At 39.2% G+C, this 72,089-nt stretch overlaps 1 protein-coding gene across 1 annotated transcript; it reads right to left on the bottom strand.

Moving 5' to 3' along the window:
• Positions 1-32,408: 32,408 nt before the first annotated feature.
• Positions 32,409-61,489, bottom strand: MCHR2 (melanin concentrating hormone receptor 2). Its single transcript, XM_060030594.1, is given in 8 exon segments — positions 32,409-32,715; positions 35,264-35,383; positions 37,600-37,633; positions 37,636-37,790; positions 42,234-42,438; positions 52,691-52,695; positions 54,786-54,993; positions 61,398-61,489. Coding segments are annotated over 7 exon segments (1,008 nt in total). The 5' UTR covers positions 54,968-54,993; positions 61,398-61,489.
• Between the last annotated feature and the right edge of the window lie 10,600 nt (positions 61,490-72,089).

Here is a 72,089-nt window from a genome sequence, read left to right as displayed (position 1 = left end):
ATTCTTTTTGAAATTCTTTTCCCATTACAGAATATTGAGCAAAATTTATATACATACTGATAGTAAGATAACTTCTTTCTAAATTTTTTGAGAGTAAAACTCTAGATCAAATGAAAGATGACATTTAAAAACTTCATTTTATTGGCGGTTTTTCTTTGTCACTGTCCTCAGTACAGGCCTAATCTGCTTGTGGGGTAGCTCAGCACTGGGCCTACGTTAATGGCCTCCGAGGAGGAATGTGTAGCATTTAACTACTATATTTGAGTTCTTAGAGGGTTGAGACTGTGTCTTATTCATTTTTGAGTGCCTCACAATGCCTATTAACAATATTTATTGACTGAATGTATATATGCTACACCATTGATTCTAATAATTTGCTTCTGAGTTTAAAAGTAAAACTGTCCATCTTTCAAAACTTAAATAAAAGGGCCTCCCAGTGAATGTTTTTGAATCAGTCACTCTTTTATTGTTTTGCAGTGCTAATATCCAGGGAACGAGGCCATGGTCTTAATGATACAACTGTGATTCATCCTTCACCACAGATTAATTTCTTTTAGGAGATGATAGTTGGGTGTTTGTTGTCAGGGAGAGTGGCGTAATTGGGAGGTCAGAGGAGAATATATTCAATGAGATAAATAAACTTCAAGTTGTACAGGCTCTTAAAACATGCTTTCTGAAAAAGACCATGCTGGCGTTTTTCCTCTATTTGTTTTCAGCTTCTATATTCTAATTTACTGAAAATGTTGCTAGCCAAAACCTGGTTCTACCCACTGGAAAAACATTGCCTTTATAATGAAAAACAATTTTTTGCCAACTGTGCCTTTTAGATTTTATGCATGCTGTTTATCTTGATGCCCAGCATTAAAATTGGCTTTTAACTTTTATTTGAATTTGTACTCTTGTACATATACCATTTTTCTTTTTTATAAAAATCACAATTTTGTTTTCTGAGAAAGCCACTAGTGGACAAGAAATTGCTTCGTAAGTATTTTGATATGAATCTAGGTTTTGTAAATAGCTTGTCTGAGTAAAAATGTACGGTACTAGTCAGGCTTCCTCCTATGTTTATTTTATTTTATTTATTTATTTTAATACTTTTTTGGCCACACCGCATGGAATATGGGATCTTAGTTCCCCGACCAGGGATTGAACCCACACCCCTTGCATTGGAAGCACAGAGTCTTAACCACTGGACCACCAGGGAAGTCCCTCTCCTATGTTTATTTTTTTATTTTTTTGGCGGTACGTGGGGCTCTCACTGTTGTGGCCTCTCCCATTGCGGAGCACAGGCTCCGGACGTACAGGCCCAGCGGCCATGGCTCACGGGCCCAGCCACTGCTCCGCGGCATGTGGGATCTTCCCTGACCGGGGCACGAGGCCGTGTTCCCTGCATCGGCAGGCGGACTCTCAACCACTGTGCCACCAGGGAAGCCCTAGAAGACCTTTTATATCACAAATCCCACTTCCCTTTGGCTCCACTTCTGGTGTTCTCTAAGCCAAATACCCATTTATGATACAGACTAATGCATTGATATAACCATAGGTTCCTCTCCGTCTTAAGAAGCTTTCTCAGTTGGCCAGCCATTTGCCTGTGCTTATTCTTGGTAAAATGGGATCCATCTGATTAGGTCGAGAGAGCCAAATCCTGGCCATGAAGGCCTGGCACGACTCCCTGTTGCATATTGTAGGAAACATGCCCTCCCATCCACCTTCCCCCACAGCAGTCAACAGAGAAGTGGTCACTGACACTCCATTGCCACAAGGAGCTTCCATGACAGCACCCTCAGCTGCTCCTTTCTGCAGCAGGGCCAATGACTTATCTGATTGGTGAGTCCAGGGGAAGAAATGGAAATTGCTCCCTTCAGACCTCCTGAGTGCCCTCAAAACTACTGGCCTGCATAGAGGTTATATTTGGGCTTGTCCTGGGGATGTGGAAAGATTACTGGGCCAGTTTGGCATAGAAAGAGTGGCCTGCGGTTTCCAGTTCAACCTATGATGGGATAGGTAAGAATGTTTCTGAAGGTAATGTCAGGATAGCCGTGAAGACCACTGATTTAAAGCCATGGTCTGCAATCAGCTTTACTAGAAGTAAAACTGACATTTTAATTTCCATCTGTCTGTCTCTTGGTTCTTTTTTCTCAGTTAGTTCCAAATTTGACAAGAGGCTGTTATTTAATTGGGCCCTTAAGTCCTAGCATATACTCCCAAGAAACTTAGTGACAGATGCAGAAACCACTGTTATTCACATGGTTCCATTTCCACATCATCCACACCCTGGAATTCTTATTTAAAACCTTCTGAACGTATATCTTTGCCTCTAACCATCCTGCGGGGGTCCTGGGTCTGCTTTCTACAACTGAGCTACTATATGACCTAGATCAGTGTAAGTTAATATGGACACCTTTAACCTGAAGGCCTAGAGCTGTGTAGAGGTGGCCTGGTTCAGGGTCTCATCTGGTCCTGGCAAATATACTCACAAAATGGCCTGGATCTGTGACCACAGCTGACCCAGCAGCTCCCTCCCTCTGTGAAATCTTCAAAATTTATAGCCTGAAAGGTTTCTTTTGAAAACTCCACTGATAATCTTATGAGGATTCCTTTGTGTAGGAGCTTTTCTCTTGGTGATTTCAAAATTCTCTTTTGTTCTTTGACTTTTGACAATTTGGTTATAATGTGTCTTGGTATAAACTACCATCCTTATTCTTAGTAGCCCCCAGGAGTCTAGAGTATGTTGGGTCTCGAAAGTGCTCTGAGACAGAAGAGAAAGAAGCCAGTCTTTACTGCAACCCTTGGAAAAGTTGGAATGTTACCTGAATTCCCTCCCCATGGAGAAGCTGGGAGCTGTTTTTGTTTCTCTGGGTTTTTTTCCCTGCCCATTTGCACTGCACTGAGCTGAGGAGAGGAGCTATGGTGAATTCTCAAATGCTAGTTGAAATATTGCAGTCTTTGCTGATGACTTTTCTGTTCTTACCCTCAGGTAGAAGTAGAATTTATCTTCTGTGGCCCAAATCACCTTGAATTTATCTCCAGTGTATAGCACTGGCTGATGAATCGATTGACTGATTTTTATGTCCCCTTTTGACTTTGAAAGCAGTGACTTATTAATCTTTGGATTCCAGTGCTTAGAACGGTCCTTGCCATGGAGTCAAGACTCAGGGCATGTTTGTTGGAAGTACTCAGGACTACTCAGTACACAGTTTCTCCATTCTGCTGCTCCTTTGGGGTAGAGAAAAGTCTGAAACAACTGAAACCTAGGGCACTTTGCCTTTCTCTTGGAGAGTTCTGGGAGAGGAGAAATTGTGAAGCCATTTACTTTCAGCTGGCAACTTTTCTCTGATTAACTAAAATCTCTCATGCTGGAGTGGAACATATATTCCAACCTCAGTATATTCCTCCTGGAGCTTCTTCCTCTTTTTTTGCTTATTCTTTTTTGAGCCCTATAAAATAGCATTGTTAAGGGGAGAAAAAAAAAAGTGAGCATGATCCTGTAACTCTCTTGTCAGAGAAATGGCTGTGTGTAACCCTGGGGCCAATCGTCTGAGGCCTGTGCAGGGCAAGGGGATTATCCAGAAGGTCCACTAAGGTAGAGAAAGTGGAGAGCACTTTTTCCCAGAGTAAATACTCCAAATGAGTGCAGAGGTGAAATGTCTCAGCAGGATGCTAACACTTCGGCATAGCTGCTGTGTCATCTTCTTTGCTTTCAGAGAACAATGCCTGTATAGTTCAAGCCAGTGGGACTTCACATTGTAGAGCTGAAGATCAGCTTGCTCTAGCCCCCGGTCAAGGTGAAATCAGAGTCCTGTGTCTGTCAGCCTGCCTTCAGTGTTCCCCAAAGTCTCGCATAGTCTGTTTAGGGAGGGTTAATCTTTAAACAACAACAACAACAACAATAGAACAAAACCCCAAATAGAGCAAAACAAAGCCAAAAACCTCCTTGAATTCTGAATGTACTGCAAAAAGAGAAGATTCTATTTTTTCTATTCTATGTATTCTTAAAGAAAAATTTTATGCAAAAGAGGAAACATCACTATAGATAATAACTAAAGCAGAATTCACAAACTCAGATGCCTTCAGATGACAGATATGTGACTTACAAAGGTGAAGCCCCAAGGAATAATACTAGCAAGGGGTGAGCTCTGAGGGCACTGGTGAGTGTGTGTCCTACTTAAAGATGTTTGGTTCAAACTTTTGAAAACCACCTTGTGGACTATAACCCACAGTCTGGGAGTTTGGGATTTGCAAACTAAGACGATGCCCTTAAATCAGGCACATGATCATAAATATTACCTGAGGTCTGGTTAAATGCAAGAGTCCCAAGGCTATCCCCAGGACTTCTAAACCAGAATCTTGAAGAAAACGTCCTGGGAATCTATCTGTCTATCTATCTATCTATCCATCTACCTTCCTACCTACTATTTATTTATCTACTACCCAGATGGTACTTGGTTGGGAAATCTTGGGACACTCTGAAGTTCAATGTATAGTCTGGTGCTCTATAACCAAATGCAGAGCTATTAGACTGGGGAAGAGGAGTGCTGAATGATGGGCTCACTTGGGATGAGTGTTAAGAGAGGACAGTGAGGTCAGGGAGGACATCCTGAGTGGAGAGATGTTCATGCCATGAATGGCTGGAAGGCAGTCAAGGAGAGTGGTTAGGGCTATGGTGAGATCCTGCATGTGAGCCGGTGGGTTTACTAAGATTTCCACAGTCACAGCAACTGATTTGAGATGTTTGGAAACCTGATAAGTGGAAGTGTCTTTAAAATGTATTTTGTCCCTGTAGGAAACATGTGCTTGGGAGCTTTGCTGATAGACCAATTGCTTTTTGAATGCCTCAGTTGTCATAAGATCTATCTGCCATTCTTCTGGATCAAAGATTCCAGAAGTTGTCTAATTTTTATTTTTCATTTATAAAGGTCACTGGCAATAGATCACTTGATCTGCCAACTTTTGAAGGCAAAATAAAATTCCATCTTGAAAAATCGATGACCTTCTCTTGCCTTACTGAAATGTCATGTAGGTGTTAAGACCACGATTAAAAATGCCCCTACTACAACTTGGCATATCAAAGGTAGAACAATTGTTAAGCTATAGTCACAAGTCACTTTGCTGCAGAAAAATAAAGTAAGCCCATGATAAATGGAAGAATCAAACAAATGTAGCGTGGTAAATAAAAATATTAAAAATCCTTGTTTTATAGGTTTCATACAGTACATAAATACAGATATTGGCTGATCAAGCTTGAAAAGTTCAACATTTTGTTTTGACAAGGACTTAAACATTAGATAGTGGAAATAGAGTTAGAGAGATTCAAGCTCTGGTTTATTGTTACTAATGAGTAATTGATAATGTTTGTAACAATATGGTGATTAATAATGTTACTCCCCTTTTTGTTAATTATAAGAGCTACGGCTATCGAACACTAAGTGTAAGTCAGCTATTGTTGTAGTCACTTTAATATTTCTCTCTCTTTTTTTTTTTTATAGAAACTGTCAGGGTAGGTATTATTACTTCCATTTTATAGAGGAGAACTGTGACTCAGAAGGGTAGAGCTAGGGTTTATAACAATCCACCTGACCCCAAAGCTCATGTTTTTACCAACCGACTGCCGAAATCAGCAAGTAATTTATTAATTGCCCACTATGAGCAAGGCACTGTGCAAGTGTCAAAGTATAAAATAAGATTCTGGGAATATGAATATGAGTGATGACAAATAACAACCCAAAGTGCCGTACAAAAGCTATGCAAGCCATACAGACAATAAATGATGGGAAAAGTCAGTGGAGGGAGTTATCACCGAGGAGTAAAGACAGACTTCACTGACTCATTCTGGAGAGAAAGGCAGAATTTGGACAAGTGAAAAGACCAAAGGGGTGAGTGGGGCTGTGATGTGGCTTTTGAGGATTAACCTGACTGCGGTGGGAGAACAGATTTTTCCTTCTGGAGCAGGTTATGCTCCAGAGTGGGGAGATGCTCGAGGGAGTTTGTTCCTACAGCCTCCTTCCCATGTCCACGTCATGGGCTGATGATGATCTGGAAAAGTGAAAATGGAAAAAAAGAGATGTGGAGGGCTTCCCTGGTGGCGCAGTGGTTGGGAGTCCGCCTGCCGATGCAGGGGACACGGGTTCGTGCCCCGGTCCGGGAGGATTCCGCGTGCCGCGGAGCGGCTGGGCCCGTGGGCCATGGCCGCTGGGCCTGCGCGTCCGGAGCCTGTGCTCCGCAATGGGAGAGGCCACAGCGGTGAGAGGCCGGAAAAAAAAAAAAAAAAAGAGATGTGGAAATATAAAATTATAAGCCTCGTATACTTTACCCCAGCCTTGTCTAGAAAATATATTAGAGCAGAAACGAAGATCCTTAGTTAATGGCCGTAAATGAAGAACCTCAGACAAATGATACTGTGGGCTTGTTGGGAGAACAAGCACACAGCTAGCCATAATATATTGTCAGATAAGAACAATATTAGTGATTTTTGCACACTTGTCACTAAAAAGTTTAAATGTGGTCAATATTTATTTGTATCCCATCACTATAAAGTTATATTTCTCTCTAAACTTCTTTTATAATCAGACGAAAGAGCTTTCTTGTAACAAAGATTTTTAAATAGTTTTCCAAACTGTTGACATATAACCTTTAGACTAGAATGTTTGTTATAAGAAACGACATTTACTAGAACATTGTTATATAAAATTGTGTTCACTTGGGTTTTATTCATCACCTTTGCTATTTATTAATTTACTGTGGCATTGCTAGCTTTGATAAACTCTACCTGGATAAAAGCTCTGTGATAATTCTCTTAAAAACAGGCAGAGAGCTGAAGGCATTTATTCCCCTTGAAAATGAATTCACAAGTAAAATCCAGTGTCCTTCAGACTGACTTTCAATGACAACTCAGAATTTGTTGTCAGGGTAGATTCCAAAGACCTAGGAAGGGTGCATGACTAGGGTGTGTGATCAACTGACTCCTGAGCAGAATATGCTCTGAGAGAGTTTTCTGTGTGTGTTAGCACGTTCCCAAGATCTTTATCCACATACCTGAGGCAGAATGAACTGAGTCGGGACTTTTGGGTTCTGGTCCTGACTGCTCAACTCATCAATGTGGGTAAATCTTTGGATAAACCTTTGGATAAATATTGTAATATCTTGAAGAGATTTCTGAGGCCCAATGAAGTTCTAAAATGCCATAATTCATTGATTCTTTCCTTTTCTTTGGACTGATAGAATATATTTGCAGCATGGTTGTTTGGGGTTTGAGAGCAGCCCACTGCCATGAAACAGTGCAACTAACTGGCGCTTACAGAGAATGAGACGATGATTCTGTCACCATGCTCTAACGGATTGCTTTCAAATATATCTGACGGTTCAAAGAAAGGCATTAATTGGTTCTCAAAGTCATAACATAATCTCTGATTCCTCAGGCAACAGTACTGTGAGTTGCTGTATTTTAAAACGAGGCGGGCAAAAAGATGCCTTTGGAAAATGTAGCACTGTCATTTTTATCAAATTAAAAAAAAATTTTTTTTTGTAGTATTAGATTTACCAACTGAACGTTTCATGCTCAACTCCAAACACATTTAGGCTTGGTTTCAATAGTTTCAGGGCCCACATGTGTCTCAGAGATAACTTAATACCATATTTCATTTAATGTTCGCTCACACGGTCTGATTTTGCCACACTTCCAAGTTAGCGTTCTAAATTGATTCAGAAGAATTAATCTTCAAACACTCTTGCCTCTTTCTGCCAGCTGGTCCCTTTGTAGGTTCTTTGGAAGATATTGGGTTGGTAAAAAATAAAGGTCTTACTTTGTTAAGTGGTTATCCCATCATCAGAAGATCAAAACAGACTAGTCAATTTTCAGATCCATCAATTGAATCTACTTTGGTATAAATGTGCAATATGATAGCTATCTGAGAGTTATAAAACTAAGGAATAATTTATTTGGTTAAAGTTTCTTGTAAAAATGATTGTTTCTTATAGTATTTAAGACAGGCTATGTAATCAGCATGGTGTGTTTAGATACATTTGTAAGATAAAGTTTTGCTCTGCTGGAAAAAGAATCCTTCTAAATCATCATGAGTAGAAGATGCTTAGCATTAAGCATTCAGCATGGGTATTCTTTTCTTTTCTCTTTCTTTAGTCAGAACTACCATGCTATGTCATGTGGAAAAAATGTTCAAGATCTTAATGGCACTCTAAGTGGCTCCTTTGAAGTGATTGAATATCTTTCTTTTAGTGGAAAAAAGTTAGCATGAAGAATAATTCATTAATTTGCCACCAGCAAGTTCTTCCTGTCATACTATTGCATGTAATGGGAAATATGAACACTTGTACTCGGATGCCAAATTTTCCTCAGAGAAAGGATTGGGAAGTGATATAATAAGGACAGGCTTAAGGAAATGTGCCTGTCCCTGATTCTATAAAAATTTCATAGCAGTCCTATGAATTTGAACTAAACATTTACTTTGTAAATTAATAAAATATGAGGAATAAATGGGGAAAGATGAGCAATGAGGGTAAATATTGCCTGTATTAATTAGGTCCAGTCAGGAAAACAGAAACCACTTTAGGTACTTCAAGTAGAAAGGAATTAATTCAGGGAGTTGGCTACAATTCCAAGTTAGAAGGATGGAGAAGCAAATCAGAAAAGAGCATGTTACCCAGAGATCAGCTGCCACCCCTGTTACTGCTACTGCAGCTGCTGCTGTTGGAACCCCGATGCTGAACTGCTGCTGCTAATTCCAGAGATACTTACTACCGGGAGGTAAGAAGAGATGAGGCATCCTAGTGGAGCATCCAAATATCCACGGGTGAGGCGTGTGAGCAGAGTGGGTGGGGAGAGTGCTCTGATGATGGACTAGGGCAGGACGGCTCTGTATTTCTTGTAGATGAGAAGTGCTCAAGGAGGTAGACTTAATGGTGACTGAGACATAATACATTTTTACCCAGAAGTGTTGAATCAAGGATGTTGGCCACCTCAAGAATTTGGGAAATAGATTTGGATATGGTAATCAGGATGTTCTGTTTCACCATCGTGGGATAGTTATATTTCCTTTAGTTACAAAATGCAAGCCCTCTCACGTACCCAAAGTCTAATCTTTTCTTGGAGTTTCTCTTTTTATATGATTCAAAGCGTGACATGACTCACTGGTTTATGAATTAGTCCTTCTTATTCATCTGCTGCAACGGTTCAGGAGAGAAGAAACTCCAACGCATCCTTGGAGACCAACGAACACATCTTTGAAGTCCTCATAACTGACTGGGCAGCCCTGCCTGTTGGTCCCTTCTGCCTCTAGTACTGTTTTCTATGGAAATCTCTCCTTTCTGGACTATTCCTTTTTCTGTTTTATCCCATATATTGGTCCTTAAAAAATTGGGCAAACACCACATATCCCTGCTCCCACTCTGGTAGAACTGGACCTAATACATCGGCGTCAGAGATAAATGCTATGAAATTGAACCCTTTCTTTCGTATTTTTTGGAGGAGGCTGAAAGGCAGCTCTATGTAGAACAAAGGAATCAGCCATTTAAACTGGCCTGACTAATTAGTTAAGCCAAATAACTACTTGTTTATTTTACCTTTGACTAAATTGACCAGATATTTGACAGAACTGAATGATAAATTAAGTAAAAATGGCCACTGCAACACATAACTTTATTCTCCCCATTTGTTCCTTGAAAAGTCTTTTTATCGTAACCAGTGAATTACTGGAAACTGGTTTGGAAACAATTTGCTTTGTCCGAGAAGATAACCAGCAGAGCTTAATATTTTTCCAAAGAGTCATCCAAGATCTAGGGACTGGCTTGAAATGCAGGTCATTGGTACCTACATTTTCTTTATACCCTTCGCTTATTTTTCACTTCTTATCAACTCTTCTAAGTGCCACCTTTTCCCAGTATTTGCCCCCCATAATGTCTGTGTCTTCCTTCTGTTTTTGCCTGGCTCTACAGTTGTATTGAGTGCTTACCTGCAGGGCCTATCTATGAGCACCTAGATCTGTTCCTCGTTACTTTGGTGGTGGGGGAACAGGACTTTGGGTCTACCACTATAGGAAGTAGGAGCAATCCCATTCCCATGACTCCCAATTAATAAGCTCTTTCTTTTGTGCAGTTAGTGGGGTTGGTTGTAGCCTTTAAGGTCCATCACAATTGAAGGAATTACGGAAAAATGCTGTGTGTGTTTAATTATGTTCCATAAGCAGACTACCATACAGTCAAATGATCACACTCTGCCCGCCCCCCCAAGTCTCTTAGGAATTGTCAGAGTGTCTATGTGATTTGAGGAAAACTTCCAGCTTCATTTGGACTAGTCCGCAGGATGGAGTTAGCTGTACTTGATGAGTCTTACAGTTATTCAATAAAGTTTGTAACTTACCATGAGACTGCACAATCAGATGCATGGCAGTGATAGGCTGGGATTTATTGTTGACACAGTATGTGATATTACACAAAGAAGATAGGGAGGGGAGGTGCAGGGCTTCAGGTCCTGTATTTTTGCTGTAAGCAGCTTTGTTTTAGACATCTTTGCTGCAAACATTGTTGCCACATAACTAATTGGCTGTAAGTCAATTTTGCCGTGAAAGATAAAATAACCGTTGACAGTTTTTGGTTTGACAGTTTGGTTTCAACTGGTTGAAATGAGTTAGCATTTCTTTAAGTTAGTGACGTTATTAATGGCTTCACTGAAGCTGACAGATGACGATGACTTGCCCCAAGAGTTGGTTTCTTATTTTGAAACATACTACGTTGGAGGAGAAAGAGGCCAAGGTCCTCAAAGTTGAACCCACATTTTGCATAGAACTTTGGATGCCTATCAATGGACATATGACAATATGCCAAGAACAAAAGACTATGTACAGGCTTTCACAGCACAACACAGAGCTCAGGTACAAATACACATCCTAGGATTTGGAAACTGATACCTCTCTTAATGAAGGAAGACATTTTAGCGAAAAAAGAAAAAGCATCATGTTGAACCAGGAGACAAGTCAGCAAGCCAAAAAAAAAAGAAAGTATAATACATTGGGTTTTGGTGATAGGGACAAAATCTTTTCTTTAATAAATGAGAATCTATCATTATCTATCATCAATCTATCTATTCTCTAACTATTTAATCTATAAAAGAATGTCTTTCAAATTTATTTGCTTTTGGCCTAGAATAAGAGATATATTTTATATCACACACTGCTGTATGCATGTGGGCACAGCACACACACATGTATATACAACTGTGCTATTTTCTAGTAACCAAGGGGAAAAAAAGAGGAAAAGCAACTGGTCAAGAGCTGCTGACCTGGTTTCATGGCTCTCTGGTTATGTGTGACCTGTAGCTTGAAAACACTATTAGTACATATCCTAAATAAACAGGTAAGCATTAAAAAGTCTGTACACCAAAACCCTTTATAAAAATACTTTAAAGCAAAGCACAAGACTCAGAGAAGTGTTTAACTAGAGCAGAGTTCTTTTCTGTAGGGACCCAGAGATGGTAGTAAGTTCACCCTAATTCAACACTGCCTCCTCTATGAGGTTTCTGATTGAATTGTCCTCTCTTCATTGCTGTGAGTGATGTAGAAATTAACAGCCTAATTCCTGTATCTAGTCTCTATGTTATTTTTTTGACAAACAACAAGGAGATTATTTTAAAATAAGTATTTAAAGAGATTGAAGTTATTTCATATGTGTTTTTGCATCCACATGCACGTTTGTACTAGAAGATAACTGCACATTCAGTTCCGCATGCCCCACCCCCTTCCATTGCTCTCCAGGAATTTAGACGACGGTCTTTTTTCTCAGTCACGGTCTTGGGAGTATTTAGACATTTGCTTGTGTTGGCAATGGGACATTTCCCCAAGTCAAAAAAGGGAATCTCTCTGCCTATTTGCTCAGCTTTGTTAAAATGACTAGCCAGATTTGTGGAAATAGCGTTATCTTATACCTTAGTGATCACCTACACAGAAATTAGCTACTAGTTTCCCCAAGTTAGGGGGTCTAAACACTCGTGCAGCTCATACTTTACTACATGCTTTTTGTAACTTAAATTCTGCCTTCATTTTTCAGGAGCGCTCTGTATTCAAAATCTCACACTGTTTCATAAATGTTTCAGGAAGAATCTGTAAGAGCAGTGACATGCTGTTTTGATTATGTCTCAGCTCATCCATTTAAGAAGGCTGAAAAGTTGTTTCAGCAGATTTCCTGCAGGTGTATCTGATTACCTGGTTCTCTATTGTTTCAGTAAGATAAATGGAAAACTCAGATCTTCATGAAATAAGGGCTGGAGGGAGAAATTGTGCAATGAATTGTCTTAAGAAGCAAAGAGTTCCCCCTCCCTAGAAAAGTTTAATCATAGACTTGGTGGTTGCTGTTGGAGAGATATTTTGGAGAGGATGCTGATGTAGGGCTGAAAGGTTTATATGCTTGTAAGGTCTTGTCCAGTTGAGAAATTTTCAAAGTCTAGATTATGTGACAAGACAGACATAGGATCTATTGAATTTTCAATGACATTCACATGGGCTGGCATCCATGTAAGGCTGGCCCCCAATGTTCTAAGTTATCACTGGTAAAGTTTGGGTCTATCCTGACAGCAACTTCAGAAAAGTTTGTGCCGAAGTTATTCTTCAACTTAAAATCTTCAGTCACTGTTCTTTAGCCCAGGGGTCCCCAGCCCCTGGGCCACGGACCAGTAGCGGTCCATGGCCTGTTAGGAAGCCGGCTGCACAGCAGGAGGTGAGTGGGGAGCGAGCAAGTGAAGCTTCATCTGTACTTACAGCCGCTCCCCATCGCTCGCGTTACCGCCTGAGCTCCACCTCCTGTCAGATCAGTGGTGGCATTAAATTCTCATAGGAGCGCAACCCCTACTGTGAACTGCTCATGTGAGGGATCTAGTTTGCACTCTCCTTATGAGAATCTAATGCCTGATGATCTGAGGTGGAGCTGAGGCAGTGATGCTAGCGCTGGGGAGCGGCTGCAAATACAGATTATCATTAGCAGAGAGGTTTGACTGCACAGAGATCACAATCAATTGCTTGCAGACGTATCAAAACCCTAACAGTGAGTGGCAAGTGAAAACAAGCTCAGGGCTCCCACTGATTCTGCATTATGGTGAGTTGTATAATTATTTCATTATATATTACAATGTAATAATAATAGAAATAAAGTGCACAATAAATGTGATGTGCTTGAATCATCCCAAAACCATCCCCCTGGCCGTCGGTCCGTGGAAAAATTGTCTTCCATGAAACTGGTCCCTGGTGCTAAAAAGGTTGGGGAGTGCTGCTTTAGCCTATTCTTCCTTTTCATGGAATGTCAAACTCTGGATTTGAAGAAAAGTTATTAAAGTTTAAAGATTGGGGAATCCTGTTGGTCTCAGACACGAACATTCTTTGAAGAACTTCTAACGATTCTTAAGCATTCTGGAGTCACAGATCCTACCCAGAAAAGTGCACACTAAATCTTATAGGCTCAGAGGATTACCCCCAAATTAAGCATCCTTGTAAGAAAAAATGTATCCTCTCCAAAGTCTCACATTCTCACATCTTAGGGACTGGCAGAACACACCAGTTAGTCTTCAAGTTATTCTTATGAGGCACTGAATCTCTTTGTGGAAATTAAGCATATTAACAGATGTAAAATAGATAACTAATAAGGACCTACTGTATAGCACAGGGAACTCTACTCAATACTCTGTAATGACCTATATGGGAAAATAATCTAAAAAAGAGTGGATATATGTATATGTATAACTGATCCACTTTGCTGTATACCTGAAACTATTATAATAGTTTCACAACACAACATTTAAAATCAACTATACTCAAATAAAAGAAAATTTTTTTAAAAAGCCTCTACCACTTAAAAAGAACACATTAACGGAAGTAATAAATACCCTCCCCCACCCAACAATAATGGTGAATTATGTTTACACTGAAAATCATCTCAGAGATGAAAAGGAGTTCATAAAGCATAAAAGCAACAGAAGAAATCACTTACAGAAGTGTAAATAGAAATAGAATAAAAGAAAGTAAAAAGGCCAATGAGTGACTACATAAAAGTGAAAGATGGTTCACCAAAGAACACCATAAACAAGATTAAAAGGAAAATGAGAAATTGGGGGAAAATAATTGCAATAAACATTTAGGATGTAAATGGGTTTTAGAAGTCAGCAAGAAAAACATTAAAAACCAATGTAACAAAAGGTCAAAGTATATGAAAATACCATTCTTTCTACAGCAGTTGTTGAGTGATTATAATGCAGCAGACGTGGGGGATCTTGGGACAAACACCTCTGTCCTCAAGGAGCTCAATTCACAATAAATGAAAAACAAATGGCCAATTAACATGTGAAAAATGCCTAACTTCACTTCATAATCAAAAAAATCACAAAACCATTCAGAAACAACTTTGGCCTGTCATATTAGCAGAGACAAAAATAATATTACTGAATATTATGAAGGAGATGGGAAACAGATGCTCTTATCTATTGCAGGTAGGAGGTTTCATGGTGGCAAGTTTTCGGAAAGTATCTTTGTAGCACGTGTTAAGAGTTTTCAAAAGTAAGTAAACTTTTTTGATCTATTTGTTTTCCTCTACACATGTGTTCCAAAAAAGTAGTTAAAAATTCAGACAAATACATACAAAGTCCATTGCAGTACTAATTACAATCTCAAAAAACTGGGAGTAACCTAAATTCTATTTAAAAATATATACTACTGTCCAAATTGTAAGATAACATACATACATAGAAAAAACTAATATAGAAAAATTATATTTTACTTTATTTTTTGTTTCATCATTTCTAAATTTTCTATTTATATTATTTTTCTAATGTTATTATAATAAAATATCAGTGATAATTATCTTGGACTACTGAATTTGGGATCATTTTTATTTTCTTCTAAAGAAAATTACTTGTTTTTCAAAATCTCTACAATGAGCATTTTTATATCTCTTATAAACTTAGAGAAAAAGTAAATAATATTTAAAAACACATCTTGACTGCAAGAATGTATTTAAATCATCAAATTATCAAATTATCATAATTCTAGGGAAGCAAGAAAGAACTTATGTACAGAAGATACCAGGTAGAACCAGCTGTCTTTAGAAACTGTGATTATTTGCTTGACAACATTTATGGGATTTTGATTTATTGAAAAAAAAAAAAAAGACAGAACTGAGTATTTTCCACTTGATACCTGATGTAATTGTATAATTCTGAAAAGGTTATACTTTGAACCTTCAAATGATCTTAAAATGTAATAGGCATTTTTGAAGTTTAGAAATTGTTTACGGGGTGCAAGCTTTAAGTTAAGTACTTGTATCCTTATTAAATATCATTCTCATATATTCACAGTAAGGCATTTGAAACAACATTAAATCTTTTAATCTCTTTTTAAAAAATATTTTTCACATTAAATCTTGAGGAGTGCAAATCAGTTGCCTTTTAGAAAAACCTTGCTAAGACCTAACTGAACATAAAATGTCTGCAAGTACCTTAACACACAAGTGATGTGCCAGTGCTTTATTACTACATTCAAATAAAGAAATGAATTCTTGCTTTTTCTTGACTATACAAAGCATGTGGATGAGCTTCTTGGGTTGGCAATATTCTGCGTATTATCACACATCGATGCCAGGAGGGAAACACATTCTTGAGGACACAAAAGTTTACATTTGGAACCCTCTCAGTTCTAAATTCTGCCATACGTATCTCTTCCTTTGGTTCTAATTTGTATCCTTTCATTATAATAAAACTATAATCATAAAAAGAAATGAAGAGGTTTAAAGCGATTTGTAAGCCATCTCAATCACAAAAGTCTTCTTATAGTTTATTTGAGAAACCTTCCTATTTGTTAACATCTAGATATGTATCTTTCCACACTATGACTATGGATATAAATACAAATATATATACACATAACACATGCACACAGACACACATACAGACACACACATACACACATACCCTACATTCCTTCAAGTATTCTCCTTTCTCATAAATTACTTCATTTATTTATTCCATCAATTGAATGTTTCTTAAATACCTGTAATGTGATATATACTTAAGCAGTACCAAGATGAGTCAGACACATCTAAGGGGCTTACAGTGTCTGAGGAGCTCACAAAGTAGTGGGTGAGACAAATACACAAATGCTATTGCTGGTTATGCTATAGTAAAGGAGCCACAGAGTAGTAAGTACCAACACAGGGATGATTAATTTGGCTTGCTTTGACAAACACACGAAAGGATGCTCAACATCACTAATCATTAGAGAAGTGCAAATCAAAACTACAGTGAGGTATCACCTCACACCAGTCAGAATGGCCATCATCAAAAAATCTACAAACAATAAATGCTGGAGAGGGTGTGGAGAAAAAGGAACCCTCTTGCACTGTTGGTGGGAATGTAAATTGATACAGCCACTATGGAGAACTGTATGGAGGTTCCTTAAAAAACTAAAAATAGAACTACCATATGACCCAGCAATCCCACTACTGGGCATATACCCTGAGAAAACCATAATTCAAAAAGAGTCATGTACCACAATGTTCACTGTAGGTCTATTTACATAGCCAGGATATGGAAGCAACCTAGGCGTCCATCGACAGATGAATGGATAAAGAAGATGTGGCACATATATACAATGGAATATTTCTCAGCCATAAAAAGAAATGAAATTGAGTTATCTGTAGTGAGGTGGATGGACCTAGAGTCTGTCATACAGAGTGAAGTAAGTCAGAAAGAAAAAAACAAATACCGTATGCTAACACATATATATGGAATCTAAAAGAAAAAAATGGTTCTGAGGAACCTAGGGGCAGAACAGGAATAAAGACACAGATGTAGAGAATGGACTTGAGGACACGGGGAGGGGGAAGGCTAAGCTGGGATGAAGAGAGTGGCATGGACATATATACACTACCAAATGTAAAATAGATAGCCAGTGGGAAGCAGCCGCATAGCACAGGGAGATCAGCTCGGTGCTCTGTGACCACCTAGAGGGGTGGGATAGGGAGGGTGTGAGGGAGACGCAAGAGGGAGGGGATATGGGGATATATGTATACATATAGCTGATTCACTTTGTTATAAAGCAGAACCTAACACACCATTGTAAAGCAATTATACTCCAATAAAGGTGTTAAAAGATAAAAAAAGAATATCGCGACAGGAGAAGTAACCTAACTCTGTATGTTTAAGTATTTAAAAGTGTAAATTGTTAGATGCTCTAAAAACAAAAACAAAATAGCACTGTTGCTTTTATGCTTTCATTTCTTTTTGTTATAAAAAAATTACTAGCTATTTATATATAATTAATTTATTTTGCATTGGAGAATATTTTAATTGTTTTGTTTTTGGGTCCCAGTCAAGTTCCTTTATGATAGAACAAATTCTTACATCATCTGAATTTTTATGATGAGTGTGTATTACTTTTATAATCAGGAAGTAAAAATAACTTCGGATTCAAAAATAAGAGATTATGATCAACTAAGGTACACAGACTATTTCTATTTGTTTCTCTTTGTAAAGGGCCCAAAATAAATGTTAGCCAATCAGGCACTTAATCTCTTTTAAAGTTTAAGAAGGTAGCAGGAATAAAAGAAGGACGATATAGAAAATAAATAAATAAATAAAAACAGCTATATTGAGGTATAATTTTAAAAATTTGGCTTGCTTTGGGGTGAGTGTATAAAGAAATAACATTTAAATTGGGTCTAAATAGTGGAAGTTTGTGAGGTGGAAGAGAAAAGGGTTTCTAGGTAGAAGGAATCCATGCACATAAAAAAGCATGGATTTGTGAATGTCTACTCCATGTGTAGGACTGATCAAATGAATTCCAAGCGGGGAATGGCTGCTGGGGTTCGATGGTGAAGGGCCTTGTACCCCAGGCTCTATTTAAAGTCTCAGTCTCGGTGACCTGGAACCATGACCATTATTAAGCCCTTCAAGGCCAGAGGTCATCTTGTTATCTGCCTGATCAATTATCCCAGAGGGTTCTGTTTAGGTATGCAAATAAGGCCCTTCTGGTGCAGAAGGCAACCCTCCATTCCTGCTGAAGAAGCCCATTTGTCTCTTCAGGTGTACTTCACTCAGAATCAAATAGTAAACAATACCCAGAGTGCTTGATAAGACCTTTGCCTTTGCAATGCCCTAGGAAACCCAAGCTCTGCTAATCGGCAGTGGCAGTGACAGCGAACACCTACTCAGGCTGGCAACTGGGTCAAAATGTTAATTACTCCCCAATAGCCACGGTTTTTTTTTTTCTCTCTTCATTTGCTCTTTCACCTCTTCAGAGACTAATGGAGTTTAAATTTTCCTTACTGCTGAGACTACTGTGATGTTAAAAATAAGTTAGCCCTTTGCCTGTCTCTCGGGCACCTAAGATCTCAGCCTTCCTTGGCTTCTCTCTCTTTCCAAGTTAATTATATTCAGTGTGAGCTTGAATTTTCAAATCCATCTGTTTTCTTCATCTCTGTAGACAATTTATTTATATCTACTCTTTTAAGTAAAAAAGAGATAGAACAACAGTTTCCTCATACTTTAAACCTTTTGAGTTCAATGCAATAACTGTTTCTTTAGAATAAAATCAATGGGAGAGAAATTATTTCACAGCTGCTCTGTGTCTAAGCATTGACGAAAGTGTTAACATTTTTAATGCTAGCTGGATTGTAAACTTTGCAAGGGCAGGAAAATGTTTTGTTTGTCAATCTATATCTGAAACTTAGTATATTACTTGGAATATGCTACATGCTCAATAAATATTTATAGAATGAAGGAAGAAAGGAAGGAATCAAGATTCATAATAACTAACACTTCAGAGACTCACAATTGTTTTTATCACCAAGGACCAGTTTATTAATTTTTACTTTCTTGGATGCCATTTCAGTTAGCTGTTGCTGCAGACCAAATCGCCCCAAAGCTAATGGTTTAAAACATCAACGATTTATTATTTTCCACAATTCTGTGGATTGATTGGGTGATTTCTCTGTTGTTTTCACCTGGGTCACTCACGTAACTATAAATGCTGGATAGTCACCTGGGCTGTTAGGTCCAAGATGGTTTCACTCGCTTCTGGCAGTTGGTGTTGGCTACCAGCTGGAGTGCCTCAGTTCTCCTCCAGGTGACCTCTCATCCTCCACTAAGCTGGACTGGCTTCCTTACACAGTGCAGGATTCCAAGAGGGCAATGGTGGAAGCTTCAAGGGCCTCTTGAGGTCTAGACTTTGGAAAGTTTTTCCTCTAAGATTCAGTACAAGGCAACGATGCCCACTCTTGCCAATTCTGTTCAATGTAGTACTGAAAGTCCTAGCCAGAGCAATTAGGCAAGATAAAGAAATAAAAGGCAACCAAATCGGAAAGGGAGGAGTAAAATTATTTCTTTTGACAGATGACATGATCATATATGTAGAAAATCCTAAAGACTCAACAAAAAACCATTAGAACTATTAAATGAATTCAGTAGTCTCAGGATACAAAATCAACATACAAGAATCAGTGAAATTTCTATGCACTAACAACAAACTATCTGAAGAAATTAAGAAAACAATCCCACTTATAATACCAACTAAAAGAATAAAATAAGAATAAATTTAACCAAAGAGGTAAAAGGCTTGTATACTGAAAATCATAAAACATTGATGAAGGATATTAAAGGAAACACAGATAAATGGAAACATATCCTATGTTCACGGATTGAAAAGAGTAATAGTGTTAAAATGTCCATACTACCAATGTGATCTATATATTCAATGCAATCCCTGTCAAAATCCCAATGACATTCTTCACAGAAATAGAAAAAACAATCTTGAAATTCATATGGAAATACAGAGGATCCCAAATAGCTAAGGCAATCTTGAACAAGAAGAACAAAGCTGGAGGCATCATAATTACTGATTTCAAAATATATGAAAAGCTACAGTATTCAAAACAGTCTGGTACTTGTATAAAGACAGATGCATAGACCAATGAAACAGAATAGAGAACCCAGAAATAAATCCATGCATTTATGGTCAACTGATTTTTGACAAGGCACCAAGAACACACAATGGGGAAAGGAGAGCCTCTTCAATAAATAGTACTGGAAAAACTGGATGACCACATGCAGAAGAATGTAATTGGGCTCTTATCTCACACCATATACAAAAATCAACTCAAAATGGATTATAGATTTAAACGTAAGACCTGAAACTGTAAAGCTACAAGAAGGAAACATATGGGAAAGTTATCTTGACATTGGCCTTGGCATTACGTTCATGGATATGACATCAAAAGCACAGGTAATCAAAGCAAAAACAGACAATTTGGGTTTCATCAAATTAAAATGCTTCTGCAAAGCAAATAAAAACAACCCCCACCCCCAAAACAGTCAATAGAGAGAAGAAACAACCTATTAAATGAGAGAAAATATTTTCAAACCATGTATCTAATGAGGGATTAATGTCCAAAATATATAAGGAACTCAGACAACTCAAATAACCCAATTAAAAAACAAACAAAGGACCTTAATAGACATTTCTCCAAAGAAGACTTACAAAAAACCAAGAGAAAGGAAAAGTTGCTCATCATCATTAGTCGTCAGGGAAATGCGAATCAAAATCACAATGAGATATCACTTCAAACTTGTTAGAATGGCTGTTATTGAAAAGGCAAAAGATGTGTTGGCAAGAATGCGGAGAAAAGGGAACCCTTGTGCACTGTTGGTGGGAATGTAAATTGGTCCAGACATTATGGAAAGCAGTATGGTGATTCTTCAAAGTATTAAAAATAGAACTGCCATATGATTCATCAATCCCGCTTCTGAGTATATATCCAAAAGAAATGAAGTACCCAGTATACTTAAATTTATTAGCAAAAGATAGATATTTGCTTTGAATGTTTTTTCAGAGAAATAGCAAATGTATTCAGTTTTGTAAATTAAGAAAAACAACACATTTTATTTAAGGTGGTACAGAAACAACTGTATTCTCAGTAAAAATCAGGCAGTATTTTAGAAATTTTTTTTGCTTTTGATTAGGGAGAGACTTTACACTTTTCAATAGGTTTCTGATAGAAAAGAATACCTTTAAAGCTGTATCCCAGAATTACATTCCCAATAATAGTATGATGAAGCCCAGGATAGCTTTGCATCCTCAAGAAATGCAAAGCTTCATTTTTAGGATGCAATGTCAAGTTTTTCAGGTGTTAAGGTAGCAAGTACTTGTGGCTTTGTTGCTATAGAAATACAATTTATTTCAAAATTATTCACAGTTTTTTCTGTGCCTGAAAAAAAGTAAAACATTTTGTGAGATGTTTAATCAATTTTGATCCTTTTATATGATTCATTTATGTGTTTGGATTGGGCGTTTATTAGTAGCGAGGAAATCATTTGGTGGTGAATGCTTTCATTGCGTGATAGAGATGAGTACATTTAATCTTAGAAGAAAATGCATCAACGAATTGTCAATATTGTCTTTTTGCTCAATTCTATGATGTGCATTTTCCCACGTTACTGTTTCTGAAATTAGGGTACATCTTACTAGTAATGTGAGTGTTTAATGCTGTATTTTAGTTTCCCATAGGCAGTTGTTAAATCAATGGTGCACTTTACAATCAATTGTATTTTAGAGTTGAAGAATCACTGTAGATTTTTCTCTGGTTCACCCAAGAAGGTAGAGCTGATCTACAGGAAACACAGGAGACACTGGATATTCAGTTCTTGAGACTGGGTGATGTCTTAGGCAATTAAGAAAAAATTTCAGTGGAGCTCAGCATGGGGGGTAAATTGTGCTGTAAAAGCATATTAAATGATAAATTTACAAACACCAGAAATCACAATACCATTTTAGCTTAGTGTTTTGAATGGACTATAGCTGTGTCTGAGCTAATTGCTGAAAGGGCAAAGGAAATATTTGCTGCTATCCCTGTTGGGTGAAGTCATATCTGTAGGCTGTTCCTAACGTTAGGCTAGAAGAAACTAAATTCTTAATTCTTCGCATAGAGAGGTGTCAACAAAAAACTGGGGAGAGTAAAAGAAAATATTGTTAAGTTCTACATTTTGCTTTGGGCTCATTCCATTGAACTCTTTGAAGTGAATGGAAAATTAATCTCTGCCATCCTGACAAGAAGTCCAAGGCAATTAGGAAGAATCAGTTATTTTTTTTAAAGTCTACAACTTTGAAAACATAGTTCAATCCAATCTCGATTTACTCACTAAAGTCTCAGCAATTTGTTAAGGCTATTCAGTATCAACATTAATTTTCTTACAAGTTGTAAGAAAAACTCAAGGCCAGTTTCTTGCTCCTTGCATTAGGTACAGGTCTCCGGACACACATTGGACTGTGTTAAAAATAATTTGATCTAACTGGGGTTCATTTTATAATCTCTAAAATGTCTTTCAGGTCCAAGGTTCCATGATCCCTGTGGCATCATACCTTTTAAAAGTGGTAATTCCTGGGACTTCAGGTGTAATACAAGTGGCTAGATTTCTGAGAATCTGGTGTGATGAGTGCCTTCAGATGATTAGCCTTATTTAGGACATATTTTACTAATTCTTTTTTTTTTTTTTTTTTTTTTTTTTGCGGTACGCGGGCCTTTCCAGTTGCGGAGCACAGGCTCCGGACGCGCAGGCTCAGCGGCCATGGCTCACGGGCCCAGCCGCTCGGCGGCATGTGGGATCTTCCAGGACCGGGGCACGAACCTGCGTCCCCTGCATCGGCAGGCAGACTCTCAACCACTGTGCCACCAGGGAAGCCCCTACTAATTCTTTTTTAATTTATAATATTAAAAACAAATTTATTTTTGGCTGTGTTGGGTCTTCGTTGCTGTGGGCGGCTTTCTCTAGTTGCAGTGAGCAGGGGCTATTCTTTGTTGCGGTGCGTGGGCTTCTCATTGTAGTGGCTTCTCTTGGTGCGGAGCATGGGCTCTAGGTGGACGGGCTTCAGTAGTTGTGAAATGCAGGCTCAGTAGTTTTGGCTCTCAGGCTCTACAGTGCAGGCTCAGTAGTTGTGGCACACAGGCTAAGTTGCTCCGCGGCATGTGGGATCTTCCCGAACCAGGCCTCGAACCCGTGTCCCCTGCACTGGCAGACGGATTCTTAACCACCTCACCACCAGGGAAGTCCCTTTACTAATTCTTTTTTTCTAAATTTAACATCTTTATTGGAGTATAATTGCTTTACTGTGTTGTGTTAGTTTCTGCTGTATAACAGAATTAATCAGCTATATGCATACGAATATCCCCATACCCCCTCCCTCTTGTATCTCCCTCCCACCCTCCTCATCCCACCCCCTAGGTGGTCGCAAAGCACCAAGCTGATCTCCCTGTGCTATGCGGCTGCTTCCCACTAGCTATCTATTTTACATTTGGTAGTGGATATATGTCCATGCCACTCTCTCACTTCATCCCAGCTTACTCTTCCCCCTCCCCATGTCCTCAAGTCCATTCTCTACGTCTGTGTCTTTATTCCTGTCTTGCACCTAGGTCCATCAGAACCATTTTTTTTTTTTTTTTTTTTTAGATTCCATATATATGTGTTAGCATACAGTATTTGTTTTCCTCTTTCTGACTTACTTCACTCTGTATGACAGACTCAAGGTCCAGGCCACCTCACTACAAATAACTCAATTTCGTTTCTTTTTGTGGCTGAGTAATATTCCATTGTATATATGTGCCACATCTTCTTTATCCATTCATCTGTCGATGGACACTTAGGTTGCTTCCATGTCCTGGCTATGGTAAATAGTGCTGCAATGAACATTGTGGTACATGACTCTTTTTGAATTATGGTTTTCTCAGGGTATATGCCCAGTAGTGGGATTGCTGGGTCATATGGTAGTTCTACTTTTAGGTTTTTAAGGAACCTCCATACTGTTCTCCATAGTGGCTGTATCAATTTATATTCCCACCAACAGTGCAAGAGGGTTCCCTTTTCTCCACACCTTCTCCAGCATTAATTGTTTGTAGATTTTTTCATGATGGCCATTCTGGCTGGTGTGAGGTGATACCTCATTGTAGTTCTGATTTGCATTTCTCTAATAATTAGTGATGTTGAGCCTCTTTTCAAGTGTTTGTTGGCAATCTGTATATCTTTGAAGAAATATCTATTTAGGTCTTATGCCCAGGTTTGGATTGGGTTGTTTGTTTTTTTAATGTTGAGCTGCATGAGCTGTTGTATATTTTGGATATTAATCCTTTGTCGGTTGCTTCATTTGCAAATATTTTCTCCCATTCTGAGGGTTGTCTTTTGGTCTTGTTTATGGTTTCCTTTGCTGTGCAAAAGCTTTTACGTTTCATTATGTCCCATTTGTTTATTTTTGTTTTTATTTCCATTTCATTAGGAGGTGGGTCAAAAGGATCTTACCGTGATTTAGGTCATAGAGTGTTCTACCTATGTTTTCCTCTAAGCGTTTTATAGTGTCTGGCCTTACATTTAGGTCTTTAATCCATTTTGAGTTTATTTTTTGTATATGGTGTTAGGAAGTGTTCTAATTTCAAACTTTTACATGTACCTGTCCAGTTTTCCCAGCACCTCTTATTGAAGAGGCTGTATTTTCTCCATTGTATATTCTTGCCTCCTTTATCAAAGATAAGGTGACCATATGTGCGTGAGTTTATCTCTGGGTTTTCTATCTTTTTCCATTGATCTATATTTCTGTTTTTGTGCCAGTATCATACTGTCTTGATTACCGTAGCTTTGTAGTATAGTCTGAAGTCAGGGAGCCTGGTTCCTCCATCTCTGTTTTTCTTTCTCAAGATTGCTTTGGCTATTTGGGGTCTTTTGTGTTTCCTACAAATTGTGAACTTTTTTGTTCTAGTTCTGTGAAAAATGCCATTGGTAGTTTGATCAGGATTGCATTCAATCTGTAGATTGCTTTGGGTAGTATAGTCATTTTCACAATGTTGATTCTTCCTATCCAAGAACATAGTATATCTCTCCATCTGTTTGTATCATCTTTAATTTCTTTTATCGGTGTCTTATAGTTTTCTGCACACAGGTCTTTTGTCTCCTTAGGTAGGTTTATTCTTAGGTATTTTATTCTTTTTGTTGCAGTGGTAAATGGGAGTGTTTCCTTAAATTCTCTTTCAGATTTTTCATCATTAGTGTATAGTAATGCAAGAGATTTCTGTGCATTAATTTTGTTTCCTGCTACTCTACCAAATTCATTGATTAGCTCTTGTAGTTTTCTGGGTAGCATCTTTGGGTTCTCTATGTATAGTATCATGTCATCTGCAAACATTGACAGTTTTACTTCTTCTTTTCAGATTTTGATTCTTTTTATTTCTTTTTCTTCTCTGATTGCTGTGGCTAAAACTTCCAAAACTATGTTGAATAAGAGTAGTGGGAGTGGACAACCTTGTCTTGTTCCTGATCTTAGAGGAAATGGTTTCAGTTTTTCACCATTGAGAACGATGTTGGCTCTGGGTTTGTCATATATGGCCTTTATTATGTTGAGTTAGGTTCCCTCTATGCCTACTTTCTGGAGAGTGTTTATCATAAATGGGTGTTGAATTTTGTCAAAAGGTTTTTCTGCATCTATTGAGATGATCATATGGTTTTTATCCTTCAATTTGTTAATATGGTGTATCACATTGATTGATTTGAATATGTTGAAGAATCCTTGCATTCCTGGGATAAACCCCACTTGATCATGGTGTATGATCCTTTTAATGTGCTGTTGGATTCTGTTTGCTAGTATTTTGTGGAGGAGTTTTGCATCTGTGTTCATGAGAGATATTGCCCTGTAGTTTTCTTTTTTTGAGACATCTTTGTCTGGATTTGATATCAGGGTGATGGTGGCCTCATAGAATGAGTTTGGGAATGTTCCTCCCTCTGCCATATTTTGGAAGAGTTTGAGAAGGAAAGGTGTTAGCTCTTCTGTAAATGTTTGATAGAATTTGCCTATGAAGCCATCTGGTCCTGGGCTTTTGTTTGTTGAACGATTTTTAATCACAGTTTCAATTTCAGTGCTTGTGATTGGTTTGTTTGTATTTTCTATTTCTTCCTGGTTCAGTCTTGGAAGATTGTGCTTTTCTAAGAATTTGTTAATTTCTTCCATGTTGTCCATTTTATTGGCATAGAGTTGCTTGTAGTAATCTCTCATGATCCTTTGTATTTCTGCAGTGTCAGTTGTTACTTCTCCTTTTTCATTTCTAATTCTGTTGATTTGAGAGTTCTCCCTTTTTTTCTTGTTGAGTCTGGCTAATGGTTTATCAATTTTGTTTATCTTCTCAAAGAACCACCAGCTTTTATTTTTATTGATCTTTGCTATCCTTTCCTTCATTTCTTTTTCATTTTTTTCTGATCTGATCTTTATGATTTCTTTCCTTCTGCTAACTTGGGTTTTTTTTTTTTTTGTTCTTCTTCTTCTAATTGCTTTAGGTGTAAGGTTAGGTTGTTTATTTGAGGTTTTTCTTGTTTCTTGAGGTAGGATTGTATTGCCATAAAATTCCCTCTTAGAACTGCTTTTGCTGCATCCCATAGGTTTTGGGTCATCTTGTTTTCATTGTCATTTGTTTCTAGGTATTTTTTTATTTCCTCTTTGATTTCTTCAGTGATCTCTTGGTTATTTAGTAGTGTATTGTTTAGCCTCCATGTATCTGTATTTTTTACAGTTTTTTTTCCTGTAATTGATATGTAGTCTCATAGCATTGTGGTCGGAAAAGATACTTGATATGATTTCAATTTTCTTAAATTTACCAAGGCTTGATTTGGTCTATCGTGGAGAATGTTCCATGTGCACTTGAGAAGAAAGTGTATTCTGTTGTTTTTGGATGGTATGTCCTATAAATATCAATTAAGTTCATCTTGTTTAATGTATCATTTAAAGCTTGTGTTTCCTTATTCATTTTCATTTTGGATGATCTGTCCGTTGGTGAAAGTGGGTTGTTAAAGTCCCCTACTATGACTGTATTACTGTCGATTTCCCCTTTTATGGCTGTTAGCATTTGCCTTATGTATTGAAGTGCTCCTATGTTGCGTGCATAAATATTTACAATTGTTATATCTTCTTCTTGGGTTGATCCCTTGATCATTATGTAGTGTCCATCTTTGTCTCTTGTAATAGTCTTTATTTTAAAGTCTATTTTTTTTGATATGAGAATTGCTACTCCAGCTTTCTTTTGATTTCCATTTGCATGGAACATCTTCTTCCATCCCCTCACTTTCCGTCTGTATGTGTCCCTAGGTCTGAAGTGGATCTCTTGTAGACAGCATATATATGGGTCTTGTTTTTGTATCCATTCAGCCAGTCTATATCTTTTGGTTGGAGCATTTAATCCATTGACATTTAAGGTAGTTATCAATATATATGTTCCTATTACCATCTTCTTAATTGTTTTGGGTTTGTTATTCGTCTTTTCCTTCTCTTGTGTTTCCTGCCTAGAGAAGTTCCTTTAGCATTTGTTGTAAAGCTGGTTTGGTGGTGCTGAATTCTCTTAACCGTTGCTTGTCTTAGAGGTTTTAATTTCTCCATCAAATCTGAATGAGATTCTTGCTGGGTAGAGTAATCTTGGTTGTAGGTTTTTCCCTTTCATCACTTTAAATATGTCCTGCCACTCCCTTCTGGCTTGCAGAGTTTCTGCTGAAAAATCAGCTGTTAACCTCATGGGGATTCCCTTATATGTTATTTGTTGCTTTTCCCTTGCTCTTTTGAATATTTTTTCTTTGTATTTAATTTTTGATTGCTTGATTAATATGTGTCTCGGCGTGTTTCTCTTTGGGTTTATCCTGTATGGGACTCTCTGTGCTTCCTGGACTTGATGACTATTTCTTTTCCCATGTTAGAGAAGTTTTTGACTATAATCTCTTCAAATATTTTCTCAGACCCTTTCTTTTTCTCTTCCTCTTCTGGGACTCCTATAATTCGAATGTTGGTGCGTTTGATGTTGTCCTAGAGGTCTCTGAAACTCTCCTCAATTCTTTTCATTCTTTTTTCTTTATTTTGCTCCCTGGCAGTTATTTCCACCATTTTATCTTCCAGCGCACTTATCCCTTCTTCTGCCTCAGTTATTCTGTTATTTATTCCTTCTAGAGTGTTTTTAAGTTCAGTAATTGTGTTGTTCATCACTTTTTGTTTGCTCTTTAGTTCTTCTAGATCCTTGTTATATGTTTCTTGTATTTGCTCCATTCTGTTTCTGAGATTTTGGATCATCTTTACTATCATTAGTCTGAATTCTTTTTAGGTTGCCTATTTGATATTCATTTATTTGGTCTTGTAGGTTTTTACCTTGCTCCTTCATCTGCAACATATTTTTTTGTCATTTAATTTTTTTTTTTTTTTTTTGATGGTTGGTGCTGTATTCCTGTCTTACTGGTTGTTTGGCCTGAGATGTGCAGCACTGGAGTGTGCAGGCACTTAGATAGAGCTGGGTCTTGGTGCTGAGATGAGGACCTCGGGAGGCCTCATTCCAATTGATATTCTCTGGGGTCTGAGGTTCTCTGTTAGTCCAGCGGTTTGGATTCAGAGCTCCCACCACAGGAGCTTGGGCCTGACCTCAAGCCTGGGAAACAAGATCCTGCAAGCTTCGTGGTGCGGTCAAAATAAAAAAAAAAGGAAGAAAGAAAGAAAGAAAGGAACAGTACAATATCAAAGAATAAAAAATAAAATAAAATTAGAAACATAAAAAATATATTAGGAAAACTAAAACTATAATTGAAACAACTGCAACAAGGTAAAATAAAACCACAACAGAAAAAAGAAAAAAAAAAAAAAAAGGTGGGAGGAACAGCCCAAAGGAGAGATCACTAACAAAGTATAAAGAATAAAATAAAATTAGAAAAATAAAAGATTTATTAGGAAAAAAATATATAAAAGAATCAACAACAATGAATCAACAAGGTAAAACAGAACCCTAATCTAAAAGAGGAAAAAAGAAAAGAAAAAAAAAAAGTCTTGCCTATGGGGGCGGAGTGTAGGCGTGGGTGGAACTTAGGCAGGGTCAGGGTTTAGGGTGAGGTGGGACCTTCACGGGTTGGGGGGTGACGTTTGAGCATGGGGTGGGGGCCTAGGTTCAGGACCCACACAGCGGAAAAGGCCCTGGGGGCGGGGCCTAGGTGGGGCGACGTTCAAGCGTGGGGTGGGGCCTCTGCTTAGGATCTGCACAGAAGGGGAGAGGCAGTGTGTGGAAAGGAGGGGCGTCTGGAGTGTGGAGTTCCAGAGTTTGGAGGTAGGGCCCTGAGTGAGGGTGTGTGGGCGGGGTTTAGGCCCAGTGTGTTGGAGGGGGTCTCCATGTGTAAAGGTGGGGCCCTGAGTGGGGTTGTAGGCATGGGGCTTGGGTTCTGCACGGCAGAAGGGAGGCTCTGAGGGCAGAGATTAAGCCCCGGAGCCCAGCAGGCTCCCCGGTGCCTATGTGGACAGGGAAAACACTGGCCCCGTTCCCTTACTTCACACCCCTCCCCCACTGTCTCCCCCAGGGTCTCCCCCGCCCCATTGGACACCTAACCGTGGGTGGGTCCCACTGGGTGTAGGAGCGCCTCCCCTCCCCCAGCAGCCCCTCAGGGGTGCTAGTCACAGAGGTCCGGCCTTTACTTTTGCTCCCCCTTCCCTCCCTCCTGCTCCTTCAGGACCCGCGTGGCTGGAGGGGACCTCGGTGGGCAGAGGGTCAGGCCCGGGATCTCAGCAGGTTCCTGGGGGTCCAAGTGGGCAGGGGAATCCTGGCCAAGCTCCCTTTTGATCCTCTGCCCTCCCAGTGGTTCCCCAATTTCTCTCTCCAGGCATGAGATCCCTTCCCCTCCCCCAGTCGCCCCTCAGGGACGCCAGTCGCATCCCACCTCCACTTCTCCTCCACCTTTACTCCCCGCATGCCCCACGTCCTACCCGGTCACTGGGTGTTCCTCCCATCCCTAGGTGTTCGTGGTCCCCCACAGGTGCCTGGTAGGTGCCCTAGTTGTGAGGAGATGCGAATTCTGCATCCTCCTGGTACGCCATCTTGATTCTGCTCCCCCTTTACTAATTCTTAAATCTTTAGTCTTTGTTCAGGAGAAAATATATTAAGAAAATATGAAATAGTATTATATAAGAAAACCTTAAGAATAGAAGCTACAGGGGCTTCCCTGGTGGCGCAGTGGTTGAGCGTCCGCCTGCTGATGCAGGGGACACGGGTTCGTGACCCGGTCCGGGAAGATCCCACATGCCGCAGAGCGGCTGGGCCCGTGAGCCATGGCTGCTGAGCCTGCGCGTCCGGAGCCTGTGCTCCAAAATGGGAGAGGCCACAACAGTGAGAGGCCCGCGTACCTCAAAAAAAAAAAAAAAAAAAAAAAAAGAATAGACGCTACAAGCTAGAAATAAATTAATACACAGCAATTTTTATTCATTGATTTATATTAATCAATCAAAATTTAAATGAGTCACCTAAAATTGAATAAGCATAGAGGAGGGATACAGTTATGAGTTTACGTAATGAAAAATACCCAAGTATTAATTAGATATATGAAACTGATCATTAACTTCTCTTGAAAGTAAACATGTATACATATCATGAGCAAAAATACAAAACACATAGAGAATCTCTGACAAACCACCTCTGCAAATCTGCATATATATGCTTATGCATAGAAAAGCTATATAAAGGCACTAAAATAAACTTACTAGTCACCCTTTTTCTTTTATACGTTGATTAAAAGCTAACTTTTTTTACAACTCTTAATAAATATTAATTAAAATAATTCACTGACCAATTTATATACTGGAATTGTTTGAGGCCTATTGGAAATGTTATTTTTAAAATGTCTGTTGCTTTAAAACCATTTAAAATTTTAAAATCATAATATTTTCCGTATTAAAAAAGACAAAGGAGATAAACCCTTCAATTTCTCTTCAATTATCAAATAATAACTTCTGTTTATGACCCATCGTGTTGGGTCTTCAGATGTCAGGGTTATTCACTGAACCCTGACTGTTGTACCTTAGAGTAGCGAGAATGAAGGCCCCTGGAATTATAGCCATGGCACAGCTTTTGATGGAAACTATAAAGGAGCATGCAGCCTCTGTGTGTAGCTCTGCAGACCTCAGTTACAGAACTGAAATATCTCAGATGTGCCCTGTCTCAGTTTGTAGTTCTCATGCTGTTTACACAACCTTTCATCCAGATACGAATTTTGATATTACCGTGTTCCAAAATGGTCTCTAAAAGATCTAGAACCAAATGCATCGGGTTAAAAGTCATTTGTCTTGACAACTGAGATATAAAAATGGAGATCAGGTTATTAGAAACCTGGTCTCTGTGACTCTTTTATATAAAGGGCTGATGAAAAATCAGTTTTATATGCCCATGAAGCAAGCGGTTTTATATATTTAGATGAGGGAGGTGGGTTTACAGATTCATCCCCAAACAAAATAAAATATTTACCTTGTTGAGAATATAGACTTTAAAAGCATTTTTTCCTTACTGTATCAAAGTGAATGTTTTATACAAGCCACAAAAGGAAAAGACATAATGAACATCTGTGAAATTAAAAGCGAATTACTTTCTGCAGCCTTGACTAAACATCCACTGTAACCTAAGGAGAATGTGTCTGAGTGTACTTGACGTCCTGAAGAATACTATTATACTATTAAAATGCAGATGCTGGTTTCTATCATTTGTAGGTATGAGAACAAAGCTAAATGCAAAAGAATATGCATAAACTTATTTCTTTAAGAATATGAACTCATTTCTTTCAGACTTTAGTTCTTTTCCTGTAGGGGTGTAGGAGAAAGCAAAAAAACCAACAACAACAAAACCCAATTATTGGCCCTTTTCAGTATGATAGGTACAGGTTGCCAAGGGGCTGTAGTAAAAAGACAGAAACAGGCAGACCTGGATTTCAGCCCAGCTCTTATGTAGCTGTGCAGTGTTAAGCTTATCACTTAACCTTTCTGAGCCTTAGTAAACTGGGGTAATGCTTACCTCGAAGGTTTGTTACATGTAATCTTACATGTGGTATGTGTTCAGTACATGCTAATGGCCATGCTAACAGATGGAGTTGATTGTTGAAGGCATTAAATTAGACCCTATGAAACTGACATTTTTGTAGATTAAAAAATGGCCATACTTCAGATCTCATCGTAAGGTGATCCCCTCTTAGGAGCCTCAAGGGCACTGTTACAGTGGGGCCACAGTGTAGACGGCAAGGTCAAATTCCTTGGTGAGTTTCAGTCGATGGTCAGGGATGGCCATATTCATCAGTGACTAGTTTATAAGATGCTGAAATAACATCCACAACCATGGAGCTCGGGTCTCTTCAGCTATCCCACTGCCTACTGCCTACACAGACAAATATTTTATGTTTCACCTAAGTTAGCATGTTAAACTCACTGCATTTGAATGGTTACAGCACTATTCTAGAGTCACAAGGGCACAACAAGAATGGACACCAGCACACCGTTTTGCCCGCCCTTTTTAATAACATCAATAACATAGGCAAGCCTGTCTAGACTTTTGATGATCCATGTACTCTCCTTAAAGCTCTATTTCAAGGTGCTTTCCATGTTGTTGATTTCCTTCTCAGTCACTCTCCTTTGCCCTTGAGGCAGGCGTTTCCGGAAATTTCCACTCAGCAGGATGTGGAGGAAAGGGTTGATGCTGCTGCCGGCATAGCTGAGACAGATGGAGAGGTAATAGCCCATATAGAAAGCCAGCGTGGGCTGCTCTGTCTGTAAGTTCACCAGTTGTATCATGTGATAGGGGGCAGCACTCAGGATAAAGACCGCCACCAGCACCAGCACCGTTTTCGTCAGCTTCATCACTTTCTGCCTTGGAACACTGGGATTGCAGCTGTAGCGGAAACATTTGGAGAGACAGGACACAAACAACCATAGAAATTATGGGACAACAATGTCCCAGAACTTTTTGGACAGTTCAGAATGGCTATGTAGTGAAATGTGAAGCTCATTTTTCTTCTTACTTATTTGGAGCACTGTGAAAATACTCTTTTTCAGCCCTGTGAAAAATTGCCTGAATTTTCCAAAGCTGGAACATTTCGAGAAACAAAATAAGTTACATAGCAGTGAATTATAATCCAAAGTATCAAATAAAGATATATGAATCTGTACTGATATAAATGATTGAATAACGTGGGAGAGAAGCGACAAACCTTCTTTACAGAAAAATTCCAAATAATATATGTAGATACTCCCCTTTCCAGGAGACACAGCTTAATTCTCACCCTCCTTTCCCTCTTGAGGGTGGGCTATACTTAATGACTCATTTCCAAATAATGGAATAGAGAAAGGGATAAGTAGTCATTTTGAAGTGAAGAAACCTCGTAAACACTACCTTAACCTTAGAGTCTCATCGTGATACGTTATCAGACAAACCGAGACTGGGGGACATTCTACAGGATACCTGACCAGTACTCCTTAAGTACAGTACTTAAGACTACAAGGTTATGAAAAACAAGGAAAGAGTGAGAAACTGTCACAGACCAGAGGAGACTGTGGCGATGTGTCAACTAAATGCAGTGTGGTCCCCTGGATTGAATCCTGGAGCAGAAAGAGGACTTTAATGGAAAAACCAGTGAAATCCAATATAGGGTAGAGTTTAGTTAATAGTGGTGTACTAATGCCATTATCTTTGTTTTGACAAATGCAACATGGTAAGATGTTAATGGGGAAACTGGAGTGAGGAGTATATGGAAACTCTCTGTACTACTTATGCAAGTTTGATGTAAATTTAAAATTTTTCTAAAATAAAAAATTCTTAAATTTCCCAAATTTCATCATGTTATGTCATATTTAGACATTTACTAGAAATTTCTCTGGGACATGACAAGCAGATGAATAAGCCTGGGAAATGGCAGCTGAAAATCACTCTAAGATAATGATTCTTCTGCAGTTCATCAGAGTAGGCACCATCATTCCTCTAACTTATTGCATTTTTAGGGATAACTGGACCATATGAACTTTGTTTTATAAGATGCTCAGCATTTCTGAGAAAGGTGTTGGGAGCAAAGTGATCTGATTTGGAGAACTGTTTTAAAAGGGTTCAAGCGTCCTCTCCAGCTGTCGATGTCGTAATATTCCATATGATTCCATTTCAACCTTCTCACCCGTGATACATTTAGAAGCTAATTTTTGTCTATAACTGTGGTTGCTTCTCTTTCCCATTCTAAATAGACCACTCTTTTTTTAAAAAAATATAATAGTGTTTATTTATTTTTACTTGTTGACAGTTTGCTTTCTTTATTTATTTATGGCTGTGTTGGGTCTTCGTTTCCGTGCGAGGGCTTTCTCTAGTTGTGGCAAGCGGGGGCCACTCTTCATCGCGGTGCGCGGGCCTCTCACTATCGCGGCCTCTCTTGTAGCGGAGCACAGGCTCCAGACGCGCAGGCTCAGTAATTGTGGCTCACGGGCTCAGTTGCTCCGCGGCATATGGGATCTTCCCAGACCAGGGCTCGAACCCATGTCCCCTGCATTGGCAGGCAGATTCTCAACCACTGCGCCACCAGGGAAGCCCTAGACCACTCTTTAATAATGTAATAATTCCAAAGAATTTAAAGAAATCAGAAAAAATTTCATGGGCCAATAGAACACCTAAACCTTTGGTACCAGGGTTTGCCACAAATTTTGACTAATGGTGGTTACATTTTTCACATATTCTTTTTTTTAAAATCTTCACAGTGTTACATATGGTGTGTGGGGAAACCCCACAATCTTGTCTTCTCAAAAAAATACAGTAATTTATTCTAAAGACAAATTTTAATAATGATTTTTTAACCTAACATGTTGTATAATCACTGACTCATTTGAACAACCTGATATGTACAATTTCAAGTGGAAAATAATTTAGATTTATTCATATAGTTTTAGAGACAAGTATCATTAAAGGTCCTTCCTAAGTTTATTGACTTTAGATAAGTCTTTGGTTTTATTTAGTCCTAATTAACCGTGTTCTAAGTATTCAAATATTAATGAGATCCTCCTCCCCACACTAAAAAAACCCCACAAAAATTAAAAGGTTATAAAATATACACAACATCTAGGATATTTACATATGTACACAACTCTGCAAAATGTACAAATAAAACATTTAAATAACAATGCTGATGACAAATACAAAATTATTCTTTAAACAGAGTCTTGAGTTCTGTTTACATTTTTATGAAACCATTACATCAGTGATTACAATATTTATCACTGAGAGATCCTCAAATAGCTGCTTCAGAACATGACTTATTTTCAGAAAATGCCTTATATAGACATTAATGCCCATATGTCTGAGCTTGGCATGTTTCAAGTGACTAATGCTTAAGCTTCTATTGTAGACATCTTAGATCTCTGAATTGTTCTTTTAACAAATAAAACAAAATAAGGCATACACTTACCATCTGGCAACCTTATTCTGTTGATACATCTCCCAGGTATAGCATAAAATTAAAATATAGCACACCAAAATCAAGGGCAAAGGGAAAAAGAAAGTTGTTATCGTCAAATACAGAGTATACCTGTAAAATGAGAGAGAAGACATGACTGTTACATTCACAACGCTAGGGACTTCTACAGTTTATGATTCTGTGATTTTTCAGGGCCCAGAATAAAAGTGCTTGGGGGAAAAGTTAAGGCTCTCTGGGTACTTTCACATACAGAAGGTCTGCTTTTCATTATTCATAGACAACGACTCTTCTCTAGCCAGCTCTTCTCAGTAGCCAGTGCTACTGAGTACTGCAGAGTGGGTGAAGGTGCTTATTATCATTATATTTAGTGTTATTAACAACAACGGGCAACAGGTGGCATTTGTTATGTAGTAGGCACTATTGAGGGTGCTTTACATATTTTAACCCATTGAATCTGTGCATCCCCAGGAGTACAATGCCATTAGCATCTTCATGTTACAGAGAAGGAAACTAAGGCACAGAGGGGTTGAGCGGCTTGCCCAAGGTTACTCAGCTAGTAGGTGGCAGAGGTGAGATTTGAACCCAGATACTCAGGCCAGCTGCAGAGCTCACGCTTGTAACTGAGACTCCAGATGGTCTCTCAAAGGGCACAGAAGAGGACCTGTTGTCAAATCAGCCGGTCATTTTCTCAGTGCTCCACCGGGGGAACCCTTGGGTGGGCCAGCTCTGTTTCTGCCCAGACACCGGGTATCCTCCTTCCGGGGCAAAACCCTTGTGTGGAAGAAGGCAGCTGGCATTGGGTGGGTGTGGACTGGGTGGCAGAGAGAGCGCTCCGGAGCCAGAGGGCCTCTGAACGTAGCACACTAGTCCCATCTCCGTTCACCGTAAGGACTTAATTCTGGCAGGAACAACAGAGGCCAGAACCTCAGAATATCCCTTACCATAACCAACCGAAAAGAGCAGAAACAGCTGTCGCTGCAATATAGTCTCTGCTTATGTGACACAGGCCAAAGTCATGTAGTCATATAGTGAGCTTCAGGTCCTGCTCTCCTTTCAGACTGGGTGCGGCCGGGTTAATTTATCAGCCCGCGGTGATTAACTATCATTTCACCTTTAGATGAGCTGACGCTTTCTGTCTGTGAGTGGAGCCACTGCTGTTGTGAGAAATAACGAATAAACAATCATGGTATCGACGTTGCACTCCTCTGGAGATTTTTTTGTTGCTGGATTCGTAGCCTTGCTGGGCCTCTACCTCCATCCCTCTCAGACTGTGTCTATGTGATGCAGAAATGACTCATCTATTTGACAAGTGGTAGACTGGGAAAAAGGGATCTGCCAGACTGACTTGCCATAATGTATGTAAAAAGCACCTAGCACAGTACCTGGCCCTTAGCAGGTGATGGAAAAATCTTAGTCAGAGATTCTAATGCTGTGTTCAAAATTTCAATCAGAAAAATTTCGACTTAATTTTTCTTTTCAAATTAAAATGTAATAAATGACTGTGTTGGTTGCTGTATTAGTTTCCTAGAGCTGCTGTAACAAATTACCACACACTGGATGGCTTAAAACAACAGAAATTTACTGTCTCACAGTTCTGGAAGCTGGAAGTCTGAAATCAAGGTGTTGGCAGGGTTGGTTCCTTTTTGGGGTTTTGGGGAGGGAGTATGGGCTCCAGGACTTTTCTCCTAGCCTCTGGTGGCTTCTGGCAATCCTTGGTGTTCCTTGGCTTATAGACACGTCACTCCAGTCTTTGCCTCTGTCTTCACATGCATCCTCTCTGTGTCTCTTCAAATCTCCCTCTCCTTATCAGGAACCAATCATCGGATTTAGGGCCCACCCTAATCCAGTAAGACCTCATCTCAACTTGATTATATCTGCAAAGACTATTTCTAAATGAGATCGTATTCACAAGCATTGAGAGTTAGGACTTGGATATATCTTTTCGAGGGACGCGACTCAACCAAACTCCAGCTGCACATCGATACGGTTTGAATCTCATGACTCCTAGACCCTTTTGGAAAGTCTGCCCCTCCCTTGGTTGCTGTGCTCCTATTGAATCTGGCTGCCATGGATCTTTAAAATCCACATTTAAATATATTTGCACCCACTGAGGTTACATGATTAAACTCAGAATCTTCTTCGAAAGGTTACCCTCTCCTTAAAATCAAACTATCAACTTGATGGTGGGAAGCAGAGAACTAAGTGGGGAGACCGGCCCGAAGAGGATCCCCAAGGACACTCTTCGCGGTTGCTCACGTGTTGACAAGGAGGATGAAGCACTTCAAGATTTAATTCAAGTCTATTCTTCTTAAGTTTTAACAACCTACCAGAGTACATCGTCAGGGGATGTTAAATCAAAGCACAACTCTCAAAGCCGTCATTAAATCTGATGACCTTCGAGTAGACCCAGTCAGGCAATGCAAGAATAAAGGAAGCTGCCCAAAGGCCCAGATTGATGCGGCTTGTCTTGTACCTTGTTCTCCAACTCGTCAGTCTCGGTTGGACGAGAGCCAAGTACCTGCAAAGCCGGTTAAGAAGGGTTTGGGAACAATCAATAAAAGCACTGAGCTCCAAGGATGAAAGGTTCATGACAAGAGTAAATTATTAGTATTATTCTCCTCCCTGAAGCACACCTCTATCAGGGTGAAAGAAAGTTATATTTTTTAAGAGCTGGCTGGTACCTGTAGAGAAAACAATTCTTGACCCCGTAAGTCTGAATAAACCACTCACTGATACACAGCTGTCACTTACATGAAGACCCTGAAAATGGTAAGATTCTGCTGTGCAAACTTTTTCTTTACAGAGGTGCTTCCCTTGCACAAGAGGCTCTGGAAAACTTTGTCTCTGAATGGGGATTTCCTCCAGGAGGGCAGGACGGGAGGGAGGGTGTACCAATGTGGGACAGGAGGGACGGTGGCTGATGTAGGACAGGAAGGAGGAAAGTGCGTTGGCTGGTGGGAGAATCCCCAGCAGCGTGAGATTCAGGCACCTGGGACAGACATCTTGCTCACATGGCTTTAGAGTTAGTTCCCCAGGCTCTTGGGGGCTTAGTTCACAGAAATCACAGTGAGAATTAACAAACGTGACTAGCAGACAATACAAATTCCTCAGGAAACGTAGGCTGGAGGGGGGATGTGGACTAATATCATGGGGAAGGGGTTCTCTCTTTTCTTTTTTTCAACTTTGATCCAGAAAAAAGGATAATCATTAATCAACCTTGAAATCCTGATATATCAAACATATTTGGTCCTCCAGCAAATCCAAGAATAATTTTTCAGACACAGCTGAAAGCTAAAGCATGAAAAAGAGAGCTCAGATCCAGAGGAGGTATTTGAGAAAGCACAGTTTTGCTGGCAGTCGGGGGTGTAGGAAAGCAGCATTAGTAGACATTAAACAAATGTCAAATGTGGTCAATGGTCCTTTAATTTTCTCCAAGATTTTGTAGAGCTACTTAAGGAAGATTTATGAAAATGGAAAATTCTCCGTCTCCTTGCTCTTTCAATTTTGCACAAGAGGTAGGACGTTTTGCACTCACTTAGGGGACCCCTTGCCATGCAGGGACAGGCTTGTGACCCCGGGTGCCTCAGCCACCCCTCCTTCCCCACACTGCACCTGCGTTACCTGTCGCCAAGGAGAGAAAGCTCCCTTCCCTTCCTGCTGAGGAAGGGAATGAGGTAATGATTGTACAGCAACCCTGCCATCATTCTGTCTGGGATTAAAGATGATGGAGTCATGGCATCAATCAGTTAGGGAATCTTCTCTCATCATCTCCCCAACTGAAAACCCTTCAATGGCCTTTCTTTGTCTTTTAGATAAAATTCAGAATTCTCACCATGACCCTTGATGTCTTTCTCCTTTCGGCCCTCCCTGTCACTCAGGCTGAAGTTTGTGCCAGTCTCTCCCTGGCCTTCCTTCAAACTCTGTCTCTTTCAGCGTCAGGTGCATGCTGTTCTACCCGCCTGGCAGGACGTGCCTCTCCTTCCTCCTGCTTCTACTCTGAGTCCCCATTTAGGTCTCCCTCTCGGAGAAGCTTCCCCTGACCACTCGCTCTATACGAGGGCCCATGACTATAAATGCGGATCATGGGGCAACTCTCCTTTTCCTTCTAGTAGGTATCATTGTGTGGAAATACACATTTACCCGTGTGTAATGTCTGTCTACACCTCTGGAATGGAAGCCCCATGAAGGCAGGAGCCTTGGCTATTAGTTTAATGCTGCTGTACCTCCTGTGTCTGGCATCGTTCCTGTCATACGGTCTGTGCTCAATACATATTTGGTAAATGAATGAATGGGGAATTTTGGCTCCTACTTACTGACTTTGTTGTTGTTCTAGAAAATTTACTAAAGAAAGTAACCACTAATGAAAGTCTAGGTAGCTTTCACCTAGAGGCAAATATTTTTCATATTTTGGATGTTTATAGAATTTTTTTGTATTGCTTTAAAGGTAGGAGCCCTCTCTTAAAATATTCCACACACTTGCAGTTATTAATTAATCAAAGAAAGAAAAATGAAAGAGTTATGGGAAACACTTGAGTTTTATGATCCATTAAATTGACAATTCAAATAAATGTATAAACAATAAGGCATACTGGTGGCACTGACATTAAGTGCTGGCATTACAGAGAAAACTTCATTTCTGTTTTACAGAATTATAGATTTTGTTGAATTTAGTAGAGTTAGAACTGCAAGAAATGCCACGGGCTGGGGGAAAGGTTCAGTTTTACAAAATCTTTATTTGTCTCTGGCCACGTGATCCTCTAAAGTGAGGGCAGGGAGAAGGATAAAGGCCTGAATGTCTTAATTTGAAAGTAAAATTTTAGCATTCTGTGTCCATAAGGTTAAAAGAAAAATACACACTATTCAGTTGTGTAAGATACACACACACACACACACACACACATACACTCAGAAAAAACCTGTGAACATTAGGAAATGTTCTGTGGTCTGTTCTAAGGCAGACAACGTGCTTTCACTTTGTTTGCAGTAAGAGGTTTACCGAAGGGGTACGGTTTCCCCTCTTTAAAGAAAAAGCCAATACTCTCCTGCCTTCATGGTATGTACATGGTATGAAGAAGCTTTTCTCCTTCTGAGAATGGGATCACGATGGTGAGGACTATACTTTAGGTTGCTTTTCTGCAGTGGTTCCTGCCCCGTGCAGGGCTCTGGTGTTGGAACCCTGGCAAGCTCACCAGGCTTTACTCCACACACCATCAGCATTGGTGCATCAGCTGAACTAACCAGATCGACCTGCCCGGCACGCAGATTAAAAAATGTGAAGCTAAGTATAAGTTGAGAAGTATACTCTACATATTTTGATAATTCTTTTGTAGAAAAGCAGCAGGATATAAAAACTGCATTAAACGTTACCATCATTATTCACGTCTGAATAATAATGATCCAGGGAATGATGTGTATGGACCCCGCTATTCCTTTGTTTATCCATCTGAAGAACTGCTCATCCCTTCCCGACCCCAAAGGCCCACTTGGAAGGGTGAGAGAGGCAGAGCTCAGGAAAGAGTCCTTGATGGACTCAGGGAAATTTAACACAGCCCTCAAGACTGACATTCACTCATTCATTCATCAGTAGTTTTTGAGCACCCGTGTGCCAGGCACTGTTACACAGACAGTAGTGTAGTGACCAAAGACCCTGCCTTTGTGGAGTTTATGTTTGATGATCAGGGAAGGCTAGACAAAAACAACACACATGCATATCTTTGTACACGAAATATATTAACATATGTAATATATTCGAAGCAAGGGAGAAAGAAAAAGTAGATCAGAGCAACGGGGACCAAGTGTGCTGGGTTGGGCTTGGGGTGGGAGGAAGGTGGATAGAGATTTCAAGTGGGTTGCTCTGTTGTGCTTTCTACTGTTGTCTTCAGGGCTTGTTTCTGTTTGGGGAATGCTGCTAAGAGCTGGTGTGGAGGTCCTGCCATCTGGGTGATGCAGGGCACATCCTAGCTTGCATGCTTCCTAAAGAAACCAGGTGGTGAGGTAGTTGCCAGCTACCTGCCCTCTCCAGAGCTGGACAGCCTGTCTCTGAACTGGGCTCCATCACTCACTGGCTCCACAGGCTCTGGCCATCACCATTATCTCCTTGAATAACGTTAGCTTACATGGGTGGAGAATCTGGCTTTGGCATGTTCTGGGATACAGTCCAACAAATTTCTAATGATGTAAATGGCAGTATTTGCATTAACCAATCATAATGATGAGTATAAAGGATGGTCCTCCTGGTACTCTGACTTCTCTTCATAGCTGTTTAAGAGCCCACTACTCCACTGATTCCTTTAAGCTGCTAGGTGATAACAAGGGTGTGTGAGACATTGAACTTACCAGAAAGAGCCCTAGACAAGGAGTGAGGAGACCTACTTCAGTTCTCAGCTCTGCCACTGACTCTCTATGTGCCTTTAGCAAACCCCCTCGCTTCTCAGGACCTCTGCTTCCTTCTTGCAAGAATGATGGGTGGTGGTGGGGCATTCATTCTGGTCTCCAATATTTCATGATTTTATGGTCTTTTTTTTTTTTACATCTTTATTGGAGTATAATTGCTTTACAATGGTGTGTTAGTTTCTACTTTATAACAAAGTGAATCAGTTATACATATACATATGTTCCCATATCTCTTCCCTCTTGCGTCTCCCTCCCTCCCACCCTCCCTATCCCACCCCTCCAGGCGGTCTATGGTCTTTTTTTTTCTTGCAGTCAACTGTAAATAAAACTGAGATAGAAAAAATGATTGGGAAAAAGGAGATGTTTAGTGTTTTAAGTTTTCCATGAAAAAATTGACCTCTGTGAAAGTTGGAAAAATATTACCTGATCTGTCCTACAATGAAACAAACAAAGGAAGAGGAACTTTGCTATTACAAACCAGCACTGATGTTGCTTAAGTTGGGATGACCTTGGGGAAGCACAGGCATCTCTGAATTATGTTAATATATTTCATAGTCTCTTCACTTACCTGTCCACACTCATTACAGTCATGATGGCACTACAGGCAAACTGGTTGCAGGTATCCAGGGATGTGATGTTGGTGCAGAGAGGCCCCCCAAACACCCACTCTCCTCCCCGGGCCCACTGGTGAATAAGAAAAGGCATTCCCATGATGTGGACCAGATCAGCCACAGCCAGGTTGCAGATATAAATGTCAGGAATTGTTTTTTTTCCTGGACCTGAAAGAAATGGAGGGAAACCCGAGGATTGACATTGAAAGTACACGCCTTTAATTTATGCCATCTCTTACAGATTTTCAATTGCTAACATTATTTTAAAAGTTAAAAGGAAACCGTCACAACTGCACATATGAATGCTTGTGTATATTCAGACGTTTTGAACTATTTGATAACTAACTGCAGTGGTTTAAAAATATGTCCACAACTTCTTTGATATTGCTTTCAAGAGCGGGGGCCTAGGGCTTCCCTGGTGGCGCAGCGGTTGAGAGTCCGCCTGCCGATGCAGGGGACACGGGTTTGTGCTCCGGTCCGGGAAGATCCCACATGCCGCGGAGCGGCTGGGCCCGTGAGCCATGGCCGCTGAGCCTGCGCGTCCAGAGCCTGTGCTCCGCGGCGGGAGAGGCCACAACAGTGAGAGGCCCGTGTACTGCAAAAAAAAAAAAAAAAAAAAAAAAGAGCGGGGGCCTAATTCCCTCCCTTTGAGTGTGGGTTGAACTTGGTAACTCACTTCTAACGAATAGGATGTGGTGGAATTGACAGTGTGACATTCAAAATTTGGACATAAAGGAATGGTGGGGTTTTCTCCTTGCTCTCTCTTGTATCACTTTCTCCGGGGGAAGCCAGGTGCCGTCTTGTGAGGTTACTCAACAGCACCGTGAAGAGGTCCATGTGGAAAGGAACTGAGGCCTCCTGCCAACAACCAGTACCAACCTGCCAGACCTGTGAGTGAGCTCCCTTGGAGTAGATGCTCCAGACCTAGCCAAGCCTTTAGATAGTCCTCTAAAGATGGACAGACAGCTTGACTGCAACTTTTTGAGAGACCCTGAGCCAGAACAACCCAGCTAAGCTGCTCTTGGATTCCTGACCCTCAAAACTGTGTGAGAGGGACTTCCCTGGTGGCACAGTGGTTGGGAGTCCACCTACCGATGCAGGGGACACGGGTTCGAGCCCTGGTCCAGGAAGATCCTACATGCCGCAGAGCAGCTGAGCCCGTGCACCACAACTACTGAGCCTGCACACTTGGAGCCTGTGCACCGCAACAAAGGGGGGCCGCCACGATGAGAGGCCCGTGCACCACAGCGAAGAGTGGCCTCGCTCGCTGCAACTGGGGAGGGCCCGCGTGCCGCAGCGAAGATCCAATGCAGCCAAAAATAAATAAATAAAAATTAAAAAAACAAACAAACAAAAAACTGTGTGAGATAACAAATGTTGATTGTTTTAAGTCACTAAGTTCAGAAGTAATTTCTACATAGCAACAAATTATACCAACTCTAAACTCACTCAGGCAAAAGACTTTGTCTTTACCTAGCCCTAGCACCAAATATAGCTGAATAGGGAAAATAAATGTTTCCATCTTGCAATGTTTTTTTTCCCCCACTGAAGCTGTAAGTTCAAATCCTAACTGAGGCCATTGTTAAAACAATTTTTGACCATTACTTAGAAATATTCCAATAAAATTTAACTCAACAGAAAAGACTATTAATTAAGACCCTGAAATCCAGAGTGTGGAGTAGAAATCTGAAACGAGTGAATTGGTGGAGGGCACTGAGAAACATCTTCTGTCAAATGTTGGGGGAAGTGAAGGCAAAATAATTTTCTGAGAGCAGAAATTGAATTTAAAATTCAGTTGCTCCCTATCTTCAAAGAGTTGGGGCATTCAGTAATAAACAGGTATCATCTTTATCTAGGAGATGCTATTTATTAATTCAACAGACGTTTTATTGAGCACCAATTATATGTCAGGCATAATATTGTGCTTTGGGCTGCAAAGCTAAATCACCTAGAAAGTCTAACATCAAGGAGCTTATAGTCTAGATGTGTAATAAATGATCACATTATAACGTGATGAAAGAAAGCTAGAGAAAGCACAAGTAGCGCATACAAATGGGCCTCTACCCCCTCCTCTGGGGGCAGTCGAGGCAGATTTCTTGGCAGAAGTGACATCTGTATTGAGGACAGATAAGAATTTAAGTAGCACATAAGAATTAGCCCTAAGATTGTGCCACAATTATTAGTTCACCCTGGATCCAGGTCTATTGCTCTGTTGTTTGGAAGCTAGTGTGTGTCTTCATTATTCAGGGACTGCAAATTCTACAGCCTGTGAACTTAATATTTAAGCCATCAAAGGCTCATGTGAGGCGTCAGTCAGGGCCAGGATATTTTACCCAGGCCATGGCAGCACACACTAGATGGGGGAGTTACTGTTGTGAGTCCTTATTCAGCAACCACACTTTGGGCATTGTTGATGCCACTAATACAGCAGGTTGGTTCCTTGTCCCCAGGACGTTGGTGGCTCATATCAGAAAGACCAAGAAGGAGAAGAGACTTGAGAAAAAAAACATGTCAACCAAAAGAGATGCTAAATGACTCTCCTTGGTCTCTAATCCTCGTCCTCACCAGACCATTGGGAGTAGGAGATGGAGAGGGCTCAGGGGAGAGGAACTGATATTAGAGGTCAGCTGGAAGGAGTTCCACACTAAAAAACAAAAACAGAAGCAAAGGGACTTCCCTGGTGGTGCAGTGGTTAAGAATCCGCCTGCCAATGCAGGGGACACAGGTTCGAGCCCTGGTCCGGGAAGATCCCACATGCCGTGAAACAACTAAGTCCGTGCGCCACAACTACTGAGCCCGTGAGCCACAACTACCAAAGCCTGTGTGCCTAGAGCCCATGCTCCACAACAAGAGAAGCCACTGCAATGAGAAACCCGCTCACTGCAATGAAGAGTAACCCCTGTTCACCAGAGCTAGAGAAAGCCAGTGCATGACAACAAAGACCCAGCACAACCAAAAATAAATAAATAAAAATAAATTAAAAAACACAAAGCAAAAACACAATAATAAAAAACCCTATAAATCTTTGCCTATTAAGTAGATGTTATTTCCATTTGAATTGGAGTATAAACCACAAGTGGTTGCTTAGGTCCTAACTGCAGCAATTAGATCCATGGCCCTTGCTCTCCTCCAGGTAGGCACCCATCATTTACTGATAATGAATTATGGAAATTCCTTTGTTGAGGACAGTGCATGCCATTAACTGGAAATACAAAAGAATAAAATAAAAGTGTTTCTACATGATACTCTGTATAGCAAAAGAGAATTCTGAAGCCAATGATATATTTATCTGGGCATAAGGTACTAGGGTAATAAAACTAACACATTATATTTATTATTACTTTTTTAAACTGAAAGTGACTGCATAGAAATTAAAAATAATTAAATAGAAATGGTAAAATTTCTAACTATACCACTTGCATTCTTTTCTTAGGTCTAATTTATCTTCAGATTTCATGTTGCCAGACTTCATTAGATTTCTGTCTCTCATGAACCAAACACTAAAAAAAATATGTAAATCAGTGATCATTTCAGCTAACGTGTTTTTCATATGGTTAATATGGCCATATCTAAATGCTATGATAAATTAAGGTATACCACAATCCCATACAATAAATGATAGAGTTGTTACAAATCATACTTTGGAAGAATATTTAATCAAATGGGAAAGTACTTATTAAGTAAAAAAAAAAAATCAACTATGTACGTAGTATGACCCCAAATTTATTTAGACATTTGTCTAAAAACATGCTGAAATAATATGTCACAGTAATCCCAGTGATTATCCACTTGGTAGTAGTAGTATGACTGATTGTGACTTTATTCTTTGTATTTTTTAATGTTTAAAAAGATTCTATTAAAAACATGTTTACCTTTTGCAATCAGAAACAGCGATATATGCAATGGGTTAAATAAAACTAAAAAAATATATATAACCCCACACAAGCAGGATGATTCCTTGCTGATCAGCCTACTCTCAAGCCCACTTTTCACCCTTCTGCACTTTGTTCCTAGGTCTTCTTGCCAACTGGCTTTTGTTTTGTTTTGGCCAATAGGAAGCACTATTGGAGGGAAATTGGAGGGTAAGATGAGAGAAGAGGCCAGGGTATTTCCTTCCCCTCTCTGCTGTTGGCATCTCTGGCGGTGGCTGCATCCCACCCATGGCTCCACCTTCCTCCTGCAGTTCCCGCTCCATGGTCCCAGATCCCACTGTGGCTACAGCTCCCACCAGGCAGCCCAAACTTCCAAGATCTGTAAAACCACTTTTTTTCCCTCCATTCAGCTCAGGGCCAGGAGAAGGGTGGTGGTGTTGGGGCAGAGAATGGTGGTAGGACATGGTAGTACCTTCCTAATTTTGTTTATCTCTGGGTTGCCTCATGAGTCCTTGTTTGGCATTTAACTCTAGTTAAATTATATTCCTATTGTGAGTGTAAAAATTAATAAACAGAAACCTCAATTAAAATGGAGTCAGGAGGCCAGAAGCGGGGAGCTCTCATGCCCTACGATAGCAGAGATCAACAGAAGAAAGACTTCTTGCCTGGCAGGAGCTTAGCCAATGAGAGACTGTCACCACTCAGCCAGTGACAAGCCACTATATTTTGAACTCTCAATTTCTCCAATGGACTCTGTTTACTACAGCCCTCCCAACTTCTTTTTCCCCCTCTGTAAAAGAATCCTCCTCTCTCTGTTGGTTGGCACTTGCATGTGGCTTGCCATAGTTGCAGATCCCCAATTGCAATACTTTGCTGATCTTGAGTAAACTAATTTGTGCTTCAGAAATAACTGGTAGTTCATTTGTTTAAGGTCAGCATGAGGCAACACCAATGGATTAGTAGTGATTTCATAAAGCACTGTGCTGAGAAGAATTGTGAGTCATCACACAGGCGCTACTAAAGGACAGATCTGTGTGATTAGACATGACTGCCAAGGGTGGGAGAGTTTAGAGTAGAGTGACGTATTTGCCAACCCTGCTCTAGATACACAGTGTAAGATATATAAAGAGAACCTAATTGGAAATTCTAGTTTCATTTCTTTGCCCTCACTTATTGTGTCCTTGGGGAAGACATTCAACCCCTTTCTACTCCAGAGCTGTCTTGGTGCATTGGACCATAGCAACAAGGGTCTCCAATCAACTTTCCAGTTCATTTGAACAGATGTGGCTGGGAGGTTTTGTAGCATCTAAAGCATAGGGTATGTGTACAGCAAGGGTGTGGGTCAACTCCAACTCCAGCTGGCACCCTGAGAATGGTATAGGGCTGGGTCAGAGGGAGCACTAAGCTGACTGGGAAAAAAGAAGAGGCCTTGTTCTAAGCATTTCCCATCTCTGTCTTAGCAACTGGTATTCCATCATTAGACCATTAGTATTCCTTCAGGAACACTCACTCTTCTTCCTGTAATCTCTGTATAAAATGTAGACACCATGGGGAGGGGTTAAAAAGTAAGATGTTTCAGTAATTCATGATTTAGTGTAAATTAGTTGCCTTGACAGCCAGTTGAGGGCAGGGAATGAAAGAATGGGAACGTTTTGTTTATAGGGAGACAAGGCATCCTTTAGAGAGCCTCTGCCCACTCAAAGCCGTCTGTCAGTAGACAGGAGAAAGATATGTCCAAAACATGGGGGTGGGGGACTGACGGAGAGAAACATCATCGCCTTTATTGAAGGAGTTTCCCAGGACCCACTGTGGCCATGGACAATAGTTGAGTAATGGGGCTGAATTCATAAGTCTCTCTCCCAAGAGCAAAAGGGGAAAATTTTACGTTTTAATTGGCCCAGTTTTCCTCCTACATTTTAAAATCTGGCTTCCTTTAGACCTGCTGTGAATTTAAAGTATGACTGAGTAGTAATATCTGGCTTCACTACTTTATAGTCACCCTCCTAATGCACAAATCGATTCTTAAAAAAAAAAAAAGTCACATAGGACACCTTATTCTGGAAGCTCCACCTTCCGTAAATCTATTCTTTCATACATTTTTGTAGTCTTCCTTTGGCAAAGTCAGAAGTTAGTTCATTTCTTGCTTTCCAGCATCACTAATGATCTTACTATTGTTCTATTCATTCTCTTTTGATACAAGTATTTATCATAAATGGGAAAGTCCTAAATCTTCTTTAAATGCATCTAGTTCTCCTTATTTTTAGTGTAGTCTTCATAGTTTGAGCAATCTATATGTTAAGAAGGTAACAAATAAAAGATCATGGCATAGCCAGACTCATCAAGAAAAAAAGGGATAAAACTCAAATCAATAGTTAGGAATGAAAAAGGAGAAGTAACAACTGACACTGCAGAAATACAAAGGATCATGAGAGATTACTACAAGCAACTCTATGCCAATAAAATGGACAACCTGGAAGAAATGGACAAATTCTTAGAAATGCACAACCTGCTGAGACTGAACCAAGAAGAAATAGAAAATATGAACAGACCAATCACAAGCACTGAAATTGAAACTGTGATTAAAAATCTTCCAACAAACAAAAGCCCAGGACCAGATGGCTTCACAGGTGAATTCTATCAAACATTTAGAGAAGCGCTAACACCTATCCTTCTCAAACTCTTCCAAAATATAGCAGAGGGAGGAATACTCCCAAAGTTATTCTATGAGGCCACCATCACCCTGATACCAAAACCAGACAAAGATGTCACAAAGAAAGAAAACTACAGGTCAATATCACTAATGAACATAGATGCAAAAATCCTCCACAAAATACTAGCAAACAGAATCCAACAGCACATTAAAAGGATCATACACCATGATCAAGTGGGGTTTATTCCAGGAATGCAAGGATTCTTCAATATATGCAAATCAATCAACGTGATACACCATACTAACAAATTGAAGGAGAAAAACCATATGATCATCTCAATAGATGCAGAGAAAGCTTTCGACAAAATTCAACACCCATTTATGATAAAAACCCTGCAGAAAGTAGGCATAGAGGGAACTTTCCTCAACATAATAAAGGTCATATATGACAAACTCACAGCCAACATCATCGTCAATGGTGAAAAACTGAAACCATTTCCACTAAGATCAGGAAAAAGGCAAGGTTGCCCACTCTCACCACTATTATTCAACATAGTTTTGGAAGTTTTAGCCACAGCAATCAGAGAAGAAAAAGAAATAAAAGGAATCCAAATCGGAAAAGAAGAAGTAAAGCTGTCACTGTTTGCAGATGACATGATACTCTACATAGAGAATCCTAAAGATGCTACCAGAAAACTACTAGAGCTAATCAATGAATTTGGTAAAGTAGCAGGATACAAAATTAATGCACAGAAATCTCTGGCATTTGTATACACTAATGATAAAAAATCTGAAAGTGAAATTAAGAAAACGCTCCCATTTACCAATGAAACAAAAAGAATAAAATATCTAGGAATAAACCTACCTAAGGAGACAAAAGACCTGTACGCAGAAAATTATAAGACACTGATGAAAGAAATTAAAGATGATACAAATAGATGGAGAGATATACCATGTTCTTGGATTGGAACAATCAACATTGTGAAAATGACTATACTACCCAAAGCAATCTACAGATTCAATGCAATCCTTATCAAACTACCACTGGCATTTTTCACAGAACTAGAACAAAAAATTTCACAATTTGTATGGAAACACAAAAGACCCCGAATAACCAAAGCAATCTTGAGAATGAAAAATGGAACTGGAGGAATCAGGCTCCCTGACTTCAGACTATACTACAGAGCTACAGTAATCAAGACAATATGGTACTGGCACAAAAACAGAAATATAGATCAATGGAACAGGATAGAAAGCCCAGAGATAAACCCACGCACATATGGTCACCTTATGTTTGATAAAGGAGGCAAGAATATACAATGGAGAAAAGACAGCCTCTTCAATAAGTGTTGCTGGGAAAACTGGACAGGTACATGTAAAAGTTTGAAATTAGAACACTTCCTAACTCCATACACAAAAATAAACTCAAAATGGATTAAAGACCTAAATGTAAGGCCAGACACTATCAAACTCAGAGGTAAACATAGGCAGAACACTCTATGACCTAAATCACAGCAAGATCCTTTTTGACCCACCTCCTAGAGAAATGAAAATAAAATCAAAAATAAACAAATGGGACCTAATGAAACTTAAAGCTTTTGCACAGCAAAGGAAACCATAAACAAGACCAAAAGACAACCCTCAGAATGGGAGAAAATATTTGCAAATGAAGCAACTGACAAAGGATTAATCTCCAAGATTTACAAGCAGCTCATGCGGCTCAATAACAAAAAAACAAACAACCCAATCCAAAAATGGGCTGAAGACCTAAACAGACATTTCTCCAAAGAAGATATACAGATTGCTAACAAACACATGAAAGAATGCTCAACATCATTAATCATTAGAGAAATGCAAATCAAAACTACAATGAGATATCATCTCACACCGGTCAGAATGGCCATCATCAAAAAATCTGGAAACAATAAATGCTGGAGAGGGTGTGGAGAAAAGGGAACCCTCTTGAACTGTTGGTAGGAATGTAAATTGATACAGCCACTATGGAGAACAGTATGGAAGTTCCTTAAAAAACTAAAAATAGAACTACCATATGACCCAGCAATCCCAATACTGGGCATATACCCTGATAAAACCATAATTCAAAAAGAGTCATGTACCAAAATATTCATTGCAGCTGTATTTACAATAGCCAGGATATGGAAGCAACCTAAGTGTCCATCATCGGATGAATGGATAAAGAAGATGTGGCACATATATACAATGGAATATTACTCAGCCATAAAAAGAAACGAAATTGAGTTATTTGTAGTGAGGTGGATGGACCTTGAGTCTGTCATACAGAGTGAAGTAAGTCAGAAAGAGAAAAACAAATAGTCTATGCTAACACATATATATGGAATCTAAGGGAGAAAAAAAAAAGGTCATGGAGAACCTAGGGATAAGATGGGAATAAAGACACAGACCTACTAGAGAATGGACTTGAGGATATGGGGAGGGGGAAGGGTAAGCTGTGACAAAGTGAGAGAGTGGCATGGACGTATATACACTACCAGACGTAAAATGGATAGCTAGTGGGAAGTAGCCGCATAGCACAGGGAGATCAGCTCGGTGCTTTGTGACCGCCTGGAGGGGTGGGATAGGGAGGGTGGGAGGGAGGGAGACACAAGAGGGAAGAGATATGGGAACATACGTATATGTATAACTGATTCACTTTGTTATAAAGCAGAAACGAACACACCATTGTAAAGCAATTATACTCCAATAAAGATGTTAAAAAAATAAAAAGAAAAATAAAAGATCATGGCAAGGTATGATAAAAATATTAATATAAATTGTCTTACATTTTTTGGAGAGCAATTAAAAAAACTGTTAGATAAATTCCAAGCTGAAAAAAATTAAAACTAATTTACTTTCAAATACTTTTGAGAGATTAATAAATTTTTGAAGAGTAATTTGCAAAGAAAAATATCAACATCCTAGCAATAAAAATAAAAATTAAGTTGCTTCAGATGTTTTTTGAAAGATTAAAGGATTCATCTTAAAAGTTCCATTAACATATATCTTCTTACTTATTATCTATAAAATTGTAATGGTATGAAGAAGTAGCAGATTTTTTCACAATCATTGCAAATAAATTTGTCAGTATTATGGCTCAGGTTTTCTCTCTTTTTTTTTTTCCAGTTTAATGACTATTTGCTTTATGTTGAGAATCTGTCTCTGGGAATTATAGCTCAGTATTGACTTTTAGAAGAATTCACATTCCACATTTCTTTTTTTTTTTTTCAAGCTTTGTCTCCATATGAGTGGGTGGAATCAGGCCATTGTCTATTGGTGTAACTTGAGGAGGACCAAGAAGTTTCTCTGGCTCCAGATATTTCAACAGCCTGTCACAGGGCCTGAATTTCACACTGACCAGTCTGCATATAAAAGGTGTCTGTAAAAATGCAACCATTTCTGGAGGGCTACACCTTCTAAGGACTTGGTTTCTCAACAGTGGGACCAAGGCTCTCAGGCATGAGGCACACTGCTTGTATCTTTAGGAGGGGACAGCAAAAATACTGAGGGGCAAGAGAGAAAGATGGAAGGAGAAGTGAGCAGGTGCAACAGACAAACAGGGTGAGCTGGAAACATTCCCAGGTCTCTGACTGTTAACTTTCTACTTCACATTATTGCCTCCTGAGGCTTTCTGAGAATATTTGATTACTTTCATCTCTGTTCCTGGAACTTGTTCTTTGAATCACCTTTTTTCACCCACTTGTTTTTAATATCTTGTATTATTTTTCAAATGAGTTAATGTATTTAAATCTTGTCTTCTCCAGTAAACCATGAACTTTTTAGAGTCAGATGCTACCATATTTCTTTGGCATTTGCATAACTCTTAGAATAGTTCTGGGCATGCAATAGGTGTTTAGTAATACATATTGAGTGGAACTGCTTCTAGTACTTACAAAATAATTTTAAATGCTTGATATTCACAAATGGTTTTACAGGACACAGTAAGGAATGTCTGAATTCATTAAGAGTAGAATTCCAGTATACCAAATAAATCTTCAATTATGAATGTCATAAAAAAAATGCCATTGATACACTACACTTAACTACAGAGATAATGACAATAAAAAGTTGAGAAGCCAGCTGGGGAAAGTGACCAGTGATGAGCTTTCTCAGGGATAGTGAGTGTCATCCTGTCACTCTCCCGACGGCTGCTCCTGCTTTTAATTGGTCCTGTGAGAATTCTTCCATCCACATGGTAACTCCAACCATCTTTCTAGTTTTGATGATTTGTTTGATGTTATTATTATGGAGGATATAGCCTGGAGTTTAGAATCATGGGATCTGAGTTCAAGTGCCAAGACTGTTACTTACCAGCTGTGTGATGCTAGACAAGTTATTTTCTCTCCTGGGCCTCTTTCCTCAAATGAGTATTGCCATTTTGAGGAGTGAATGAGTTTACAACTGTGCTCTGTAAGTGTAATATGCTACACAAAAGTTTGTTGTAGTTATGTGTTAATATAATGCTGAAAACACCTTTTTGGTAGTAAGTTAGAATGTGTTTTATAATTTATAAATATGGACAAAAATCTTTTAAAATCGTGGTTGTAAGTATGATCGGAGACCAGGACAGATTTTTTTTTAACACCTTATGTGTATTAAAACAAGTAAACCTTAAATGTGAAAATAATCAGGATAGCAAAGGTATCATGTAGTGATGGGGCATGTGTACACTAACTCTAAATTCATTTTTGTCAAGCCAGTAGAGGACGAGTACAATGGTCCCTCAGTATCCATGAAGGATCGGTTCAGGACAGCTGCCCCCCACCCATACCAACATCCACAGATGCTCAAGTTCCTTCTATAAAATGGTGGAGTGTTTGCACATAACCTATACACATTCTCCCTAATATTTTAAATCGTCTCTAGATTACTTATAATACCTAATACTATGTAAATACTCTGTAATTAGTTGTAAATACAATGGAAATGCTATGGAAATAGCTGCCAGGGCATGGTAAATTCAAGCTTTGCTTTTTGGAGCTTTCTGGAATTTTTTGCCACATATTTTTGACGATTGCTTGAAGCCTCATATGTGGAACCCATGGAAACAGAGCCCATGGGTACTGAGGGCTGACTGTAATCTGTTCTTATGCTCCAAGTTAAACCTTAGGCTCTAGGTTTGATGGGAAGCAGGAAATTAGCTGAATGAAGTGGGGGACATGAAGCAAAGGCGAGCAGGTGCCTCTCAGTTTGGCCCGCACTGGGTGGTCCATACTGAGGGGAGCAGCCCACCACGTATGACTGCCTGAATCTTTGGCAGTAGATCAGGTAGAGTATCTCTCTTGTCTAAGTGAGTACAAAAGACTCTCTTTTACCAGTCAGGCCAGGTCAGCCTCTTAGGGTAGCTCTTATTGCCAGAAGATAAAATGGTTGCCTTGCAGTTTCAGTTCTTGCCTGGGCTCCACTGCCAGAGATTCTGAGTTAATTGGTCTGGGGTGAAACTCTGTATTAGGATTTTTAAAAGCTCTGTGGTGATTCTTTTTTTAAATTTTTAAATATTTGTTTATTTTTGGCTGCATCAGGGGCATGTGGGATCTTTTGTTGCGGTGTGCGGGCTTCTCTCTAGTTGCGGTGTGTGGGCTCAGTAGTTGTGGTGCACGGACTTAATTGCCCTGCGGCATGTGGGATCTTTGTTCCCCCACCAGGGATTGAACCCGCGTCCCCTGCATTGAAGGCAGATTTTCAGCCACTAGACCACAAGGGAAGTCCCTGTGGTGATTCTAATATGTAGCTAAAAATGAGAATCACTGCTCTAAAAATTCACTGACTCAACAGTAAGCACTGACATTTTGACGTCTGCGACTCAGATGTTACTTAATACATGATGAAAATATCTGTAGAACTTCTTTAATTACCTTAAGCAAATATTTCCAAAACCTGATTTCATTAAGAAAAATCCTACAGGGGGAAAAGGACTCATTGAAGGAGTATAGCATGTCCCTAAATTACAGAAGAGAAAAAGAAGCCCTTACCTTATTATAGTGAATACAATGAGGATGTTGCCAACCAGCCCCATTGAACAGATAATCCCAACCATGGAAGGGAGGATGGCTGTATCCACCATGCTGAGGGTTTGATAAGCAAACTCTGGATTCCAGGATTTGTTCAAAAGTTCAGCAGAGGTGTTACAACAGGGTGAGTGAAGTGAATTCATTGTTTATGAACTTCCAGAGGTTAAAGCTGTGAAGGAATAAGACGTGATTCATTTAATGAAAATTTGAGGCAATTCCTTCCATACAGATTTTCTTTCATTCAAAAAATATTTATTGGGGCTTTCTTTGCACCAAGAATTCATGCAACATAAGATTCCAGGGTGAGTATGATTGCTCCCTGTCCATATGATGTGACAGATTACTCAAATTATTGAACAGTATACTATGATAGTGTGCACATGTTCTCCACCTGATTGTAGTACACGCTTCGAGCATAGCTAATACTTACTCAGTACACACCAGTCCTGGTTGTTTACAGCTGGCATCTGTTCTTACTGGCCTGCGTGTCTAGTCATATTAGCTAGCACCCCGACAATACTTAGGTTGTTAAGTATACCTTTTCTGTCTGCTATAAAGTGTATGGGGGACACCAACTATGATTGTTTAGGAATGCAGTGGGATAAGACTTCCTAAGATGATTCCTGGTCTGTCTTGAAGGATGAGGAAGAGTTAGATCAGGAAAGGACTCTGTGTGTTGTAGAGAGTCAGGGAACTATGCACAAAGAAGAATTATGGCACAGGAAAAAATGCCCACCAACCAACCTAAAAATAAACAAGTAAACAGATGAAACCGATGGAACTGGAAAATTATTTGCTTGGCCAACCATCTTGATAAAAGACATTTAAAAAATGCCATCTGGGCTTCCCTGGTGGCGCTGTGGTTGAGAGTCCGCCTGCTGATGCAGGGGACACGGGTTCGTGCCCCAGGCCGGAACATCCCACATGCCGTGGAGCGGCTGGGCCTGTGAGCCATGGCCGCTGAGCCTGCGGGTCCGGAGCCTGCGTGTCTGGAGCCTGCGCTCCGCAACGGGAGACGCCACGACAGTGAGAGGTCCGCGTACCGCAAAAAAAAAAAAAAAAAAAAAAAAAGTCTTAAACTGAAAATAATAAAAATGCCCATTAACAATGGGATGGATAACTAGACTGTGATATATTGATACAATGAAACACTGCACAGCACTAGAAGAGAATAGACTATAAAGACACACAGTAACATGGATGAATCTAATAACTTAAGGTTGGGCAAAAAGCAAAAGTTCATGAAGTATGATTCCATTTAGAAAGAATTTTAAAACACAGGCAAAACTAATCTATGTTATTAGGGATACATATAATAATGATAAAAATATAAAGAAAAACAAAGAATTGATAACTGGAAACGTCAGACTGATGGTCACTTCTAAACAGAGGGTTCTGCGGATGGCTCTGCAGGTTATATTAATAGAAAAATAGCTTTTAAAAAGCAGTCTAGGGCTTCCCTGGTGGCGCAGTTGTTGGGAGTCCGCCTGCCGATGCAGGGGACGTGGGTTCGTGCCCCGGTCCAGGAGGATCCCACATGCGGCGCAGCGGCTAGGCCCGTGAGCCATGGCCACTGAGCCTATGCGTCCGGAACCTGTGCTCCGCAATGGGAGAGGCCACAACAGTGAGAGGACTGCGTACTGCAAAAAAAAAAAAAAAAAAAAAAAAGCAGTCTAATACAATTTTATGAATGGTGTGTGTGAGACTAATTATGATGAGCTCAGGTGTGTGTACTGTAAAGCAGGACATTGCTACTTGAATAAGCAAAATTGCATCTAAATGACAATCCACACAATGAATAGCTAGTGGCCATAAAACATCTTCCCTAATCTTAAAAGTAAATAAATAAATAAACAAATAAATAAATAGTCTAACATCTGACCATGTGGTTTCAAGGCAATAATCTAAATTTCTGCTCTTTCTTTTTTATTAATACTTATCTTCCTCTTAATTTTCTGTTCTCTTTTACTTTTCTATTCAGTTACTTCAAACCTTAAAAATCAGCTAATATAAATGTTAACTTTGTGTTTTTGTTATGCTGAAATTTGATGCCAAAATGTATGTAAAAAATTAGCAAGAGAGTTATTTTCAGGCAAAACAGCTATACGTGACTGACGGGTTGAACTCACTGAAGAATTTCATACAGAAAAACAATTACAGTCAGTGACCTCATGTTGTTTTTTTTATTTTTGAATTTTATTTTATTTAGTTTTTATACAGCAGGTTCTTATTAGTTATCCATTTAATACATATTAGTGTATATATGTCAATCCCAGTCTCCCAATTCATCCCACCTCATGTTGTTTTATAAAAACAAACGCGGCTATTTGAAAAAGTCAAGATGATTAGTTTATTTCAGTCTTCATTCTGTTATTTAGATCATGAAAAACCATGATGTTTAAGACTAATTTGGGGGGATACACAAAATCTAGTGTTCAAGAGGTGAAAATTTAACTTTTATGACAACTGTTTTTTAGCATTTCCACAATTTTCAAAAAGAAAATATGGATTATATATTCAAATTAACAGGTTTGGCGAACACATGCACTTTTGGAAATGATGATTTAAGTTTAAGATATAGGCAAACTTTTTCCAGTGAATTACATATAGCAATCCATTATCTCCCAAATCATTTATGTATTTCAGTATCTCTTCTCCAAATATAATCTACAGGAATATAACTCCCCAAGGCTTAGCCAACATTCCTCTGTGTGTTTCTAAGACTAACAGCCTCACATCTAAGATTTGGGAGTATAATCTATTATATGGCTATATGTTAATTTTTTTTAACATGTAACAAATGTTAAAAATGTTATTGACGACTCCTGGGCTGTTTGGATCTCAACCCAAATCTTTTCAGCCTCACCCTTCCATCTCTCTGTGTCTCTTGCTTTATTTGTCTCCCGGCTCTCAACTTCTCTGAGGAAGATGGGAACTTCAGAGAGTGGGAAAGGAAGTTATCTGTAAAATAATACTATGTGTGGAAAGAGCTCTGAAAGTAAGCTGTAACCTTTAATCTAAAACCTTTACTCATGTCACTAAAACCCTGACAGAGTAAGAGCCCTGTTACCTTGGCTGTGACTGTTTTTCCTGGTATCAATCAAAACCTCATGCTTAGCATCTGCTGTAAATGTTAGAATTAGAAGTAAAGACAAATTGATGCATCTATGAAAATTCTGTCTAAGTAAAATTTTGTGAATCCCTCTGTCATATTTATAAGAAATTTCTTATTTTATCAGTTCACTTAATTTCAGACTTGAGAAATTAATCAGTTGAATAATAAATCCATGTCAAGGAAAATAATCTCCTCGTTCTTCATCTTGTCTTGTCAGCTGTGGCAGGTAGTGGCCTGCTTGCCCTCCAGGTATATGACTCCTAAACATGAAAAGCTAGTGTCCAACAATATTTGGTGTTTCACCAGGTTTACAAAGTACTATATACCTATATTTCTGTCCTTAATAGACACTACTCATTAGTTAAATATATAGGAACAAAATATTAATTCACTGATGGCTGCTATATATAGCTGTTGAAAAGTTTCAAGCATTATTATTAAATTGTTCATATTTTAAATGTTACTAATATTTACTCAGAAGGTTATTTTTAAGAATCTTTTAGATAAAGAATGTCTCAATTGTTAAGTATGATTTCATTATATCTAAGGGCCATTTTCATCCAGGTCAACTGCCCTCTAACTTTACAACAAAAGCCAATGCTTAAATAAGACTAACAATAAATACTCTTTTGCAGGAAACCCCCTGTGCTACCTCTGTCTGTCTTCAGCTGGTTCCTCCAGAGTGAACCCATCCACCCAGGTAATAAATATTTTCCCTTGAAAGTTTCTGGGTATAAAACTATTTCTCACTTATTAAATTGCAAGTTTTGGCACTTATTTGGAATATAACCCCAGAAAACTGGTCTTAAATAGTTGAGAATGCCTTTTTGTGGAAGGGTTTTTTTTCTTAAAAAAAGGAAATTTATGCTTGTGAGGTTGGTGTTGAAAGAAGACTGACAGTGTCAGTTTAATGTATTCTGCTTCCCATCATTTATATACACTGGTGCCTTCATACATACACAATTTATTCATGATGACTAGGACAAGAAAAAGGAGGAATGAATTTCAAGGAAATTAGTTTTTTTTTAAGAAAAAAGAAAGTGTTAAGAAGTCCGAAAAGTGATAAGAAAACGTATATGGCAAAGAGGAGCATGATGTAGAGAATAAATCAAAAGAACTAACAGATGATGAGTGTATTTACATCAGAGTGATAATATCACACAATTTTGATATTTTAAGAAATAAGTCCTAAAATAATAATCCTCAACTACTTTTCAGTAACCATAGCCATGATGATGGAATTAAATGAGCCAGATTTAGGGTTACTTGTTACTATTTTCAAGTTAAATATCAAAAAAAAAAATCATCTGGGGAAAAAAGCCTGCTGCTAATAACTAGTAAAGTCATTAAGGATGTTTCAATAGCCACAAAGCACAAAATATAACAATTATGTATACCTGCCTTCACCCCTGCCCATATATCCACACACACCTATGAGTCCCAGTTGTATAGATTTGCTCTCCAAGTTATGGCCCAACTAACTGGAGGATCTCATTGTTTTTCACCTGATCCACCCATCTCCTTCCATTCTACCAAACCTCTCTGGGGAATCTCTATCTTAATGATCTCTAGGCATGCTCTACTTTAAGTCATTCATTCACTCAACAAACATTATAGTGTCTATAGCAAAGAACAAAACCAACAAGATTTCCACCTCCTGGAGTTACATTCTAATATTTAAGGGTTTATGGTTATGTAAGTGTACCGCACTCTGCCACTTGCAATCTGTGACTTTGGTTAAGGAATCTAAGTCTCAGTTTCCCCATTGGTAAAACAGTAATAAGAACAGTACATATCTCCAAGTATGGTTGTGATGATTAATGGGATAATATGAACAAGTGCTAAGAATAATGTGTTCTAGTAAGTGTTCAATTAATATCAGACATCATCATCATCATCACCGTGCAGGAGAGTTTGCTTACTGGGGTATAGGACACTGGGATGGGGATAGAGTGGGAAAAGTTGTAGGAATACGAGTTGTGAACCAAGACAGGGCTGAGGCTGCCACTTTCAATCTTTAATCTACAGTGAGTGGGTTTAGAAACTTAACAGATAAACTGAGGCATATTAACTTTTTTTTTTTCAAGAATTTATTTGAGCAAACATCGATTCAAATCAGGCAGCACCAAACTGACAGTGGTTAGGAGTGCTCCACTGACAGGAGCTAGGGATTTTTTTTAATAGAGAAGATGCAGAAGCAAAGCAAGGAAATGATTTGATTGACTATAGCTGAAGCGATTGCCTTATTTGGGAAAGCCCAGTTGGCTCTTTGTGGCTGGTTGTTTCATTTTCTTGGATTCCAGTGCATTAACTCTGGCTTCGTTTTTGGTCTGCTTATGTAGGCTACCACGGCATTAGAGCCACCTCCTTGTTTGATTACTTTAACAAAAAATACTACCATCTTTTAGCTCAAAACACCTCAGAGAGTCGAGAGGACCGGAAGAAGGAGGATCACTCTCATGACCCCAATCTATCTATTGACTGTCTAGACAGCAGCTACAATAACATGATGTAGGCATGGGAAAACCAGGCTTGGTCACCTCTCACAGGTAGAAAGAAAACTTCCTGGGGATCACTCTACCTCTCACTTCACAGTTTTCAATATACCTCTGAGTGAAAAGGAGAAGTTGGAGAGAAGAGACTAGTGAAGTTTGTCTTGATGAAAACATCATGATTTGATGATTCAAAAATACGATCAAATTGGCTGGGAGAGTGGTTTTTTGTTTTTTAATTAAAGTACAGTTGACTTGTGATATTATATTAGTTTCAAGGGTACAACATAGTGAATTGATTTGCTATTTTTATGGATTGTACTCCATATAAAGTTATAAAATATTGGCTACATTCCCTGTGCTGTACATTACATCCTTGTAACTTTATTTTATACCTAGTATTCTGTACATCTTAATCCCCTTCACCTACCTTGCCCCTCCCTCAACCCCTCTCTGCTAGTTTGCTCTCTGTACCACATGACCCTGCAATTCCACTCTTGAGTATTTATACAGATGAAAACACTAATTCGAAAGGATACATGCATCAATGTTCATAGCAGCACTATTTACAATAGCAAAGATACGGAAGCAACCTAAGTGCCCATCAACAGATGAATGAATAAAGAAGATGTGGTATATATATACAATGGAATATTACTCAGCCATGAAAAAAATTTGCCATTTGTAACAACATGGATGGATCTAGAGTGTATTATGCTTAGTGGAATAAGTCAGACAGAGAAAGACAAATAATGTATGTTTTCACTTATACGTAGAATCTAAAAAAATGAAACAAATGAACAAATATAACAAAACAGAAACAGACTCACAGATACAGAAAACAAACTGGCAGTGTGTTTTAAACATACCCATCAGTTTATTTCTGCTGCTCACCCATTTCCTTAGGATAAGTAGTAGCTGAACACTGTAACCGATGTAGCCTAAACAACTGAACTTTATGCTCACCTTTGATACAAAGCCATTTCACTTTTAATCCCAAACATTCACAGCATCCTTCACTTAAATTCCTTTGCTAACTAAGCAGAGAGAAGTTTTTCTCCACTGAACGAATGCAGGAATTGGATCTTACATTTGGTGGGGTGGGTAGACAGTCCGGAGCTGAGGCAGGAGATCTGTAGGTCCTTAAGTCTATACGATGGCGGAGATGCTCTTTAAGAAAAACACAAAGTTACAAACGACTGCAAATATTTATTTAGAATGAGAAAAGACAGGATAGCACATTATAAATTTTAAATAGCTAAAAATACCCCAAACAGAAAATCCAGGAAAATAATGTGATTTTTTAATTCATTTCCTAACAAACTTCTAAAATACTCTTCTTCTGCGTGTTTTGGTAGCATAAATTTAATTATCTCTTCAAATGACGATGCTTATAATATATCATCTATTCTCCGAGTTGAGAATCTATAGCCTTAGGAAACCATGTGATTTTTCACAAGTCTCAATCTTTTTATGTCTGAGTATTTTCACCCTATATGAAAACAAGTTATAATCTGGTGGACGCCTACTCTGTGTGGTTTTGGGGCATCAACAAATGGCATTAGTGCCCTAGGAGATGAAGCCACTGCTGGTGATTGATGGGGTGAAGGGGCAGGGCTGCTCCAGGCTCTGCTTGTGTAAACAGGGCTGCCCTGCAGCTCAGTCCTTCAAACCACCGCCTACCCAGGCCCTTGTTCAAAAAACGCTACCGCAGAGTGGCTGCTGCTAACGGGCCAAATCTGTCAGCTTTAAGGAAGGCTCACCTGTGGCTTTCTGACAGCGCTCCCCAGCTACGTCATGTTTGCCGACGCACCCACCTGACCTCCAGGTGTTTTCAGGCCCCTGTGTCTTACTTCAGCTCACCTTCTGGCAGTTTCTTTTACACCAGCACCTTCCAGTCTCTGCACATGGACTCCTCAAGCCTTGCTAAGGTAAGAGGTGCTGGCTGGGATCAGGGCATGTGCCTCCTTAAGAGATGTGCCTCCTTCTTGCCTCCGACACTTGCTGGCTCCTTGCCACACACATTTCTTTGTTAGCAGCTCACACATTCCACCACATCCAAAGCGATCTTAGGCTTATAGAATCCATAGTGCTGATGCTTACCTGACGTTGATTTCCTTTTGACTTTTTTGAATCATTCTTTTTTTCTTTTAATTAATTAATTTTATTTTTGGCTGCATTGGGTGTTCATTGCTGCATGGGCTTTCTCCAGTTGTGGCAAGCGGGGGCTACTCTTCATTGCGGTGCACAGGCTTCTCATTGCAGTGGCTTCTCTTGTTGCGGAGCATGGGCTCTAGGCGCACGGGCTTCAGTAGTTGTGGCTCGCGGGCTCAATAGTTGTGGTGCATGGGCTTAGTTGCTCCACGGCATGTGGGATCTTCCCGGACCAGGGCTCAAACCCGTGTCCCCTGCTTTGGCAGGTGGATTCTTAACCACTGCACCACCAGGAGAGCCCCTCCTTTTGACTTCAATTTCACTTTTATTATGAGATTATATTTTGGTGATTTGGTTTGATGTAGGCAGATGCTTAACTTCTTTTTTTTTTCCAAATTTTATTTATTTTTTATACAGCAGGTTCTTATTAGTCATTCATTTTATTTTATTTTATTTTTGCCTTTTTTTAAAACATCTTTATTGGACAGACTCTGGGTCCATCCACCTCACTACAAATAACTCAATTTCGTTTCTTTTTATGGCTGAGTAATATTCCATTGTATATTTGTGCCACATCTTCTTTATCCATTCATCTGTTGATGGACACTTAGGTTGCTTCCATGTCCTGGCTATTGTAAATAGAGCTGCAATGAATATTTTGGTACATGACTCTTTTTGAATTATGGTTTTCTCAGGGTATATGCCCAGTAGTGGGATTGCTGGGTCGTATGGTTGTTCTATTTTTAGTTTTTTAAGGAATCTCAATACTGTTCTCCATAGTGGCTGTATCAATTTACATTCCTACCAACAGTGCAAGAGTGTTCCCTTTTCTCCACACCCTCTCCAGCATTTATTGTTTCCAGATTTTTTGATGATGGCCATTCTGACCAGTGTGAGATGATATCTCATTGTAGTTTTGAGCAAATGCTTAACTTCTGATAAGCAACTAAGGTCTGGGATACAGTCTGACACGTTATCCCACTTATTCATGAATCACTCTCATAATGTGTGAACAAAAATTAGTTTTCCTCTGCTCAAACAATATCTCTCATTTTAATTAGCACATTTGAAATCTCCTTTGACCTTGAACTATATTAGCTGGAGGGCATTTTCTTTGTGGATTTGAAAGCAGGTTAGACAGCCTAGATCTCACATTCTAGGCATTCCTTATCTATGATTCTTTAGAGTCTTAGGAAAACTCCAGCTTATCATCTTGCTAAAGAAGTTTTTTTTTTTACAATAGTTGGAAAGAAATCCTGAAGGAAATATACTCTTTGCTTAGGAAGAACAATGTATCTGTGAGACAGTTTCTGGGAGTTGTGGTATTGTCCAGAGAAGGGCTGCATCATTAGTTTCATGGGTCTTAGTTAACTTTTACTTTCATGAGCCAATTCCTCCATAAAAAAATATTAAAAATTATGTTTTACAATTGTATTGGTATAAAGTTGAATGTAATCTAGCTTAGATTATATTTATTTTTCCTCCTCAATTTAAAAGAAATTAAACCATTTTCATTGGCCACTAAAACTATTGTGGGCCCTGGGTGCTGTGGCTTCTTTGCCTAATGGATAAGTCAGTTTCACATACCCTGACAATTAAAAAAAATACAGCAAAGTATTGAATCAAAAACCCAAAATTTCATACTATTTCCTAAGCTTTGGAATGAAGAAGGACTCATTTAAAAACAAGGCTATTACCGGTTAATTAAAACACTTGAAGTTTACTGGTTGATAAGTACCATTTATCATGCCAATCTTAAATCAGAGGCCATAGCATTACTTTCCTGGAAATAAATGTAAACAATGTAAATACTTGCAATATGTGGTAAACTCAAGGATTACACCCACAAATTGAAGAGGCAGGGAACCTATTCTGTTCTTGATTCTTCAAGAACACTTGAAGAATCAACTTGAGCAGAGATTTCAATGTTATATGGCAGAGGTATGGAGAAATGTGAAAAAAATCACAGCTGATAGCCCTGTCTGGCAGGGTCATGACCAAGGCAAGGTAGGTTTCCACTTCATTAACAACATTTCAGCCATGACAGGACAGGAGGATGCCCCTCCTCTTACTTGCTTGATGATGCTTGAAATTAATTTAACTGAGAATGTAGACTTTTATCGCATGGTATGAATGCTGCTTATAATGTGAAAACCCCTGAGAAAATGAAGTATTGTATTAAATGTGTGATGCAGAATTCAAGACTGCCATCTGAACCTTCTCTGAAAGCAGGTTGTGTTAAGGGGGAATGTCCTGATTCTGCCTAGCTTTTAGAATCTACGGGAGGCTATGGGAAGTCAAGGTAATTCATTAGAAGTATAGGTTATCCATTGGCCTTTCTTGAAGGAGGAAGGTAGCACGTTGGGGGGTTATGTGTGGAATACAGATAAAGGAGGCCAGAATACAAAAACATGTACCTTCTTCACAATTTGTGCTAGCATCACGCAATGGAATTTGTGAAGTAGTATTACAAAGTCCTGTTTTTCTGATGTTGGTTGGAATGCAGGCAGGGATGGAATTGGGAAGAGGAGAAGTGCCATGGCCAGAATTAGGTTAAGGGAACCAGCAGGGCTTCTAGGACAATTGTACAGGTTGTGCACTGATCAAAGGTGCTGCATCTAAGGGAGGGTTGTTCATTTACTTTGTAGGCATCATAGGTTTAGATATTTATTAAAACATTTTTCTGGCAGATGGTAGTAGATTATCTTGTTTTAATAAAATTGGCATATTATGTCCATTTTCTGACAGATGGGAGTCAAGGCACTTGGGGAAGGAGAGAATCTCTAATTTGCAGAAAGGTACAAATAGGCTAGTAGTCCTGGACCCACTAGGAAGGTCCCTAGCTCAAAAGAATTCCTGCATTTTGCCCTCATGTTTTATTCATCATTTTTTCCTATCACCTAATATAGTAGCACAGTATGCATGTGAAATTGACCTTTCCCTAGCACCACACAACCACAAGCCACATGTGACTTACTGAGCACTTGAAATATGGCTTGTCTGAATTGAGATGCACTGTAAGTATAAAATATACACCAGATTTTGAAGACTAAGTATAAAAAATATAAAATAGTGCCTTAATTACAAGTTTATCTTGATTACAAATGGAAATGATAATTTTTATATAATGGGTTAAATAAAATATATTATTAAAGTTAATCTTACCTGTTCCTTTTTACTTCTCAAATGTGGCTACTAGGAAATACATATGTGGCTTGCCTTGGTGGCTCATTTTTCTGTTGGACAGAGCTGCCTTAGAAGGCTGATTAGAGAAAATGTCCTTGATAATTTATACAATAGTTATTTACATTGTCATTCATTTAATGCCTTTTAATTAATATAATTCTTATCTACCTCATATCTGTTTTAAGAATTATATGGGGTATAATCCTAAATAGGATTAAAGAAGAAAATTTCTGAAAAATTTATGTTCCTTCTTGGCAAAGACAGTTAAATTTAAAAAAGAATAATTTTTTTATGACTTGGCATTTCACCCAGTTGATCCATAAGCTTTTATTTAGAGAAGAGAGTTTGTTGCTGAAAATCTGCTAGTGTTATTTAAGTAGTCTCATATGAACATAGTGGCTTATGTTTGATATAGATTTTGATTAATTTGATCATTTCAATTTACATACTGATTATTCTGTTTTGCAGTTTATCTGTAAATTAATGAGAAAGAAAGCATTCTAAAAGCACACTGGCAGGCTTTACTCAACCAACTGTGGAGCTTTGTGACATACTTGTTTCCAGGTGACTTTTCCTGGCACCACAGACTCTCCCATGCGGATAAGTAAGACGGACCAAAGGCAGGTCAATATACTCCATCATACTCCATTGAATCTGGACCGTTCCCATGATAAGGAGAGATCACTTTACCTGGGAACATCTGGTTGCCAGGGCAGGGCAGAGCACGCTGAAACTGAGGCTGCTTTTGTATGGAAGTGTGTGGGTATGTTTGTGTGTGTGTGTGTGTGTGTGTGTGTGTGTGTGTGTGTGTGTGAGAGAGAGAGAGAGAGAGAGAGAGAGAGAGAGAGAGAGGGAGAGGGAAAGAGAAAGGGAATTTTCTGATATAAGATTCCCAAAGACTAGACAGTACCACCAATAAAATACCATCTACATTGGGATTTTCAGGGATGAATCAAACCCTGGCTAACCTAAAAATTGGTAGTTAGGTATATAATAGCAATGAGAATGTGGAAAAATTCTTCATTTGTCAATATTCAGTGTTCCACTGACAGGTACTGATTACATAAAACTAATTTCCAAAACATCAAAGAAAAGATATATCAATTCAATATTAATTCAGATGGTACAAACCCAGAAGGGATGCATGAAAAACTAGTATTCATTTATGCTGCAGGTTTTATGATAAAAAGTCATTACGTATTTGAGTGGATGTCAAAGGAAACCCTTAGATAACTTAACGCTTCTCACAGATAGGTCAAATGCTCATAAAATAAGAGACATTTTAGTTTGACAATCAGCAATCCACTACAGTGAAAACAGTGGTCTTCCTAGCTGCTAATCCTTAACTTAGTCATCAAAGATAATACTTCATTTCCTTATTTACTATCATCAATATTATTTTTAATATTCTAAGTACAGATTGTCCTAAGCTGTGGTCCAAATAAAAAAAATAGCAATGCATGTATCTATTACTTAGTATTCTATATTGAAGCCAAAAACAAAGATGTTTTATTTTTTAAAAAATCATGGGCATCTGAACACTTCCACCCTAGGCACTTGAGCGCCCATCCTGGAAAGAAAAAAAACAGTTGCTTGTTGCTGAAAATCTGCTGGCAGTATTTAAGTAGTCTTATATGAACATAGTGACTCATGTTTGTGTTTTGTCTTTTTTTGTTTGTTTTGAGCCCATACTTGGTTTTCATCCCAGACTTCTTAGTACTTGACCTTTCTCTCTCTAGAGTGAATTGAATGGTGCCCCCTGATCAGGAGTGTTTGTGGGAAAGAATGTTTGATACGAACCCAGCCATAGCCCAGAAAATATTCCTTAAACCACTAACATATTAAAAAAAATCATAAAGGAATTAAGAGGACTTAGAGGTTTATGTCATGATTAAGAGTGTAGGCTCTGGAGTCTGAATGCCTAAGACTAAATCCTGGCTCTGACATTAGCTGTGACCTCGGGCAGGTCACTTCATTTTTCTGTGCCTTGGAATATTCATTTGAAAAATGGGGGATAACAGTACCTACCCTCATAAGGGTTGTTTTGAGGATTGAATGAAATAATGCATGTAAAGCATTGTGCCAGACATATAGTAAGTGCTCATAAATAATAACTACTACTTAATTCTACAGTGCCTCACACTTCTATGCCCATAGTCTTTAGGATTATTTTTTTTATTGTATTTTATCTTTTGGCTGCATTGAGTCTTCCTTGCTGCCTGCGGGCTTTCTCTAGTTGTGGCGAGCAGGGGCTACTCTTCATTGTGGTGCGCGGCTTCGCTTCTCATTGTGGTGGCTTCTCTTGTTGCAGAGCACGGGCTCTAGGTGCTCAGGCTTCAGTAGTTGTGGCGCACAGGCTCAGTAGTTGAGGTACGCGGGCTCAGTAGTTGTGGCATGCAGGCTCAGTAGTTGTGGCGCACGGGCTTAGTTGCTCCACGGCATGTGGGATCTTCCCAGACCAGGGATCAAACCTGAGTCCCCTGCATTGGCAGACGGATTCTTAACCACTGCACCACCAGGGAAGCCCAATGTTCTTATATTTTATATACTGGTTTTGTCAGCTTGAATAATGTACCGTTCGACCCACATAGATGGCACATGAGGCCATAAGTGAATTTACTCTACCTCCTACCTTCTTTCCCTCTTTCTCTTCTAATTTTTGATAGGTGTGTAGTTAAAAATGTTCAGGGCATATAACATGCCATCCTACCCTCTACACTTGTTTTGGGATTGGCTCTACAGTGAAATACATGCCATGCTCACCACTCTTCCTTTTGCTTTAGGTTAAGGAATTTTCCAAAAGCTACACAAAAAGTAGGTGGTAGAGCCAGTATTTAAGCCAAAGTTTTGTACAAAATTTCATGTTTTTACCTCTACATCATGCCTCTTGAAAGTAGAAATACACACACCCATACTTAAAAGATAACCTATACTGAAAGCAAAAGAGATCAAGACAGTACATGGAAAAAGTAAGCACAAATATAAAAAGAGGTAAAAAAAGAAACATAATAAAATAGAAATAAATGGATAAATATGTGAACGAGACTGAAAGTCACTTCACTGGCATAAAATATGCAAAAGTAAAAATCATTTAACATTTTTACGTGGGTACAAAAGATGATATATTTCTTTATATTTGTAAGCCAATAATATATAAAATGAAGTAAGAGTTTAACAAGCCTAGAGAGAGTTAATCTTTTTTTTCAAAAAGGCATTAAAATAGACAACAGATTAGGGTAAAAATCATTAGAGTTCATCTGCATTCCTTGAACAAAGGCAGCTATAAACCCCAGCAGAATATTGAACCCATGTGATCTCTCAAGGGTAGGTTTCTTACAAGAGATTTCTGGTTTGGTTTCGTTTGGCTGATGTGGAAAATCATTTGAGATGCTTTTAACTTCCAGTTTGAGAAGAACCAACCCTAAATAGCTTAACCCTAACAGAGAAGTCCAGAGATAGGGTGGTGGTTCCAAGACTGTTCATTTCAGTGGCCTAGTGGTGACATCAGGCTCCAGGTCCTTTCCATCTGTCTCCACTGCAGCCGCCCTTGTCAGGTAAGCATTTTCCAAGGCTGGTCCCCTCAGGGATACAAGATGGGGACAGCAGCTTTAAACACCACATCCTTACGTAACCACAAGACAGCAGCCTTAAACACCACATCCTTACATACCCACAACAAAGGCCAGAAAAGAAACCATTCTTTTTTTGTAGACATTTTAAAGAATGTGCAATCCTTTCTGAGCAGCCTTTCCTGCAGACTCCCCTCAAGTAGTGATGGCTGGAAGTGCTACATGCTCATTGTTAAACCAATCAATGCTAAAAGGAGTACTAATTGCAATTCAGCGATTGGTCTAAAATAATCTGGATTCGCCCCTGCCTACCCTGGGGCTGGGGTTGGATACATTGTCCCCTGAGGCACACAGCCACCCAAACCCGATGCCAGGAGAAGGGAATAATCAACCAACAGCTCTTGTCATAGATGGAGACAGAACAGAAATACTTCACCCTTTACTCTGGACCAGCCCTGCCTCTCACTTTTGACTTTTAAATGCCAGTGAGGATCAGGATGAAGACACAAGTCCATTTTTTTGCACATATCTTGTAACAGCTGATTGGGGCACGAGTTGGTACCATTAGGTATATAGTCTTTCCCATCTAACGAATAACACACTGGGTACCTCTTCAAGAACAGCCATAATAAATATTTGCCCTTGGCTAATGTTAAATTTTCAAGGTATTTATGAGTCAATGAAGAAATCAGGCTTAATGTCTCCATAAGCTAGATGGTATTCACACATAAGCAGTCACACAAACACACCTGTGACTCCCAGTGAGAAAAACAAACATAAAACAAGTGTTAAAAACAAGCATTTCCAATGGTCGAAGAGGGTCCAGGATTATATGTACAGAAGTACGCCCTACATTTGAAATGACTGACTGCCTAGATTTTCATGAATAAAGGGAAGCCAAAACCCAACATAGACAAGTGGAGTGTCAATTATCGTAATAAAGAAAATTCGTAGAATACTCTTAACGTGCCAGACACTGAACTCAGCTCCTTATGTATGTTATCTCATTTAATTCACACATAACATTCATAAGCAGGTATTACTATTATCTTCATTTTGCAAATGGGGACACTGAAGCTAAGAGTATGAGGACATGGCTCAGGTCACCCTGTTAGTGAGTGGTAGGGACAAAAATTAAACCTAGTTCTGTCTAACTCCAAGGCTGTGTGGTTGACCTTTGACCTCTACCCTGAAAAGATGGTGGAAACAATCACACACGGTCTTCCTGAAATGTTTCCTCTCTCTTTAGGGGCCCAAACTGCTCCTAAGAGCTGCTTGGACTTTGTGTTAATAGACTATCATTGTTGCTTGAAGAGAATCTAGACATATTTTGACAAAATCACATGTAGAAGCTCTCTATAAAGAACAAACTGTATAAATTCCCCATCTAGATCTTGAAAATATAAAACATTTTAGGTGGAATTTATGCAATGAAGTGCTTTAATAGTATATAATTTTATACTATTTCTATTTGAAAAAATGTTTTTATATGTGTTCTATGAAATAATCACCACCAAAGAGAGCAGCTTCTCTTAAATTTCTGAAGAATTTTGTTGGAGGAAAGAGTCACCTAGACTTTATAAAGAATGGCAATACATATTTTCTTTACAGTTTCAAGATTGTAGGACATTTTTCATGCAAGTATATTTGGAAGTTCATAGGCTTAAAAAAACTCCAAAACTAAGTTCCATCTTAGTGAAACTGAATGATCAGAGTATTGTAAAATGAGTAGCCCAATTATTTAGACGGTGTGGGATGTCAGGTTTACATAGGACAGTGTGGGACCCAGGTGATGAGACTTTAGTGTTTTCAGTGCTTTGCAACCCAGTGGTAATTAACTTACTTTGAAACTGGGGTAATGAGCTGCTACATGTATGAGACTAGAGTTCAGTGTGGCAAAAGCTCTGCCAATGTTTTACATGCTTAATATACATCCTCAAGGATAAAATTCCTTCTTATGAAGTATGGTTTCCATCCAGGTCTCTCAGAATGTCGCAGGACAAACACACCATTTACTCTGTGTGTGTGTGTGTGTGTCTGTGTGCGTGTGTTTATTGCAATGAGTAATCATGCCAGATACTGGGATCCATGAGCCACTCTATTAGACTTGAGTATACAGAGTTAAGAGTTTTATTATTTTAATTAAATAAAACATACCAAAGTTATTCTGAAATTTAATGAAGTAACACAATTGTTACTGTGCTGTATGGTAATTAGCTGTAAGTCACAGGAAATTTTAAGAAGACTGTCATTTTTGTCAGCATTAATTTTTACACAGTCAAATCTAATTTTTCAAAACTTCTCTATAATCATAAAGTTTTCCCTGTGTAAGAACCATTCTCTCTCTCCCTCTCTGTCTCTGTCTCCTTCCTTTCCATTTGTTCCTTCCCTTTCCAAAGACAGTGGGACCCCTGAGTCTGGCTAAGCATTCCCAGTCATCCCCCCTCTCGCCATTCCCACCCTCAGCAGGGGATCCAGCTCCTTGGAAGCACCAGGTCCTGGATTCTGTAGAGCTTGAAGCCACACTTAGTCTGGGTCCTTAGATGTGCATCTCCTGCTTTATTCTGAGGGATCTTTATAACATTCCCAATTGTGTTAGCGTGGGATAGAAAGAAGAAACCCAGGTATGGGGCAAAAGGGTGGTACACCAGGGAGAGAAAGGATATACGCCAATGGTTCTGGAACCCTAGCATTTGGTAGTTTGGGGTGAGAGAATGCAGGAATGGAGATAGAGGATGCGGAAAGGGGG

The sequence above is a fragment of the Delphinus delphis genome, chromosome 14 (genome assembly GCF_949987515.2).
Source record: "Delphinus delphis chromosome 14, mDelDel1.2, whole genome shotgun sequence".
NCBI lineage: Eukaryota > Metazoa > Chordata > Mammalia > Artiodactyla > Delphinidae > Delphinus > Delphinus delphis.
Note: the sequence above shows the minus strand (reverse complement) of the source record. Positions and strands in the feature narration are given on the sequence as shown.